Consider the following 72,089-nt stretch of genomic DNA (forward strand, 5'->3'; position numbering starts at 1 on the left):
ATCGTATCTGTCTCCGAAGTTTTCGTGTGTGTGTTTTTACATGTAAAGGGCCTAGAGCACTCCCTGGATCCTGATGAAGAATCAAAAAATCATAGCTTTTTATTATTGTTCTTGAATGTTTCTCTATGGGCATTTGATCAGAACAAATCACCTGGATCTTTGTCACATTAGTAATAAGTGTATTACTTATAAAAAGAATATTATATACCTATAACTCACAGACACACAATTTTGGGCATAGAATAAAACTACATTTTAAGAATTCTCTATTTTGTTGCATATGTGTCATAATATCTACCTATCATGGTATGTATATTGATGACAGTTAAGCAGAAAAAAAGGAAAAACTTGTACCCATGCATCATATGGAGGCCTAAAGAGTAGAAAATGAAAGAAAAGAAGAATCAAATCAGGAAGCAGAGAAATTATATTTAAGAAATTAATATTCACAATAATACGGGTATTAATGTGTTAAGTGGGGATAGCATTCTTATGAAATCTTCAGAAAGATTTCTTCTCATGAAAGAATACTGGAAAGCCAACCTCTGAGGCTTCCTGAACTTACTCGGGAGGCTTCTTGGGAAACCACTACAAATAGACACAGAGCCCATCCTAGAAAATAAAGAGTAAAAAAAGAAAAGGAAATGAAAGCAAAAGAAGGGGAAAGGGGAGAATAGATGAAAAGATAAAAGAGGAGAAGAGAGAAGATGGAAGGAGAGGAGGGGAGAGAAGGAAAGAGAAAGAAAGGGAAGGAAAAGGAGAAAAAGAAAAGATATTTCAATGGAAAAAAAAAACATTGATTCCTCAGATTTCCGAGCACTTATGGTTAAAGACAAACCCAAGACAGAATAGTACATATGTAGATTCAAACACAATCTTTAGGACTACTTATTGTTGCAGAAAATCATTGAATTACTAAACCTCAAATGTAGACAAGCTGATCTCATTTATTTTGATTTGGTTGAGAGAAAAGAACATGTGCAGAAGAATTTTGAGCTTTCTTTTAGAAACCAGCTGTAATGAGCACTCTATATGTCTAAGTGATTCAAGAGTTCTATCATTTTTGAAGCTGTAGATTAATAAAGGCACAGCTGTTGAAGAATATAGTGGTAAAGATAGTTTATATCTAAATCTTTTTTAACTACTTATTTTCTGCAAGGTCTAGTGCCCTTAATCTTAGTAATAATCAATGCTGGATTTCACTGAAATAAATATTCTATTGGCCAGCTAAGTTATTTACATGAAAGAAAATCAGTATGTAAAGTATCCAGTATAGTCTAATTCCTCAAAGATTTGATACTATAAAAACTAAAAGAATTAATACACTTTCAACTTAAACCACTAATTTACACCTTTCTAGAAAAAAAAAAATCACTTAACTTCTTTTTATAAGAGCATGGCTTTTTACAAAGAGAGATGAAAATACCATAGTAACAAAAGTAACCTCTACAGTACATAACGATAACAGTTTTATGTCTCTCTAAGTGACAGTAGGCAAGGTACTTCCTGATTGCTAGTTTATTTTTGTATATATATAAATATGGTTGTCATAATTTTGTATATATACAAAAAGATATGTATGTAAAGTTGTCATAATTTTAAAATATTCACACTTAAAAGCACGTATCAAACTTCCAGACATAACAGGCATTTTTTCTTTACACCTTGACACAGTTTTAAACCCTCTAGTTTAAATACGGAGCCTTGGTGGTACAGTGGTGAAGAGCATGGCTCTTAACCAAAATGTTAGCAGTTTGAATCCACCAGCTGCTCCCTGGAAACCCAATGGGGCAGCTCTACTCTGTCTTGCAGGGTCCTTACGAGTTGGAATCTACTCGACTCGATGGTAATGGGTTTGGTTTTTCATTTAGTTCAAATACATATAAATTAATTATAAATCTTTATTAACATACCACATATCCTATGAACCAAGATGACAAACCTATTGGCTTACTTGTAATGCATAACATGCTTCTTTTGTTATCTGGCAAATGGACAGTAAATGTCTATCAGGATAAAATACTAAAGAAGAATAGACTGTGTATGGTCTAATTTATCTCTGTGTTTCTCTTGCTTAATTTTACAAATTCAAAATTAATATAAAGAAATGTATTTAAGAAATTAGGTATATTTCAATATATCATGTAAATTTTTAATGAGTGTCCTCTGTCAGATGTTTCAAAAACTCACCTCTTGGTTCTTGTTCTTGGTCCTGAAAATCTGGGCTTCTTTCATTGAGAGTAATTGTAGATACCTCATGCATTTATTTATCGGCAATCACAGAAAATATGGCAATGTGTGGATGATCAGTGGATCTAGAAATAGTTCCAAGTGGTTACACTTTTCATACTGCCACACAAGCTGCCCATCATATCATTTTTTTTGTTTTCAGATAACTGTAGAAGTGTATGGGGATGCCTAAAACATGAAAACATTTAAAAATAATAGTAAACAGTTGAACGTTCTCACCTGTTGGGAAAATGTGCTGGAAGAACAATGAAAATCCTATGTTTGCATGACTGTAAAAACTGGGCAAATTAATGGAAATCAACCTGGCCAAGACTGTTATTTAGTGACGCAAACCAAAAAAAGGAAAAATCACTCAATTTAGTTATTTCAAATTTTCTCTTTTTAATTAACTATCATGAAGCAAACAAAAATTACTTCTAGAATTTGGAGTAACAGTTATATCCCTAGTCATTAAATCTATACCTAACAAGGCAAAGGCTGTGATTTAACTTCCCAAAAAGACAATGACAGAGCTTTCTCACGAATAGAAGCAGAACTTTTCAGCAATTCAGTTGTTCAAAAAGCATATCCAAAGACAATTTCTTTCCTCATAAAAGAATGCCCCTATACCTCTCCAACCCCACTCCAGAAAATTGTGACCTTCCAAAAATTCCTACAAGCAATGAGAATATGTATCAACAGAAAATATAACAGGAGAACATCTACAGGATTAGATGCCAATTAAAGAGTGTCTCCTGCCTGGACAGGGATTTGAGTTTTCAGAAATCTCTTGGGTCATTCTATCAGTAAATAATTATTTCATTTATATGTGCAGACATAGTGTGTGGCTTTTTATATCATCACTGTTTTAAATGAAAGACAATGCAAGTTCATTATAAATTAGTTTGTTAGAATATTTGGAACAAATTCAAATGAAGTTACCTCTCCTGGACACTTTTCTTCCCTAGACAATCTCTAGAGGGAGAAGACAGGTCTTGTCAAGAAAAAGTAGCAGAAAACCAAGTAATGAGAAATGTCTGTAATGTGAAGAGAAAATATTGATATAAAGTGAATAATAAATTATGAGTTTTATATTAGTAAGTCTTTAGATAAAGTGAACGATATTTATCCCAAAATGAAGGGAGAACAAGCCCAAGATTCTCTTGCCTAACCATATTCCTAGCAGAGGAAGGCCTTACTCTGACTGTTAGAGGGTCTATAGCCAATAAATCCCTATGGCTCATAGACAGAGAACATTGGGACTAAGTAAGTTATTGAAATTTACCATCCAATTCTTGAAAAGACAGATAATCACAGTTCTTCAGTTCTGGACTGCAGTAGATGTTGATCTAAGCCTGAATCTAGATCAGCTGGAACCATAATGACCTATTTCTCAAACACCATCAGCAAATGCTTTCATGAATAGTCACAACATGAAGATTTAACTCCCAATCCAAGAAGATGCATCTTATCTTAATCACTTCTTTTTCAGTTGGACCAAGGCTCAACTTGACTAGGATTTCAAACCGGCACCTTAACTTTGAGTGAGCTAAAATTTTACTTGCATGTATGGACCCTTCAAACAAAATTGATACACTTTATCAACTAACCCTGAAGCTTGCTATAACCTTGATGTTTACAGTTATGATGACCAATTAATAAATATGTTTATACTTCAAAAAGGTTTTAGTTGAGTTTTCTTGTCATTTGCAACCAAAAGCATCCTAACTGAAACACCCTGATCTTAAATGTGTATATGAATTTAGGTTAGTTTTATGTTTGTGAGTATGTTTTTTGAGCAGTATCACTTGATTTTAATTTTTACAACATTAGAATCTGTCATATTATCAACAACAGTTCATTACTCTTTCAAAATTTAAATGCAATTTCCATATTGTTCTGCTTCCTAATGAACTTTTAGAATCGGAGTAAAGAGGTGAATATATATTTACATTTTTCTTCAAGGATTGACTTAGGATACTATCACAATTCTGTGAGATAAAATTTAGACATGCTAGTACTCAAAGTAAGTTAATTCATTGCAATCTTTGGGCAGTCCATAGTATGTTAAATATCCTTTGCTAATACCACGATTCAAATGTATCAATTCTTCTTTTGTCTTCTTTTTCTTTGTACGGCTTTTGCATTAGAGAGCCATAATCCTAGTGCTCAGATAACTTTGGAAATGTCTATTATATGAACATATGCAGATAGGGATACTGGCAGAAGCCGAATACTGCCACCCAGTGATGAACACTAAGACGTGGGATTCAAAAATTCCCTGATAGAGTGACAAGATGCACGTTATTTGTAGTGGAATTTCATTGGGCTTTCATAGAGACACAAGAAGATGACATCATGAGCACTCTTTTTATCATGGGTGATGTCAGAGGGTCATTCGCTAAAAGATTGAGCAGCATAACAAAATTCTTTAATAAAAACAAAATACTATGTACAGATGTATGGCAAAGAATGTGGCTCAGGGGAAGTCTATCATAGTCATAAGTAGAATTTTCAGAACAAAATGGAACCTCTGGCAAAGATTTCCATTTCTGTTGTTGCATGAAATGAATACAGCATTCATTTCCTGAAAGAAAAACCCTATGGGGCAATTCTACTCTGTTCTATAGGATCCCTATGAGTCAAAATCGGCAACGGGTTTTTTTGTTTGTTTGTTTGTTTAGGACCTTTTACAAGACCATGAAACACTATGAGCAAGAAGGAGATGGGATATTGAAAAATAACAAAGGCTTCATCAGATATTTTAAATAACCTTGGAGGATAAATAAATCACCTTTATGAAAATGTAACACCAAACAAAGCTGCTCTACTTCAGGAGATGATTTTCCGATTGGGGAAAGAAGCAAGATTGAGTCATTTTTCTGCCTATATGCCTTGTTCATTCACATTCTTTTTGCATGTTTAGCCAAACCTTAACATGCTAACCAATATAAGCAAAACTACATATTGAAAATATTTTGCAGATATAAAAATAAATATACAGGCTTCTAAGTAATTTGAGCCATCTTTGTATGGGGTATTTCATATTTCAAAATGTATTCTTCTGAAATCAGCAATGAACACTATTAATTGTGAAAAAAGGATTAGGTTTATTTTAAAAAGAGATATGAGAAAACCTTCCATCAACTAAAATAGATTTCTGGCATTAGCTGTAGCATAAGTCATCACATAGAACATAAATCTACAGACTCAAGAGAACTATACTACACCAAGAAAAGTGTGTATATTTTCTTAGGAAATGAAAATCTTAAAAATACATTTTCAACAAAATTAATCATTGGAGGTAACCTAATGAATATTTTGCATCATGCACAATCATGATGACATAAGGAAATATTTACCACAATTAAATAATTGTACACAGCTTCCCTGTAATAGACGGGATAGCAATGGAATTCAGTGTTTTGCTATGTTTTGTTTTCCTGGAAGGGACAGTTCTTTATTGAAAGTAGATGATGCATTTGCCTGTCCCCTAATTTTCTTTTTCTGGTAGAGAGCTTCTTCATGGAATTTTTCATTTCCACATTTCTCAGAGTATGGATAAAGAGATTCAACATAGGGGTGAAAACAATGCAAAACACAGCCAAGAATTTATCAATGGATAAGGTGGAAGGAGGTTTCACATACAGAAAAATACAAGGGACAAAGAAGATGACTACCACAGTGATGTGGGAGCCACACATGGATAAGGCTTTGCGCTTCCATCCCTGATTAAGGTTCTTCAGGGACTGAAGAATGACTCCATAGATGAGTGACATCATAAAAATGACCACACATACTGCCCCATCACTGGCGATCACGGTGAGACCAATGACATAGGTTTCAGTGCAGGCAGGTTTTAATAAAGGGTACATGTCACAACAGAAGTGGTCAGTGATGTTGGGACCACAGAAGGGAAGGTTGTAAACAAAGAGAAGGTGAGCTACAGCATGCACAAAACCTCCAACCCAAGTCACCAGCAGCAGCAGAACACGCAACCGTTGGTTCATGATCATCATATAACCCAGGGGTTGGCAGATAGCCACGCAGCGGTCATAGGCCATGACCACCAGAAGTAAAATCTCAGAACCACCAAATAAGTGTCCTATAAAAAGCTGGGTCAGGCAAGCTTAGAAAGTGATGGTTTTCTTCTCATAGAGTAAATCTATAATCCTATTTGGGGTAACTGTAGTAGAATAAACAGCATCCATAAATGGTCAGTAGCCAAGAAAGAAGTGCATACGGGTATCCAGTGTTGGGCTGACCACCACAGTCAAGACAATAAGTAGGTTGCCCACTATTGTCACAATGTAGATGAGCAAGAACACAACAAATAATATTTTCTGGCCTTGGAGACTCTGAGTGAGCCCCAAGAGGACAAACTCAGTCACACTGTTCTGTTGTTCCATATATTCTTCTATATGTCCTTATTTCAGACTTCAGGACAAATTTACCTGTAAATAAAATGGCAACTAGTGACTTTATGGAATCTCCATATAATTTATTTATTCATGCAACAAATAGGCATTATGATTTATCAGTTTCAGCCCTGTACACTATTTCAGGAATATAAGGCTGATTAAAATATGGTCCATAACCTCAGCAATCTTATCAAGTAATGAAAGACAAACAAGTGTTTTGAAACAAATGGGAAAAAAGCAGACTATGAAGTAATTAGGGTTACCACATGAACTCGAGACATCTGGTAGAAAAAAAAATTGTGTATATATAGTTAGTAGTATTTATAAAAATCAAATATAAATACAATAAAGTTTTAATATAAAAGTGAAGGAAGATTTACTTAATATTCACTTTCATGTCAGTAAATGAGATGTTTTTCTGCATTCTAGGAATGGCAGAATCTTTTTAACTAATAACTGAAATACCCAATGGACATATTTCACAATTTTGAAAATTGTTACTGACAAGGCACTACTGAGCAACAAAGAAATAAGCATAAAACTATGTATAATACTATTATAAAACAAAATAAAAATAATCATATAAGCATGAATAAAACATGGAAAGATACAATTTTTGTTTTAAACAGTTTACTTTTTTGCTGGTGCTGTGTGTGCAGGAGTAAAAAAGATGAGAGAAGAGATTCCAATGAAAAAAGAAAAAGAAAACATCACACAAACACACACGCATACACGAACTATAATCATAAATATCTTCAATGTTAACCAACCCTGATTTCTCTTAAAATAATCCTAGTAATGAGATTCAGTCACTTTTGAAATTCCTATTGACATTTGCTTCAATATCTGACATCATAATTCTGCTGGATCTGCTCTTCATAATACATGAATTTTCTGTTTCTTTTTTTTTTATGACCAAACCCTCTGTGTGTGCACTAGATCCCATCTCTTTATCACTCTTAAAATAGTCCTTCTGTAATAGTCCCCTCCATTTCCTACAGTAACAATTTTCCTCTCTATATTTATACAGTGTAGTATCTCCTTTGTTTACATAATTAACCCATGTACTCCACCTCTATTTCAAGCAAGCAACCCAATTCTCTGTTCTTCTTTATAAAAACTCCTTCTATTTGCTAAGTCTACTGATCAATTTCCATCCTCTTCTTACCCAACCTATGTCTGCTACAAATTGAAGTAATAACCTGCTTGCATAAGTGTCATCTTAGGTCCTTGAAAGTCACTCATTCAAGGCTTACAGATTTACGTTATGCTCTAATTATTAAATTACAGAGCAATTCCGTTGATCCTATATGAGATTTACAAATCTCTGTCTGTTAGAATAACCCCCAAATACCCTTGAAATTAGTTTCTAAGAATACTGATCTTAGAGGAGGTAAATGTACTCTAGATCTTTACACTGTGAAAATATTCAAAAGGGTATTACGGAATTAAGTCAACCTGCATATTTTTATCTATGACAAACGTTCTCTAACATGGCTCATTATCAAAATCACTAAGGAGAACTTTTAAAAGACTAAGACTTTCCAAATCACACTAAGAATGTACTCCTGCATAATATAAACCCTAGTGAAGACTCTTATGTGTAAAAACACTTCCTGGGTTATCTGCATAATAAAACAGTCATTCAGTCCAAGTTCTGGATTGTTGTTCCTTCTCCCTTGTCCTGAAAGATAACAGCCTCATATACTGATGCCATCTCTGTGAACACAGAGAATAAGACAGTACATGCACCATCACCTGAACTAAAAATGTTTCTCTGTGGCCAAACTTTCCATGCTTCAGGAAGTCTGTCTCAATCTTTCATAAAATGCTTACCTTTTAAATTACTGGGACTTCTAATAGAAATATCAAAATTGTCCCCTAACCAAAAGAAGTCTGAATCTTCAATATAAGCAAACAGAGCCAAAAACCCAAATGCTGGCATAATTTGTTCTAAAAATTCAAGTGTTAAATAAGTGGTATGACGCTAAAAAAATAAAAAGTAAATTTTGTGGGAGAGAGGACTGAGAATAGTTTAGAAAAATATTTTGCATTTTGTGGTTTAGAAGTAAAATAGCCCTTAAAACACTTTGATACTCAATCTGTTATACTGGTCTGAGTTCTTACAACATAGTTAAACTTTGATTTGCCTGAAGGATGGAGAATAATCTCATTTTGATATTTCATTATGCTTTTGGGTGCAACATTTTAATTCCTGAAAAAAAAACTGCCATGTAAATACTCACGTAGGCAGTCTATGTGGCAAGTTAAGAGATTTTGGGCATTTTATTTACATTTGAACTACAACAAATTTTGTCAACTCATTTAATTGATGCATCTAAAGGGTGATGCTTCCATCATTAAATTCATTGGAACCTTAATCATAATTCTGAGAGTAGGTTCTGCATCTCACAGATACTACGAGAATAATCACCCATGTAAAATAGGACTTACAGGACCAGGTCCTCAGGGGAGAAAAATCACAAAAGTATAACCTGAGGTCAAATTACCCAAAAGGAGGAGTCCAGATTGGGAAGAATTTAAATAAGTAAAAATTCTTTTTTTTAAATCATGACCTTCAAAATAGGCAAACATTTTGAATGTGTAATTTTAAGTTATACCTTTGCAGAGGACATCTGAACTCGCTCCCACTGGACAAGGAATATTGATTTCAGAACAAATCATTGAAAGTTTAATTCAAATATATATAAAGCAGGGTTCTCACCTGTTATGGATTGAGTTGTGTCCCTCACAAACATAAGTTGAAGCCCAAACACTTATGCTTGTGAATGTGACTCTCTTTGTAAATAGGGTCTATGAAGATGTTATCAATTAGATTAATATGAGATTGCACTGGAATAGGGTGGGTCACACTGGTGCTCTTATAAAAGAGAAGATACACAGAGACAAAGAGAGAGAGATGAAGGACGTCACGTGATGTTGCAGTAGAAACTCAGTAATTCCTGGTGCTATTAGGAGCTTGGAGAGAAGAGTAGAACAGATCTCCATCAAAGCCTCAGAAGGAATCAAAATAGCTGACACCCTGATGCTGAACCACCACCTCCAAAACTGAGACTAACTTTCTGTTGTTTAAAGTCATCTACTTTGCCGAATTTTGTTATGGCAGTCCTAGGAAAGTAATATATCACACTAGCAGTAAGAGTCTTGACTTTGTCACAGAGTCTCAGACAGGCAAATTGGTAAAATCTGTATTGAACGTGAAAAAGAAGAAGCATAAAAAAATTAAAAGAATAGCTTGAAATCTAGGAACTCCGAGTCTTATCACGCAGCCCTCTCTGAGGAAAACATTACCAACTGTTTCTTTTTACGAAAAGCTTCAAGGAACTCTGTTCCTGTGGGAGGAGGAAATTCCATCACTTGGAAATAGTCACAAAGAGGAAGAAAATTTGTAGAAATTGTAGAGTTCTGGTTACCTTCTTTATATTTTCTCCCCCCTTCACCTCAGTGTTAGACCTTATATTTCCAGGGAAATCAATAGTCCCAGATTAAAAAAAAAATTAAATTTACCAGCATTCTTTGAAAATCAAGGTAGCCTATAAGATACAAGTTAAAGTCATTAAGTGAGACGTGCAGGAAGTGAAATGATTCAACTGGAAGCCAAACTCCTTTTTACCCTTCCTCCTTGAAGCTTCCCTAGATCTCAGACAAGTTGTTCAGAGCTCCAACAGCCATCCTGTTACAACGAGCATACCACAAGAGTGGAAGTCAAGAGATTGGGAGGTGAGAGTCCTTCTACTCTATTCTTTTTCAAGATTGCTTAGGCAATTAAGAGCGCTTGGCAGTTCCATATATATTTGAAAATCGATGTTTTCATTTCTGTAAAGAAGGCTGTTGGAATTTTGGGAAGGGGACGTTTTCTGGAATTTATAAACTGCTTTAGATGGTCATCATCAGATGGTATTGACATCTTGACAATACTGAGTACTCCAATCCAGGAGCATGAAATATCCTTCCATTTATTTAAGTCATGTTTAATCAATTTTAGTACTCTTTTACACCTTTCTGTGTACAAGTCTTCTTAAAATTATTCCTAGGAATTATGTTATTTTAGATGATATTGAAAAAGGGAATTTTTTTCTTTAATTCCTCTTTACTATGTTCATTACTGATACAGAAAAACTCAACTTACATGCACGAGCACAAGAAAATTTTTCCCAGAGATAATCTTAAAGTTTTAAATCTTAAACCAAAACTATGCCCTGGAGTCTTCTTCGAACCACAGAATAGATCATTTTAATTATTAAATTACCTCTGCTTTGAGTGTTGTGCTCTTTTAAAGAATGATCTATGTGAGATCAAATTTAGAAATGGCAACTCAAAACATTGGATGGGAAACTTAAGCAGCAGTTAGTTTAAGATAATGGTAATAGAATAATGTGGAAATGGTAACTAGGAAGTAAGGTAGCACGATCTGAATAATGTAACTAATGTCACTGAAAGGTACATGTAGAAAAAATTAAAATGATGTATCTTTGGCTCAGTATACTTTCTCCAAAATAAAGAAACTTAAAAAAGTAAAATAACATGGAAGTCAAGCGTTAATAATTGCTGAGTAGAAGAATTCAGTGTCCATAAGCATTTGAAAATAAATTTAGTCGCCTACTCTGTATTTCATTTATAGAGAGAAAATTAAACTCTACCTTGTTAAGGTCACAGTTCTTTTAGATCTTTGTTCCTAGCAGCCCACAAACCATCTTAATTGCACTTGAGAATGTGTGCTGAAGGATTCTGTGGCATGTCCCAGTTCTCCTTCAGGCTACTCAGTTGTGACAGCAAAGAAAATTGCTACATACATCGATGGTTCCCTACTATATAATTTCCCTGTGTAAAAATCTCTATTGTCAAAAATCACACAGGTGTGTCTATTTAAAAGTCAAAACACTTAGCTCAAGTTTTTAAACATTTCATAAAATTTTATTAGCCAATATCCATAAAAGGTTGCTTAAATTGACAATTACCTGTATTTCATTCTGAAGAAATTAATATTTTTATATTGGAATATAATTATAGATATACATTCCATTTTGGAATTCATTTTAAGGAAATGATAAAAAAAATCACTGCAATTTATACTGCAAGAAGAATATGCATACAATTATCTCTGAACATTAAATTGGATTATAAAAGTCAACCCAAATTCCTATAATAATTCTAAAACTGGAAGTTATACTTTGTAGAAAAAAATTCTGGTAATGATCTTCTGACTCTAAAGCTTTATAATAACCAATAAAGATAAAAGTAAAGTGATAGTATGGCAATAGAGAAGAGAAAGGAAATGTGGGACTATTCTATTTATCACAAAGTCCTCGTAGAACATTCACCAAAATAGACAATATTCTAGCACAAACAAGTTGCAATACATTTCAGAGGACTTATATCATACAAAAATATGTGTAATAATAACATTCAACTAGAAAATTTGATTTAAAAAGTAACTATACACTCACCAATTATTTACAAATTAAAAACACAGTTCTTAATAAGCTATGGATTGAAGAAAAATTACAATGAAAATGAGAATATATGATGTACTGTAATATAATAAAAAATACTAAAATTTGTTGGATGCGGCTTAGCACTTATAGGAAAATATATAGCTTTAATTGCAAGTATTAGAAAACAGGAAAGGTTATAAAAAAATCAGCTAGCTACTATCTCAAGAAGCTAGAAAGGAAAGAGCAAAATAAACCTGGAAAATATTGTAGAATTGAAACAGTAAATTTAAAAGAAAATCATTAACATAGAAAAAAATTTAAACATAGAGAAAATACATAAAACTAAAACCCACTGCTGTCGAATCGATTCCGACTCATAGCGACCCTACAGGACAGAGTAGAACTGCCCCACAGAGTTTCCAAGGAGCACCCGGTGGATTTCAACTGCCGACCTCTTGGTTAGCAGCCGTAGCAATTAACCACTATGCCACCGTCAGATAAAATTAGGAGTTGGTTTTTGACAAGACTAATAAAATGAATGTGTCCAGCAAAATGAATTAAAAAAAAGAGGAAAAGCAAACTGTGAGATTTGATAGAGAAAAAAGTGCCATCACTGCAGATTCTTTTATTCTAAGAAGGTAATAAAATGGTATTATGCATAAATATACGCCAATAATTTTGCCAACTGAGAAGTGGAGGAAACCTTTGAAAAATATAACTTTCTGAATGCACAATTAAAAATCATAATAACATGATACCTGTTAAATGATACTTTAATTTCCCCCCCCCCGAAAAAAATCCATTCACATATACCTTTATCAATGAATTCTACTCAGCATTTCAGCAAAAAATCCTTTTGGGACAAAAGAAAATTAAAATACTTTCAAACTAATTTTCTACACACAGCATAACTCTTAAGCAAAGATAAAAAAAGGAGTTACAAGATTTTGCAAAAATTCAACATAGCCTCGAAATTTCTCAAATATTATTTAGCAATTCAAATACAGCCATGTATTTTTTAAAAAATCTAATATGGCAAAATAGGTTTTATTTTAAGAATATATGTTTGAAATAAATTAATGTAATTCAATTGACTACAGGAAGGACCATAGACTTTCGCTTGCCACTCTTTTGAAAAGTACTGTCTATTTTGGTTATCTTGCATTCTCTCCCATTGTATGTCGTGCATGGGGAAGAGAGAACATGACTCCAGTTCATGTATCTTTAAATACAGAAAAACAATAATATGGGGCTGTACGAAATGAACTGTACCCAACAATCCTCATCCATACCTGATATGGACTTAAAAATTAAGGTCCTTAACTTCAAGCTGATGCCCTGATGGGATAGATGTTGGTGACGAGGATGAGTGTACCTTGCCTGTGTGAGTACGTGTGTTATTGTGACCATACTTGAAGTGGTACTAATTGTACTTCTAAAGGTAGACACAACATCTTCTATCTCATGCTTTTCTGCATGTTATATTACCAACAACCCAAAGATATATTGTCAATTTCTTCACCCTTATCAATCTGGACAAGTCTATGGTTGGTTGAATAATAGAATATGACAGAATGTTGAGCCTTTTGGGGGTTAGCCCTTACCTAACCTGGCAACTTCTGCCTTCTCCCTCTGAAAGGCATGAGTAGCCATTTTAGGAGTCTAACAAGCTCGCTGGAGAAATCTTCTCTACGTAGGTCTACATGGAGAAGAAAAGGGTTCCACCAGAGCCCAGTCTTCAAGCTATTCTTGCAAGAGCACTATTCATATGAGCGAAGTTATATTATCCCCATTGTAAGTACAGCCATTAGTAGAATATCAAACACTGAACTAGCTCCATGCCATATGGAGCAAAATTGATCAGTCAAGTTCTGCCTAAATTTCTAACCCGACAAAAAATGTGAGATATATATATATATATATATAATATGGTTTTTTAAGCCACTAAGTTTTAGGGTAGTTGGTGATGCATCAATGCATAACTGGAACAGGAGAAATGAGTAAAGAGATTCTAAAATATATATTAAAATGAAAAGGTCCTGCAGCTACAATAATCTTGAAAATAAAAATGGTAGAACAACACTACATGATTTTAGGATTTAGTACAAAACAAATGTAATTAATACTCTGTTATGCTGTTGCACAATTAGACAAATAGTTGAACAAAATTGACCACAGAGTCTAGAAATAGAACCACACATACATGCTTGTGTATTTTCAACAAAGTTTCATTAAATTCAATAGGGAAGAGAAAGACTTTCAAGGAATGCATATTCGAACAACTGGATATCCATATTAAAAAAAGAATCACGTGAACCCAGCCTATATTACATCCTAGACAGATGCACCATGCCATCTCTCTGTAGAAATGACCCAAAAAAACTGAGGAAAACAGATGCAAACATGAATCCTGGAACTTCAACCATCAAAGGAAGGGATAAGGAATTAGGTCAAATGCTGTATGCAAGAAGATATTGACAGAAAACAGGGAACTAGGAGAGACATGAAGTGGAGGTCCCCAGTCAAATAATATGGAACTGTGTTGACATCTTAAAGCACACCAAACAATGACCCCAGACGGGGAAGACAGGAAGCAACTCCAAGGAGCTCACAACAGGTTACAGAACACTTCATAACCAGAAAAACGAGCTTTTTCACACCTCACCCTTCTGCCCCATGTGCTGCTTCCCCCCCTTTACCTGGGCCCCCTCCCAGCTGCCAAGGCTAGAGCATCCCTGACATTCAGGCAAACCTCCACCCCAGACTCCCATTGCACGTGCCTTCCCACCACTCGACCAACAGCCAAATGGTGGCAAGTGAGCCTGTACCACAACCCATCTGACACCCCATCCATCTGGTGAGAGGCTGTGAATGTTCCCACACTTCTGGACAACATCAGAAGGCAAATAGCACCCACCCAGACCACCTTTACCCACCTCACCAAATCAGTGTAGAAAGAAGTGGGCTCACCCTGCCTGCTGCTCCTCTGCCCACCAGACAAGGTGGTGAGAGCTATTGTGCCCACAACAAGCAAGCAGAAAGCAAGCCCAACCTACCCACTTTGACATCAAAACAAAAGAGAAAAAACAGGATGAAACAAACAAATATACAATCAATAAATTAAATAAGAACTTAATGTCTCAGAGAGAGCAGGACAAGATGGCTCCCGCAAGTAACCAAAATAAAGAATCAGATAAAGTTCCAGTAGAAGAAAAGCAGTGGAACCACATGATAATTCAAAATACTAGTACTTACAGCTTTCCAAGACATTAGGAAGGAGATTCAAAAAAAAAAAAAAGGAAAAAATACACAAAATCATGAAAAAAAAAAGATGAAACCAACGATAACATAGCCAAAAGAAGAGAAAACGCAGACAAGAATATAGAAGAATTCAGGAAAATAACAAAACATCACAATAAATAATTAGAAATCATGCAAAAAAGGCAACTAGAAATCAGAAAGATACAGAAATAGACAACTCAATAGAAGGTTCAGAAATAGACAACTCAATAGAAGTCTTTAGAAGCAAATTTGAAACAATAGAAGACAGAATCAGTGATATTGAAGACAAATATATGGACACCACTTTGAGGAAAAATTAGAGAAAACAATGAAGAAAAATTAAGAATTATGTGGGACACAATCAAGATAAAAAATGTAACATGATTGGATTTCCAGAGCAAGGGTAGAAAGTGGAAAACACAGAGAAGATTGTTGAAGATGTGCTGACAGAAAACTTCCAAAATAGCATGAAAGAAGAAAAACTAACCATCCAATAAGCTCAAAGAACCATAAAGGATGGACTCCAAAAGAAAGTCACCATGATATATTATAATTACACTTGCCAAAACCAAATACAAAGAAAGAATCCTGAAAGGAGCACTAGAAAAACAAAAAGTCACTTACAAAGAGGAAAAATAAGATTAAACTCTAATTACTTGAACAATCCAGGCAAGAAGGTGATGGGGTGACAGATATAAAACCTTGAATTAATAAAACTACCTACCAAGAGTAATATATCCTGCAAAACTCTCCAGTAAAATACCAAAATTAGTTCTTATCCAGGTGAAAAGAAATTCAGGGAATTCTAAAAAACCAAACCAAACTTACAAGAAATATTAAAGTGACACCTTTTGTTAGAGAACCAACATCAGACAACAACCAGAGTCTAGGACATAGGTCAGTATTAGCCAGATACCAACCTAGGTAAAGAACTCTCAATAATAAAACAAAGCTAAAGACTCTTTTTTTTTAAAGACTCAGAACGGAAAACAGAAACATCAATCAGTAAACGACAACAATGTCGAAACAATAAAAAGGAGAATAAATGAGGTACGTATAGAACATTTGGATGGAAACGATGTCAAGGCAATATCAAGTAATAAACAACTGATTCAGAGTTAGGAAGATAAGGGTTAATTTCAAGGAAACCGCAAAGAAAGTTAACAAACCTAACCATCCAAATAAAAAAAAGAAGAAACACATAAAGACTCGGTAAACACAAAATCTATAATAATGAAAGAAAAGAAAGGAAAATCCACAAACAAAAGGAACTCAGCACAGAAAAGTAGGAAGAACAAAAAAAAAACATAAGAAAAACACAGTATGACAGCAATAAACTCATACCCATCTATCAATAATTACACGGAATATAAATTGGTTAAATGCATCCATAAAGAGACAGAGGATGGCAGAACGAATTTTTAAAAAAAGATTCATCAGTGTACTGTCTACAAGAGACATATCATTAACAAAATGACATAAATATACTAAACATAAAAAGACAGAAAAAATACATCAAGCAAACAGTAACCAAAAAGGGTAGGAGTGCCAATATTACTCTCAGATAAAATAAACTTTAAGGCAAAGTCAATCATAAAGACAAGGGAGTACATTATATAATGATTGAAATGACAATCAAATATGTATACACTCAACAAACTCTAAGAGCAAGGAGAAGAGAAATACTTAGTTCCACAATAATAGTAGAAGACTTCAACACACCACTCTATAAAGGACAAAACATCTAGAAACAGCAAAAATACAGCTCTAAAGGCCATGACCTCATAGACATGTATAGAACACTCCACCAAACAGCAGCAAAGTGTGCATTTTTTCCAATGCACATGAAACATTCTCGAGAATAGGCCACATTTTAGGACAAAAAAGCCCTCGATAAAATCTAAAACATCAAAATAATAGAAAACATTCTCTGTAATCCCAACACCATAAAAGTAGACATCAACAAGAATAGCAAGGGAAAAAATCAAATACATGAAACCTGAATGACATCTTGCTTAAAAACCACTGGCTAATGGAAGAAATCAAACAGGGAATCAAAAAATTCCTAGAATCAAATGAGAATGTAAACATATCATACCGAACCATTTGAGAAACAGCAAAGGCAGTTTATAGCAATAAATGTACACATCAAAATAGAAAACACCAAAATCAAAATGTTAGCTGTACAACTCGAACAAATAGAAAGGGAATAGCAAAAAGAGGTCACAGTCAACAGAAGAAAAGAAATAGTATAGACCAGAAATAAATGAAATATCAGAAAAAAAAATAGAAAGAATCAACAAGACCAAAAGTTTGTTCTTTGAAACAATAAAAAAATTCAGCAAACCATTGGACAAGCTGACAAAAGAAAAACAGGAGAGGAAAGAAATAACCCAAAGAAGATGAGAAAAGAGACATTACAACAAACCTAACTAAAATAAAGAAGATCATAACAGAATACTATGAAAAATTGTACCCGAACAAATTTGAGAAACTAGAGGAAATGGATGAATTTCTAGAAACACACTACCTATCTAAATGAACAAAAACTGAGATAGAAAATCTGAAAAATGTGTAACAAGAGATAGAATGAGGTAAAAAAAAAAAAAAAAAAAAAATTCCACCAAATAAAAGCCCTGGCCTGGACAGTTTCACTGGAGAATTCTACCAAATATTCGAGAAGAGCTCACAACAGTACTATTTATTCAAACTATTTCAGAGCAAAGAAATGAAGGAAACCTCCCAAATTCATTCTATAAAACCAGTGAAACCCTGGTACCAAAGCCAGGAAAACACATACATTTAAAATATATAACAGTACAGACCAAATTTTATCTCTCAAGTACATAAAAGAAAAATGCTTAACAAAATTCTAGCCGATAGAACTCACCATCATATTAAAAAAGTAATACACTACTACCAAGTGGGATTCATACCAGGTATACAAGGATGGTTCAACATTGGAAAATCAATCAACATATTCCATCATACCAATAGGACTAAAGAAAAAAATCGCATGGTAACACAATTGACATTTGATAAAGCCCAACACTTACTCCTGATAAAAACTCTCAATAAAATAGGAAAGTAGAGAAATTCCTCAACATAATAAAGGGCATCTATACAAAACCAAAAGCCAACATCATTCTCAATGGAGAGAGGCTGAAAGCATTCCCCCTGAGGACACAAACAAGACATGGAGGCCCTTTATCACCACTCCTATTTAACCTAGTTCTTGAAGTCCTAGCTAGAGCAATAAGGCAAGAAAAAGAAATAATGGCATATAAATTGAAAATGAATTGGTAAAACTATCCCTATTCACAGATGATATGATCCTACACATAAACAACACCAAATATTCCATAAGGAAACTACTAGAATAAGAAAGTCTAGACGATATGCTTTATGGATACATACATAGTTAAACTATTTTTAACTATGATTAAAAAATTAGGAATGGGATTGCTTCTGAGAAGAGGTGGAAAATGGCATCAGAGAGGCCCAATCAGGTAGTTTCAACGATTTCGATAATATACTAGGTAAGAGGCTACAAGATTTATAAAGAATTGCATATGTTGTTGGATATAGATGAAAAATTATACACTAAAACTTAAAAATATAAGTTCCAAAATCTTTCTTTTAGTTAGAAAAGCAAACTCTTTTTAAGCATAGATAATGTTCCATATTACACTGAGAAAATTCTTTCTGCTTTCTGGTTTTGGGCAGTTTCTGGATGGGCTGTAGGCTGAGAAAAAAAAAAAATTTAATAAAATTGAAAAAAACAAAATTTTGTTTTTACCAAAACAGATCATCACTAAGTCTCTCTACATAAAAAATATTTAAGTTTAATACAACTTTTAGGAAACATGCTGCTGATGCAAAATAACACATTTCTTTCCATATCTTCAATTTCATGAAGATAAAATCAGCAGCTCTATCTAATGTTTTCAGAATCAGAAAAAATGCACATAATAACTAATGAGGAAAATATAAATATGTTTATAACTTAGATTAGTGTTATTTTTAAATACCAAGTGAAAGAGTAGTATCTGACCTCTAATCAAGACTTAGAAAGAGTTTTCTTCATCAACCCCATCCCATCTATCAAAATTGTTCACTGATGGTGTCTCAAAACAAACACAATATCATATCCCACTAAAATGTGCAGAATTGTAAATACATAGACATTGCCCAGAGGAACAGAAATAATCTTAAACACAAAATGCATAGTGGAGCTAAAAAAAGCTGTTGTGCTCATAGAATTATGAACCATAAAATTTTAAAAACACACCCTTGGCCTCAAAAATTTGTTCTAAGTATTGGCCAAATTGTTTTCTCATTAATTGGGATGATAGGAAATTTTCAAATGTAACCTGTTTTTTTTTTTTTTTGTCTTTTTAAAAGAAAAAAATTTTTTTCTAAGTTCTGCTTCAGTATATACTGAGAAAAATAAAATTATAATGTGAGCTTAGTTTTATTTTTATTTATAACAGGAAAAATACTTATGCCATGTATCCAGCCTCTAGAATGCCTCTATTAGTTTAACTGTAATGTCAAAAAATAATTTACTCTGCATTTTAGATGCCTTTGTATCAGTAAAGAGAAGTATTCGTAGAGAATCCATTGAATTGACTTAATCGTTCATTGTGATAATTTTTGTCTATTTCTTGCTTTAGAATTAGCAATGATATTTTCAGTGTGGATGCAAATTCTTATTCTACATGTGGTTAACTTTCTACTCCAGATTTTTTCCATAGCATTTTTCATCTCAGAATTTCTCAGGGTGTATATCAGAGGATTCAACATGGGAGTGATAACTGTATAAACCACAGTTATAGATTTGTCAATGGGAAAGTTGGAAACAGGTCTAACATACATGAAAATACAGGGAACAAAGAAGAGGACAACCACTGTGATGTGGGAGCTGCAGGTAGACAGGGCTTTGAGCCTCCCTTCCTGACTGTGAGTCTTCAGAGAGCGTAAGATGACTCCATACGAGATTAGTAGAAGGATAAAAATTGCCATACAGTTAGCTCCTCCATTGGCAACAACAGTGAGGCCTATAAAATAGGTGTCAGAGCAAGCAAGTTCCAATAATGGGTACATGTCGCAGATGAAGTGGTCAATAACGTTGGGACCACAGAAGGGGAGGCTGTACACAAAGAGAAGTTGAACCAAAGAGTGCAAAAAACCTCCAACCCAGGCCACCACTAGCAACAGAATGCAAACCTGTCGATTCATGATGGTCAAGTAATGCAGTGGCTTACAGATGGCCACATAGCGGTCAGAGGCCATTGCCACCAGAAGAAAGACCTCAGCACCGCCAAATAAGTGTTGTATAAAGAGTCGGCCCATGCAAGCTACAAAGGAAATAGTCTTTTTATCACAGAGTAAGTCTCCAATCATTTTGGGGGAAATAGTAGTGGAATAAACAGCATCCATGAATGCCAGATAGGCAAGGAAGAAGTACATGGGAGAGCCAAGGGATGGGCTGACAATAACAGTCATGACAATAAGTAGGTTGCCCACCATCGTCACAATGTAGATGAGCAAAAACATGATAAATAACACTTTTTGGCCCTCAGGATCCTGAGTGAGTCCCAGGAGGACAAATTCTGTTACATTGTTACTGTGTCCCATTTACTCTTCTACAAGACCTGTTTCAGAGATGAGAACTCAGGAGAACAAATCTGTAATGAAATCATGAAGACAATTATGAGTATGTCCATTAGGTCATGGAGTACTTCTTCACTATTAATCTACAGTGGCTTTTGCATAATAAACATTTAGAAATACCTACTGAGTTTCTCTTCCAAAGATCCTAATATGTCTTCTCTTAACAATTTTACTTCTTCTCAGATGACTGCTTTGAGCCTACAAATAAGAGATTCTATCTCTAAATCTTAGTTGGTCTTATATAGAGAAAATCAGTCAGAGGCCCAAGAGCCATTCATTCGTTTAACAATCCTTTAAAAAATGACAGTGCTTGGTACAGAAGTCAACAATGACAGAGAGGGAAAAGATTTCTGCCCTGAAGAAACTTACTATCTGGTGTTGAAAATAAACTCTAAACAAGTTGGTAATATTTGTGGTGAGTACCTTTACAATTGGGTCTATATAGCACCAAAAATAACCCCTCTTCAGGAATATCTCGCTAAATTTTACGATATTCCATTATTAGAAGTTCAGTCCTTTAGGCCTCAAATGTTTTTCGCTCTTTATGAATCTCTCATTAAATTTGAAGAGGCTGTACTTTGTAATGTATCAGATAACTACAAAATTATTTAGTATATTATTCTGTAGCAACTATTTGTACATAGATTGTCTCTTCTTGAGGATCCATAATGCCTTCCATTTTCTCATTGCTTATTCCACAACTAGTAACAATCTTCTATACTCTATTGACACACAGTCAGTACTTTGAGTTGGTAGTATTTGTGGTGAGCACTCTTACAATATGATCTATATTTTCAGCAAACATTTCTGAACTGAACTTAACTGACATACAGCAATTAACAACTAGTACATTAGGAACCAGTATTTTTCAAATCCATTGCAGGTGAGCTTGGTAACCATGGGAGAGAAAATAAACACTGTAAAGAGAGGTAGAGGACAACAGAAGAGGATTTTACATATAATATTCTTAGGCACTGAGAGAGGTAAGAACTAGAACTTCAATATCAAAATTCCAAAAAGGAACATACTCAAAGGAAAAATACAAACTCAGTATAAGAAGGTATGAGTTTTAGTTATTTTCTATATTTAGTCACAAATCTGTCTCAATTTACTCATTGGAAAGTAAAGGATTAAACCAGATGATCTTAGAATCCTTTCTAGACCAACTGTCTGTGATACTATCAGTGAAACCCCATCTTATTTTATTCTGCTGGATATTTCTATTTATGTATTTGTAACTAAACAACAATCTCCAAGCTCATCAATGTCACTTTAAAAATGCTAGCCAGTGTTGGAATTTGATTGTTATAGTGAACAAATAGTGGTTAAGGTTTCTCATTCACTGGGTACCTATTTAAGACTCAGGACATCCTTGGAGAGAGAGCATAGCACAGTAACAAATAATGTGTACTCTGGAGCAACCTGTTTGTGTTTGAATTCCACCTTCACTACTTACTATCTCTGTGACCTTGAGCAACTTAATAAACCTCTTTGTGTCTCAGTTTCATAATTTGTAAAATGGGGAAACCAATTGTACATATCTCGGAAGTTTTTATGTATGTGTTTTTACATGTATAGTGCCTAGATCACTGCCTGGACCCTGATAAAGAGTCAATAAACGATAGCTTTTTATTATTGTTCTTGAATGTTTCTCTATGGATATTTGATCAAAACAAATCATCTGGATCTTTTTCACATTAGGGAAAAGTATATTACTTATAAAAGAATATTATACACCTATAACTCACAGACACACATTTTTGGACATAGGATAAAACTGTACATTATAAGAATTATTTACTTTGTTGTATATGTGTCATAATATCTACCTGTCATGGTATGTGTATTGATGAAAGTTAAGCAGAAAAAAAGGAAAAAATTTTACCCATCCATCAGATGGAGGCCTAAAGAGTAGAAAATGGAAAAGAAGAATCAAACCAGGAAGCAGCAAAATTATATTTAAGATATTAATATACATAAGTAATAGAGATATTAATGTGTTAATTGGGGATAGCTTTCTAAGGAATCTCCAGAAAGATTTCTTCTAGTGAAAGAGTGCTGGAAGGCCAACCTCTGAGGCTTCCTGAGGTTACTCAGGAGACTTCTTGGAAAGCTATTCCAAATAAACACAGAGCCTATCCTAGAACATAAGCAATAAAAAAGAAAAGGAAAGGAAGGGGAAAAGGGAGATGAGAGTAAAAGAAAATAGAGAAGAGAAGAGGTGATGGGAGGATAGGAGAGCAGGAGAGAAAGAGAAAGGAAGGGAAGGAAAAGAGGGAAAAAAATTCAAAGAAAAAAAAAACAAGAACATTGATTCCACAGAGGCTCTAGCACTTATGTTTAAAGACAAACTCAAATAAGAAAGAATACTACACATATAGATACAAACACAATCTTTAGGGTTATTCATTCTTGCGAAAATTGCTGAATTACTAAATATTGAATGTAGATCGACTAATTTCATTTATATTGATTTGGTTGAGGGGAAAGAACACGTGCAGAAGAATTTTGAGCTTTCTTTTAGAAACCAGCTGAAATGAGCACTGTATATGTCCAAGTGATTCTGGAGTTCTATCATTTTTGAAGCTGTAGATTAATAAAGACACAGCTGTTGAAGAATATAATGGTAAAGATAGTTTATATCTAGTTGTTTTTTAACTACTTATTTTCTGCAAGGTCTAGTGCCCTTAATCTTAGTAATAATCAATGCTGGATTTCACTGAAATAAATATTCTGTTGGCCAGCTAAGTTATTTACATATAAGAAAATCAGTATTTAAAGTACCCACTATAGTTTCAGTCCTCAAAGATTTGATACCATAAAAACTGAAAGAATTACTAGGTTTTCAACTTAAGCCCCTAAGTTTACAGCTTTGTAGAAAAAAAAAAATCATTTAATTTATTTTTATAAGAACATGGCTTTGTACAAATAGAAATTAAAATACCATAGTAACAAAAATAACCTCTATAGTACATTACAATTACAGTTTTATAAGTCTCTCTAAGTGGCAGTAGGCAAGGTACTTCCTGATCACCAGTTTCTTTTTGTATATTTTATATATATATATATATACACATATATATATATGGTTGTCCTAATTTTGTGTGTGTGTATATATATATATATGGTTGTCATAATTTTAAAATATTCACACTTAAAAGCACATATCAAAATTCCAGACATAACAGGCATTTTTTCTTTATACCCTGACACACTTGATATAACACAGAATTTTAAATTTTCTTTTTTTTAGGTTAGATATGGAGCATTGATGGTGCAGTTGTTAAGGGCATGGCTGTTAACCAAAAGGCAGGCAGTTTGAATTCACCATCGGCTCCCTGGAAACCCAATGGAGCAGTTCTACTGTGCCTTACAGGGTAACTATGAGTTGGAATCCACTCAACTCGACCGCAATGGGTTTGGTTTTTTTGTTTAGTTCAAATACATCTAAATTAATTATAAATCTTTTTTAACATATCACTTATCCTATGAACCAAGATTACAAATCTATTGACTTACTTGTAATGCACGACAAGCTTCTTTTGTTATTTGGCAAATGGACAGTAAATTTCTATCAGACTAAAACAGTAAAGCCAAGTAGACTGTGTATGTTGTAGTTAATTTCTGTGTTTCTCTTGCTTAATTTTACAAGTTCAAAATTAATCTAATGAAATGTATTTAAGAAATTAGCTCTATTTCAATATACCATGTAAATTTTTAATGAGTGTCATATGTCAGATGTTTCAAAAACTCACCTCTTGGTTCTTGTCCTTGGTCCTGAAAATCAGGGCTTCTTTCCTTGAGAGTAATTGTAGATAACTCATGTATTTATCTGCAATTCCAGAACACATGGCAATGTGTAGCTGATCAGTGGAGCTAGAAATAGTTCCAACTGGTTACACTTTTCATACTTCCATACAAGCTGCCCATCATATCACTTTTTTTTCAGATAACTGTAGAATTGTACATGTATGAAAAGTAGATGCTTGGAACATGAAGACATTTAAAAATAATAGTAAATAGCTGAAAGTTCTTACCTGCTGGGTTATGTGCTCGAAGAACAATGAGGATGCTGTGTTTGCATGACTATGTAAAACCGGGCAAATTAATGGAAATTAATCTGGCCAAGCCTGTTATTTAGTGACACAAACAAACAAAAAGGAAAAATCACTCAATTTAGTTATTTGAAATTTTCTCTTTTTAGTCAGTATCTATGAGGGAACCAAAAATGACTTTACTTTGATTGAGGATTTAGGGTAACACTCTGTCCCTAGTCATTAATTCTATACCTAAGAAGGCAAAGGCTGGGATTCAACGTCTCAGAAAAGCCAATGACAGAGCTTTCTCACAGATAGGAGCAGAAATTTTCAGCAATTCAGTCATTCAAAAAGCATATCCAAACACCATTTCTTTCCTCATTAGAGAATCATGACCTTCCAGAAATTCCTACAAGAAATGAGAGATATGTATCAACAGAAAATATAACAAGAGAACATCTACAGGACTAGACACCAGTTAAAGAGAGTCTCCAGCCTGGACAGGAATTTGAGTTTTCAGAAACCTCTTGGGTCATTCTATCAGGAAATAATTCTTACATTTACGTGTGCAGACGTAGTGTGTGGCTTTTTACATCATCACTGTTTTAAATGAAAGACAATGCAAGTTCATTATAAATTAGTTTGTTAGAATATTTGGAAAAAATTCAAATGGAATTACCTCTCCTGGATACTTTCCTTCCCTAGACATCCCTAGAGGAAAAAGTCCTGGGTCTTGCCAAGAAAAAGTAGCAGACAAGCAAGTAATGAGAAAAGTCTGTAATGTAAAGAGAAAATTCTAAAATAAAGTGAATAATAAATTATGAGTTTTATATTAGTAAATCTTTAGACAAAGTAAATAATATTTATTCCAAAATTAAGGAGAACAAGCCCCAGATTCTCTTGCCTAACCATATCCCTAGTGGAAGAAGGCCTTACTCTGATTGTTAGAGGGTCCCTACCCAATAAACCCTATGGCTCAGAGGCAAAGAACACTGAAACTAGGTAAGAAACTTACCTCCCTTTTTATTCTTGAAAAGGCAGTTCTGCAGTTTTGGATCGGAGCAGATTTTGTTGATCTAAGCCTGAATCTAGATCAGCTAGAACCATAATGCTCTACTTCTCAAACACAATCAGCAATTGCTTTCATGAATAGTCACAACATGAAGATTTAACTCCTGATTCAAGTGGATGTGTCTTAATTTAATCACTTTATTCTCATGTGGACCAAGACTCAAGTTGATTAGGACTTCAAACCAGTACCTTGAGTGAGCTAAAATTTTACTTACACGCATGGCTCCTTTACACAGAATTGATACATTTTATCAACTAACCCTGAAGCTTGCCCTAACCTTGAAGTTTATAGTTATGATGGCCAATTAAAGAATATCTTTAGACTTCAAAAAGTTTTTAGTTGAGTTTTCTGTCATTCGCAACCAAAACCATCCTAACTGAAACACACTGATCTTAAATGTGTATAAGAATTTAGGTTAGTTTATGAGTGTTTTTTTCAAGTCAGCATCACTTGACTTTAATTTTTACAATATTAGAATCTGTCTTATCAAGAACAGTTCATTGCTCTTTCAAAGTTTAAATGCAATTTCCATATTCTGCTTCCAAACGAACTTTTGGAATTAGAGAAATGTTAGGCATAGCTATATGTGGAAAGAAGTGAAATATATATTTACATTTTTCCTCAAAGATTGACTTAGCTTACTGTCACAATTCTGTGAGATAAGATTTAGACATGATCATACTCAAAATAAATTAATTCATTACAATCTTTGGGCAGACCACAGTATGTTAAATATCCTCTGCTAACACCACAATTCAGATGTTTCAATTCTTCTTTTGTCTTCTCTGTACAGCTTTTGCATTAGAAAGCCGTAATCCTAGTGCTCAGATAACTTTGGAAATGTCTATTATATGAACATATGCAGAAGTGGACACGGGCAGAAGCCTAATACTGCCACCCAGTGATGAACACTAGAAGGTGGGATTCAAAAATTCCCTGATAAAGTGACAAGATGCATGCTATTTGAAAGACGACTAGTAGAAGGTCATTGGGTTTTCACAGAGACACAAGAAAATAACATCATGAGAGCCCTTTATGTCATGGGTAATGTCAGAGGGTCATTCACTAAGAGACTGAGCAGCATAACAAAACTCCTTAATAAAAACAAAATACTACATACAGATATATGGCAAAGAATGTGGGTCAGGGGAAGTCTATCATAGTCGTAAGCATAATTTTCAGAACAAAATGGAACCTCTGGGAGATTTCCATTTGTGTTTTTGAGTGAAATGAATGCAATGTTCACTTCCTGAAAGAAAAACAAAATTCTTTATTTTTAAAGCAGTGTTCTCAAATAGAAGAATGTGGCATAGTGGTTAAAGAGCTTGGCTGCTAACCAAAAAGTCAGCACTTCGAATCCACTAGCTGTTCCTTGGAAGCCTTATGAGGCAGTTCTACTCTCTCCTATAGGGTAGCTATGAGTCAGAATAGACTCAATGGCAACAGATTTGGTTTATTTTTTCTTTGACCAGGTATAAATAATATTAAAAATATGGGATTACTGAAATAGTGTGTGTTAGTGGCAGGGACATGAGCTAAAAAAAAAAGAAGAAAAATTAATCCTTTTAGATGTATAAAATGGCATATTATCAGAAAGGAAATTTAAAATTAGTACTGAAAATAATTAATAAACTATGCTGGCAGAATATTTCACAGATTTGGAGGAAATAGGTTTAGATATCCTTAACCAAAAATAAAGATAAATTCTAGATGGGTTGAAAACAGAATTAATTCAAAGTTATTTACAAAACAAAAAAATTAAAAAAGGTTGAATTGTATAAAGTCAATGAAAGGGAATGGAATTCTCCAAATATCTGTAAATGAAGAAATCAAAAAGAATCCTTAAATATAACATCTGTATATAAAGATGCCCATAATTAAAATATGAAAAACACGGTATGGTAAACATTTATAGCAAACATCAAAGAAAAGTAGTACTTATATTTAGTATATAAAAAGTTCATCAAAATTCCTCAGTAAATATTCTGACTCCAATAGGTTGAGAATTCAAGAATGCAAATAATTTATCAAGTTTCTGGGGGTGAATTCTATATCCCAGACATTGTGCAAGAAACAGAGAGCACAAAACTAATCAACTTTTCTGCCTTCAGGTAACTTATAAATCAATGAACATAAATAGACAATTAACTAGAATTCTTATCTCATCACTTGATATAACTGTATAAATATGAAAATTGACTAAATAGCCAGAAGCGGAGTATTTAGTTATGTTAACTCAGACCAACCAAATGTTTGATATTATTTGATAAATAGTGTTATGCTTAGAAAGGGCTGAGATAGTACAAGAAATAGCCATGAAATAATACTGGAGGTAAATACCAGGATACAAAGTCACGCATACAGAGTGCTTTACCAGTGAAATGGACTCAACCCTCCATCTCAGACCTTGTGAAATAAGACTAAACAGGGGAGGCAGAGACCATGAGTGTCTTTTACCACAACTTTCCTACTATAACAGCGGGCTGATAATATTTTAAGCTTGATTCAAAAAAGAAATGTTCACAAAGATGTAATGAATGAGGCCTCTGTCAAATAAAACAACATATTCCAATCTCTTTATTGCTTAATAATCTGCACTGCCATAGAAAGAGATATGAGAATGGAAACAGCTTGAATGGTCAGCATCTTTCTTCACAATGAAATCATGCAAAATAATCCAGTATCAAGTTCTGGACTGTGTATTTGAAGTTCATTGGTTATGGGTTTTGCTAATTTTCCATGGGACAGGCAGGGTCTAGGTCCTTTTGGAAACCCTGGTGGCATAGTAGTTAACAGAAACAGCTGCTAACCAAAAGGTCAGCAGTTTGATCCCACCAGGTGCTCCTTGGAAACCCTATGGGGCAATTCTACTCTGTTCTATAGAGTCATTATGAGTCGAAATTGGCAACAGCTTTTTTTTTTTTTTTTTTGGTTTAGAGTCTTTTAGAAGATCATGAAACACTATGAGCAAGAAGGAGATGTTATATTGAAAAATAAGAAAGGCTTCATCAGGCATTTAAAAGATGTTGGAATATGAATGTATCATCTTTATGAAAATACACCACCAAACAAAGCTGCTCCACTTGAGGAGATGATTTCCCAATTGGGAAAAGAAGAGCAAGGTTGAGTCATTTTTTTGCCTATCTGCCTTGTTCATTCACATTCTTTTTTTATGTTTAGCCTCCTTATGATTAATTTAGAATTCTGAAGAATTCTTTCTATAAACCGTAACATGCTAACCAATATATGGAAAACTACACAGTTAAAAGATCTTGCAGATACAAAAATAAAAATATAAACTTCTAAGGTAATATGAGCTATCTCTGTATGGGGTGGAGTGAAACATATTTTTATGTCATATTTCAAAATGTTTTATTCTGAAATCAGCAATGAGCATTATTAATTGTGGAAAACAGATTACATTTATTTAAGAAAGAGACATGAGAGAATCTTCCATCAACTAAATTTCTGGCATTAGCTGTAGCATAAGTCAACACATAGAATATAAATCAGTAGACTCAACAGAACCATTTTACACCAAAAAAGTATGTATATTTTCCCTGGAAATGGAAATCTTAAAAATCAATATTTTTCAACAAAATTAATCATTGGAAGTATCCTAATAAGTGTTTTTCATCATGCACAAGCATTATGATGTGACTAAGTATTTACCACAATTAAATAATTACATGTAGCTTCCCTGGAATTGACTGGATGGCAGTGGATTTCAGTGTTTTGTTTTTCTGGAAGCAACAGTTCTTTATTGAAAATAGTGGATGCATTTGTTTATGACTTCATTTTCTTTTTCTGATCCAAAGCTTCTTCATGGCATTTTTCATCTCTGCATTTCTCAGAGTATAGATTAAGGGATTCAGCATAGGGGTGAAAACAGTGCAAAACACACTCAAGAATTTAACAATGCGTAAAGTGGAAGGAGGTTTCACATACATAAAAATACAAGAGACAAAGAAGAGGATTACCACAGTGATATGGAAGCCGCAGGTGGATAAGGCTTTGCACCTCCCTTCCTGGCTAAGGTTCCTCAGAGTGTAGAATGACTCCATAGGAGATGAGTAGCAGCATAAAAATGACTATACATATTGTCCCATCATTGGCAACCACAGTGAGACCAATGACATCAGTGTCAGTACAGGCAAGTTTTAATAAGGGGTACATGTCACAGCAAAAGTGGTCAATGACATTGGGACCACAGAAGGGAAGATTGTAAACAAAGAGAAGATAAAGTATAGCATGCACAAAACCTCCAGCCCAGGTCTCCAGCAGCAGCAGAACACGCACCCTTTGGTTCATGATCATCATATAATGCAGGGGTTTGCAGATAGCCACGTAGCGGTCATAGGCCATCACCACCAGAAGTAAAACCTCAGAACCACCAGATAAAACCGGATAAGTGTTCTGCAAAAAGCTGGGTAAGGCAAGCTCGGAAAGAAATGGTTTTCTTCTCATAGAGTAAGTCTGTAATCATATTTGGGGTAACCGTAGTAGAATAAACAGCATCTACAAATGATAAATAGCCAAGAAAGAAGTACATTGGGGTATTCAGTGCTGGGCTGACCACCACAGTCATGCCAATAAGTAGGTTGCCCACCATTGTCACCATACAGATGAGTAAGAACACGACAAATAATATTTTCTGACTCTGGAGACTCTGAGTGAGCCCCAAGAGGACAAACTCAGCCACATTGTTCCTTTGTTCCATATGTTCTTCTGTGTGTTCTTATTTCAGAGTTTAGAACCAATTTACCTGTAAATATAACGATGACTAGTGATTTCATGAAATCTGCAGATAATTTGTGTATTCATTCAACAAATAGACATTATGATTTATTATGTTTCAGCCCTGTACATTATATTAAGAATATAACATTGATTAAAATATGGTCATAACTTCAGTGATTTTACCAAATAAAGACAAACGTATACTTGGAAACATATGGGAAAAGGGAAAATTATGAAATAAACCGGGTTACCACGTTAACTTGCCACATCTGGTATAAAATAAGTTATGTATATATAGTTAATCCAACAAAAACCAAATACTATTTCTAAAAATAAAATATAAATAGAATAAATTTTAATACAAAAATAAAGGAAGATTTACTTAATATTCACTTTCATGTTAGTAATGAGAATTTTTTTTTCTACATTCTAGGAATGTCAGAATCTTTTTAACTAATAACTGAAATCCCCAATGGAAATATTTCACAATTTCAAAAATCAATAGTGATAAGGTACAGTTGAGCAACAAAGAAATAAGCAGAAAACTATGTTTAATATTATTAAAAAACAAAATAAAAATAATTATAAGAGCATGAAGAAAACCTAGAAAGATAAAATTTTTGTTTTAAACAGTTTACTTTTTTGCTGATGATGTGTGTGCAGGAATGAAAAAAGATGAGAGAAGATTCCAAGGGAAAAAGAAGACGGCACACACACACACAAATTGTATCATAAATATTATCAATATTAACCAACCTTGCTATCTCTTCAAATAAACCCAGTAATGATATCCAGTTACTCTTGAAATCCCTACTGACATTCACTTCAATATCAGAGGTTGTAATTCTGCTGGACCTGCTATTCACAATATGTGTATTTTCTGTGTTTCTATGGCAAAACCCTCTGTGTGTGCACTAGATCCCATCTCTTTATCATTCTTAAAATAGTCCTCCTGTAATTGTCTCCTCCATTTCCTACATTAACAATTTTCCTCTCTATATTTATAATTCCATTGTTTAAATAATTAACCCTTCTACTCCACATCTGTTTCAAGCAAACAACCCAATTCTCTGTTCTTCTGTATAAAAACCCCTTCTATTTGCTAAGTCTACTGATCAACTTCAGTCCTCTTCTTACCCAAACTATCACTCCTATGAATTGAAGTAATAAGCCACTGGCATAAGTATCATCTTAGGTCTTTGAAAGTCACTCATTCAAGGTTTACAGATTTACATCATTCTCTAATCACTACCAGATTAACAAACAATGCCTACAGAGCACTTGCATTGATCCTATGTAAGATTTACAAATCTCTGTCCATTAAAATATCCCCAAAATACTTACCCTTGAAATTAGTTTCTAAGAATAGTGATGTTAGAAGAGGTAAATGTACTCTAGATCTTTATGCTATGAACGTACCCAAACAGGTATTACAGAATTAAGTCGATCCCCATATTTTTAACTACCACAAAGGTTCTCTAACATGGCTCATTATCAGGAACACTCAGGAGAACTTTTAAAAGACTATGACTTTCCAAATCACAGTACCAATGTACCCTTGCATAATATAAACCCTAATGAAGACTCTTATGTGTACAAACACTTCCTGGGCTACCTGCATAATGAAACAGTCATTCAGTCCAAGTTCTGCATTGTGCTGCCTTCTCCCTTGTCCCAAAAGGTAACAGCCTCATACACTCATGCCATCTCTGTGAACACAGACTGTAAGACAGTACTTGCACCAGCACCTGAACTGGAAGTGTTTCTCTGTGACTAACATTTTCCATGCTTCAGGAGGTCTGTTTAGTCTCAATCTTTTGTAAAATTGTTCCCTTTTAAATAATTGGAAATTTTAGTACAAATATCAAAAATATCCTCTTACCAAAAGAAATGATTCTTCGTTATAAGCAAAGAGAGTTGAAAACCCCAATGCTGGCAAAATTTGTCCTAAAAAATCAAATATTGAATAGGTAGTATGAGGTTAAAAATAAATAAATAAAAAGTAAATTCTGTGTGAGAGAATAGTGAATAGTTTAGAAAAATATTTTGAATTTTGTGGTTTAGAAGTGAGATAGCCTTTACGAAATTTTGATTCTCAATCTGTTATACTGACCTGACTTCTTAAAACATAGTTAAACTTTGGTTTGCCTGAAGGATGGAGAATAATTTCATTTTCAAATTTTGTTATGCTTTGAGTCCAACATTTCAATTCCTGAAAAAGGCAGACATGTAAATACTCACATAATAAGCATTCTCTGTGGTAACAGTCTTTAGACATTTTATTTACATTTGAACTACAAAAAATATTGTTGAATCATTTAATTGATGCATCTCAAAGGGTGACGCTCCCATCATTAAACTCACTGGGACTTTATAATAATTCTGAGAGTAGGTTCTACCTCTCCAGAGATGCTACAACAATAATCACCCACATAGAACAGGATTTACAGGACCAGGTCCTCAGGAGAGAAAAGTCACAAAAGCATAATCTAAGGTCAAATTAACCAAACAGAAGAGTCCAGATTGGGAAGAATTTGAATATGTAAAAATTCTCTTTTTTAAATCATGACCTTCAAAATAGGCAAAACTTTTGACTGTGTAAGTTTTACCTTTGCAGATGACATCTGAACTTACTCCCATTGGACCGAGAAAGTTGATTTTAGAACAAGTCATTGAAAGCTTAATTCAAATGCATATAAAGAAGGGTTCTCCCCTGTATTGGATGGAATTGTGTCCCTCAAAAATATATGCTGAAGTTCAAACCCCTACACTTGTGAATGTTACTCTGTTTGTAAATAGTGTCTGTGAAGATGTTACCAGTTAGATTAATATGAGATTTTACTGGAACAGGATGGGTCACTCTGGTGCTCTTATAAAAGAGAAGGTACACACACACACACACACGCCCGGTGCCATCGAGTAGATTCTGACTCATAGTGACCCTATAGGACAGAGTAGAACTGCCCCATAGAGTTTCCAAGGAGCACCTGGTGGATTTGAACTGCCTACCCTTTGGTTAGCAGCCGTAGCACTTAACCATTATGCCACCAGGGTTTCCAAAAGAGAAGGTACACAGAGACAAAGAGAAATGAAGGCCGCCATGTGATGCTGCAGTAGCAACTCAGGAATTCCTGGAGCTACTAGGAGGTAGGAGAGAGGAGTAGAACAGATCTCCATCAAAGCCTCAGAAGGAATCAACACAGCTGACACCCTGATGGTGAACCTCTGCCTCCAGAGCTGAGAGTAACTTTCTGTTGTTTAAAGCCACCTACTTTGCAGAATTTTGTTATGGCAGCCCTAGGAAACTAACATATCACACTAGCAGTAAGAGTCTTGAATTTGTCACAGAAAGAGCTTCAGACAGGCAAATTGGTAAAATCTGTATTGAACAAGAAAAAAAAGAGGTATTAAATATTTAAAGGAATACTTTGAAAATCTAGGAATTCTAAATCTTATCACATAGCCCTTTCTGAGGAAAACATTACCAACTGTTTCTTTTAAGACAGCGTTACAAGGAATTGTGTTCCTGTGAGAGAAGGGAATTCCAACACTTGGAAATGGGCAAAGAGAAAGAAAATTTGTAGAAATTGTAGCCTTCTTGTTGCCTTCTTTATATTTTCTCCCCCTTCGCCTTAGTGTTAAAACTTGTATTTCCAGGGAAAGCAATAGTTCCAGATTTAAAAAATTAAGTTTCCCAGCATCCTTTGAAAATTAAGGTGGCCTATTTTTTTTTTTTATAAGATACACAAAAAAAAAATTTTTTTTTTTTTATGAGATACAAGTTCAGTCATTGAGACAAGCAGGAAGTGAAACGATTCAGCCAAGCTCCCTTTTATCCTTCCTCCTTGCTGCTTTTCTAGATCTCATACAAGTTGTCCTGAACTCCAACAGCCATCCAGTGATCATGATCATGCCACAAGAATGCAAGTCAAGAGTTCAGGAGGTGAGAGTCCTCCTATTCTGCCCTTCCTTTTTGAAGATTGCTTAGGCAATTACGAGCCCTTGGAAGTTCCATATACATTTAGGACTTGATTTTTCCATTTCTGTAAAGAAGGCTGTTGGAATTTTGAGGGGGATTTCCTTGAATTTTTAAATTGCTTTAGGTAGTATTGACATCTTGACAATATTGAGTCTTCTAAACTGCGAACATAAAATGTCCTTTCATATACTTAAGTCATCTTTAATTTTTTCTTTTAGTACTCTTTTACAGTTTTCTGTGTACAAGCCTTTCACTTCCCTGCTAAAATTATTCCTAGGAATTTTATTTTTAGATGCTATTGTAAAAGAGAATTTTTTTCTTTTTCCCTTTTAAGCACGTTCATTGCTGATGCAGAGAAACTCAGCTTATATATGTGACCACAAGAAAGTTTTTCCCTGAAATAATCTTTAAACTTTAAACCCTAAACCAAAACTATCCTCTGAAGTCTTCTTTGGACCAAAAAGTAGATTATTTTATTTAGTAAATCACCTCTGCTTTGAGCGTTGTGTACTTTTAAAGAATGATCTATGTGACCTTAAATTTACAAATGGCAACTCAGAGAACTGGATGGGAAACTTAGGCAGCAGTTGGTTTAAGATAAGGGTGGTGGAATAATGTGGAAAAGGTAACAAGCGAGAACGGCAGCAGAATTTGAAGAATGTAACTGAAATGTACATGTAGAAATTGTTAAAATGATGTATCTTTGACTAAATATACTTTCTCCAAAATAAAGAAATTAAAAAAAATGAAATAACACGGAGGTCAAGAGCTAATAACTGCTGAGTAGAAGAATTCAAAGTCAATTCACATTTGGGACTAAATTCGGTCAACCTACTCTGTATTTCATTTATAGACAGAAAATCAAAACTCTACCTTGTTAATGTCACAGTTCTTTTAGATCTTTGTTACTAGCAGCCCCCAAACCATCTTAATTGCACTTGAGAATGTATGCTGAAGGATTTTGTGGCACATCCTAGTTCTCCTTCAGGCTGCTTAGTCTTTAAAAAAAAAAAAAAAAAAAAAGCAATGAAATTTGTTACATACATGGATGGTTCCCCCACTATCTAATTTCCCTGTGTAATCAATCCCTATTTTCACAAATCACATGATCGTGTCTATTTACAAGTCAAAACACCTAGCTTAATTTTTTTTAACATTTCATACAATTTTATTAGCCAATGTCCATGAAAGTGTGCTTAAATTGACAATTTCCTATATTTCGTTGTGAAGAAATTTCTAGAAATAAATATTTTTAGATTGGAATATAATTGTAGACATAAATTTCATTTTGGAATTCATTTTAAGGAAATGACAAAAAAATCACTGCAACTTATACTGCAAGAAGAATATGTACACAATTATCTCTTAACATTAAATCTGGGTATAAAGCTGAATGCAAAATTCCTACAATAGCTCTAAAAGGAGAAGTTATACTTTGTAGAAAAAAATGCTGGGTAATGATCATCTGAATCTAAAAAAAAAAAAAAAAGCTCTATATTAAACCAATAAAGACAAAAGTAAGGTGATGGTGTGGCAACAGAGGAGAAAGAATATGTGGGACTATTCTACTTATCACAAAGTCTTCATGGGACATTAACCAAAACAGACAATATTCTAGAACAAAGTAAGTTGCAATACATTTCAGAGGACTTATACAGAAATAGGGAAACCCTGGTGGTGCACTTGTTAAGTGCTCCCGCTGCTAACCAGAGTCGGCAGTTCAAATCTGCCAGGAGCTCCTTGGAAACTCTATGGGGCAGTTTTACTCTGTCCTATAGGGTCTCTAAGAGTCGGAATCCACTCGACAGCACTGGGTTTGGTTTTGGTTTGCTTTATACAGAAATATGTCTGATGATAATAACATTCAACTAGAAATTTTATTGAAAAAAGAACTATACACTCCCTAATTATTTCCAAATTTAGCCACACAGTTCTTAATAAGCTATGGATTAAAGAAGAAATCGCAATGGAAATCAGAAAATATTTTGAAAAGTAACAGAATAAAAAAAATACAAAAATTTATTTGATGCAGCTTAAATAGTGCTTAGAGAGAAACATATAGCTTTAACTGCAAATATTAGAAAATAGGAAAGATTATTAAAAAATGAACTAGCTTCCATCTCAAGAAGCTAGAAAAGAAAGAGCAAGATATACCCGCAGAATATTGCAGAATGAAAACAGTAAATATAAGAGAAACCCTTAACATAAAAATTAATTTAAAAATAGAAAAAAAATACATAAAGCTAGGAGTTGGTTTTTGATAAGACTAATAAAGTGGATAAGTGTCTAGCAAAATGAATTAAAAAAAAAAAGAGGAAAACAAGCTGTCAGATTTGGTAGAGAAAAATGGGCCATCACTGCAGATTCTGTGTATTCTAAAAATATAATAAAAGAGTATTATAAACAAATATATGCCAATATTTTTTCCAACTGAGAAGTGGACAAAATCTTTGAAAAACACAATTTTCTGAACACACACACATACACAAAATTAAAAATCAGAATAGCATGATACCTCTTAAAAGAATTGATTCTTTAAGACATTGCTTGCCACCCCACCTCCCCAAAAAAATACATTAACATGTAGCTTTATCAATGAATTCTACTCAGCTTTTCAGCAAAACATACTTTTGGGACAAGAGGAAATTAAAATACTTTCAAATGCTTTTTCTACACACAGCATAACTCTTATGCGAAGATAAAAAAGGAGTTACAAGATTTTGTAAAAATTCATCAACATAGGCTCAAAATTTATCAACTATAATTTAGCAATTCAAATACAGACATATATCTTAAAAGTCTAATATGACAAAGTAGGTTTCATTTTAGGAATAAAAGTTGGGCCTAATGTTTGAAATAAACTGATGTAATTCAATTGACTCCAGGAAGCACCATAGCCTTCCGCTTCCTACTCTTCTAAAAAGTAGCGTTTATTTTGGCTATCTTGCGTTACCTCCTACTGTATGCTGTGTGTGGAAGAGAGAACATGTCTCCAGTTTGTATGTCTTTAAATAGAGAGAAACAATAATTTAGGTGCTGTAAGAAATGAGCTCTTCCAAAGGAGGCTCATCCATACCTGATAAGGATTTAGAAGTTGAGGTCCTGAACTTCAAGCTGATGCACGATGGGGTAAGATGTTGGTGAAGAGAATGAGTGTACCTTGCCTGTGTGAATATGTACAGGCAAGAAGGTAATGAGACGAAATATATAAAACCTTGAATTAATAAAACTGCTGACCAAGAATAACATAGCCTGAAAAACTCTCTCTCCAATACAATAGTAAAATTAGGATATTTCCAGACAAACAAAAATTAAGGAATTCTTTAAAAACAAACCAATCTTACAAGAAATATTAGAGACCTTCTGTTAGAGAACCAACAACATCAGACAACCAGAGCCTAGGACCTAGGTCGGCATCAGCCAGATGCCAACCTAGGTAAAGAACCCTCAATAATAAACTAAAGCTAAAGACCTAGGAAGGAAAACAGAAACAGTAATCAGTAACTGATGATAATGTCAAAATAACAAAAATGAGAATGAATGGTGTAGGTATGCAACTCAGATGGAGAGGAAGCCAAGGCAATATCAAGTAATAAATGCCTGATTCAGACTTAGGAAGGTAAGGGCAAATTTCAAGGAAACCACAAAGTTAACAAACCTAACCATCAAAATAAAAAAAAAAAGAATACTCAGTAAACACAAAATCTATAATAATGAAAGAAAAGAAAATCCTGAAACAAAAGGAACTCAACACAAGAAAGTAAGAGGAGCAAAGAATACGTCAACACCACAAACGAAAAGCACAACAATATGACAGCAAAAAGCTCATACCTATATATCAATAATCACACTGAATGAAAATGCCTTAAATACACACATAAAGAGACAAAGAGTGGTACAGTGGATTAAAAAAAAAAGGATTCATCAGTATGCTGTCTACAAGAGATATATCCTAGACACAAAGACATAAATATACCAAAACTTAAAAGAAAGAAAAAATATATCAAGCAAACAGAAATCAAAAAGAGTAGGAGTGGCAATATTACTCTCAGATAAAAAAGGCTTTAAGTCAAAATTGACCACAGAAGACAAGGGAAGACATTGCATAATGATTAAAATGACAATCAACCAAGAACACATAACCTTAATAAATATCTACACACTCAGTAACAGGGTTCCAAAATATATAAAAGAAACTCTAAAACTTGACCTCGTAGACATATATAGAACACTCCACCAAAGAGCAGCAAAGTGTACATTCTTTTCCAATGCACATGAAAGATTCTCCAGGAGAGACCACATTTTAGGTCACAAAACAACCCTCAATAAAATCCAAAACATCAAAGTAATACAAAGCATTCTCTCTAATCACAACACCATAGAAGTAGAAATCAACAACAACAAGAGCAAGGAAAAAGAATCAAATACATGAAACCACTGGCTAATAGAAGAAATCAGAGAGGGAATCAAAAAATGCCTAGAATCAAATGAGAATGTAAACATATCATATTAAAGCTTTTGAGACACAGCAAAGGCAGTGTTTAGGGGTCAGTTTATAGCAATAAATGTACACATCAAAAGAGAAGAACACATCAAAATAAAAATGTTAGCTCTATGACTCAAACAAATAGGGAAACGCAAATGGAGAGCATAGGCAACAGAAGAAAGGAAGTAATAAAGATTAGAGCAGAGATAAATGAAATATCAAAAAATAGAATCGACAAGACCAAAAGTTGATTCTTTGAAAAGATCAAAATATTTGACAAACCACTGCACAAGCTGACAAAAGAAAAAACAGGAGAGGAAGCAAATAACCCAAATGAGATGAGACAAGAGACATTACAACAGACCTAACTAAAATTGAGGATCATAACAGAATACTATGAAAAATCGTGCTTTGACAAATTTGAGAAACTAGAGTAAATGGACAAATTCCTAGAAACACAGTATGTACCTAAACTAACAAAAACTGAGACAAAAAAATCTGGAAAATGCATAACAAGAGAAGAGATTGAATGGAGTAATAAGAAAAAAAAAAAAAAGAAAGAAACTCCCAATAAATAAAAACCCTGGCCTGTATGGCTTCATTGGAGCATTCTACCAAACATCAGATAATAGCTCACATCAAGTGCTATTTAAACTATATCAGAGCACAGAAATGAAGGAAATCTCCCAAATTCTTTCTATAAAGCTAGTATAACCCTGATACAAAAGCCAGGAAACCCACAACTTTAAAAAATAAAAGTACAGGCCAATATTTCTCATGAATTCTCAACAAAATTCTAGCCAATAGAATTCAGCATCATATTAAAAAAGTAATAGACTACTTACCAAGTGGGATTCATGCAAGGATGGTTCAACATTAAAAAATCAATCAATGTAATCCATCATATAAATAGAACAAAAGAATCACATGATCATCACAATTGACATGGAGAAGGAGTATGATAAAACCCAACAGTTATTCCTGATAAAAACTCTCAGTAAAGTAGGAATAGTAGAGAAATTCCTCCAAAAGCCAACATCATTATCAATGGGGAGAGGCAGAAAGGGTCCCCCCTGAGAACACGAAAAAGACAAGGAGGCCCTTTATCACCACTCCTATTTAACATTGTGCTGGAAGTCCTAGCTAGAGCAATAAGACAAGAAAAAGAAATAACAGTATCCAAATTGGAAAGGAAGAAGTAAGGCTATCCCTGTTCACACATGTTATGATCCTACACTACCCTACCTACTCCTACTACCCAGTGAGACAACCCCAAATTTTGCATAAGGAAACTACTGGAATAAGAAAATGTAAACAATATTCTTTCAGGATACATACATACATAACTAAACTATTTTTAAATATGATTTCAAAAATAGGTTTGGGATTACATCTGAGGGGAAGTGGGGAAATGGCATCAGAGAAGGGTAACCAAGTAGTTTCAATGATATTGATAATATTCTAGGTAGAAGGCTACAAATCTTTTGGATATACATGAAAAAATGCAAGCAAATTTAAAAATAATAAAAGTTCTAAAATCCTTCTTTTAGTTAGAGCAGTAAACTTGTTAAATGTAGATAATGATCCATATTATACTCATAAATTCTTTCTTCTTTCTGGTTTTCGGATATTCCTGGATGGGCTGTAGACTGAGAAAAACTTATGTTTTTACATAATATTGAAAAAGCACTTTTGTTTTTACCAAAACAAATCATTACTACATCTCTACATAAAAAGTATTTAAGTTTAATACAACTTTTAGGGAACACACTGCTTATGCAAAATAGCACACTTCTTTCCATGTTTTCAATTTCATGGACATAAAATAAGAAGCTCTACCTAATCTTTTAAGAATCAAACAAAATGCACATAATAACTAATGAATAAAATATAAAATATGTTTATAACTTAGATTAATGTTATTTTAAAATCCAAAGGGAAAGAGTATCTGTCCTCTAATCAAGAATTAGAATGAGTTTTCTTCATCAACCATAGCCCATCTATCAAAACTGATCACTATCACAAACTGAACACAATATGATGTCTCAATTAAATATGCAGAATTGCAAATGCATAGGCATTGACCAGAGGAACAGAAGTAATCTTAAACACAAAATGCATAGTGCCACTATAAAAAGCTATTGTGCTAATAAAATAATGAACGGTAAACTTTGAAAACCACACCCTTGGCCTCAGAAATTTCTTCTAAGTATTAGCCAAATTGTTTTCTCATTAATTTTGGATGATAGAAAATTTTCTAAAGTAACTTGTTTTTCTCTTTTTAAAAGAAAAAAAAATATTCTAAGTCCTGTTTCAGTATATACTTAGAAAAATAAAACTGCAATGTGAGCTTAGTTTTATTTTAATTTATAACAGGAAAAATACCTATGCCTTTTATCCAGCCTCCAGGATGTCTTTATTAGGTTAATTCTAACCTCAGAGAATAATTTATTCTACATTTTGGATGCCCTTGCATCAATAAAGAGAAGCATTCCTAGAGAATCCACTGAATTGACTAAATCTTCCCTTGTGATAATTTATTGCCTATGTGTTGCTTTAGAGTTAGCTAAGGTATTTTCAGTGTGGACACATGTTCTTATTCTACCTGTGGTTAACTTTGTACCCCAGATTCTTTCCATAGCATTTTTCATCTCAGAATTTCTCAAGATGTATATCAGAGGATTCAACATGGGAGTGGTAACTGTATACAGCACAGTCACGGATTTGTCAACGGGAAAGTTGGAAACAGGTCTAACATACATGAAAATAGAGGGAACAAAGAAGAGGACAACCACTGTGATGTGGGAGCTGCAGGTAGACTGGGCTTTGCGTCTCCCTTCCTGACTCTGAGTCTTCAGGGATCTTAGGATAACCCCATAGGAGATTAGCAGGAGGATAAAAATTACCATACAGATGGCTCCACCATTGGCAACAACAGTGAGTCCTATAAAATAGGTGTCGGTGCAAGCAAGTTCCAATAATGGGTACATGTCGCAGATGAAGTGGTCAATAACGTTGGGACCACAGAAGGGGAGGCTGTACACAAAGAGAAGTTGAACCAAAGAGTGCAAAAACCTCCGACCCAGGCCACCACCAGCAACAGAATGCAAACCTGTCGATTCATGATGGCCAAGTAGTGCAGTGGCTTACAGATGGCCACATAGCGGTCAGAGGCCATTGCCACCAGAAGAAAGACCTCAGAACCACCAAATAAGTGCTCTATAAAGAGCTGGCCCATGCAAGCTGGTAAAGTAATAGTCTTTTTACCACAGAGTAAGTCTAGAATCATTTTGGGGGAAATGGCAGTGGAATAAATAGCATCCATGAGTGACAGATAGGCAAGAAAGAAGTACATGGGGGAGTACAGGGAGGGGCTGACAATAATGGTCATGACAATGATCAGGTTGCCCACCATCGTCACAATGTAGATGAGCAAAAACATGATAAATAACACTTTTTGGCCCTCAGGATCCTGAGTGAGTCCCAGGAGGACAAATTCTGTTACATTGTTACTGTGTCCCATTTACTCTTCTACAAGACCTGTTTCAGAGATGAGAACTCAGGAGAACAAGACCTGTAATGAAATCATGAGGACAATTATGAGTATGTCCATTAGGACATGGAGCACTTCTTCACTATTAATCTCCAAAGGTGGCTTATCCATAATAAACATTTAGAAATATCTACTGAGTTTCTTTTCCAAAGATCCCAATATGTCTTCCCTTAACAATTCTAGCCCTTCTTGGATGATTGCTTTGAGCCTACAAATAAGAGATTCTATCTCTAAATCTTAGTTGGTCTTGTATAGAGAAAATCAGTCAGAGGCCCTAGAGCCATTCATTCATTTAATAATCCTTCTTTAAAAAAAGAGAGTGCTTGGCACCGAAGTCAACAACGACAGAGAAGGAAAGGATTTCTGCCCTCAAGAAACTTTTTCTCTGCTGTTGAAAATAAACACTAAACAAATAAATTGACATAGAATGAGTATTTAGAGTTGGTAATTTTTGTGGTGAGTACCTTCACAATATGAACTATATAGCACCAAAAATAACCCCTCTTTATGAATATCTCACTAAATATTATGATATTCCACTATTAGAAGTACTGTCCTTCCTGCCTCAAAGGTTGTTCCGTCTTTATGAATCTCTCGTTAAATTTGAAGAGTCTGGAATTTGAAATGTATCAGATAACCACAAAATTATTTAGCACATAGTTCTCTGTAGCAATTATTGGACACAGAGTGTTTATCTCTTCTTAAGGATCCACCAATGCTTTCCATTTCCTCTTTGCTTTTCCCAGAACTCTTAACACACTTTTATACTCTATTGACATACAGCCAGTACTTAGAATTGTTCTATGTGTGTTAAGTACCCTTATAATACGATCTACATTTTCAGCAAACATTTTTGAACTGAAGCTAAGTGACACATAACAATTACCAATTACTACATTAGCAGCTAGTATTTTTCAAATCAATTGGGGGTGAGCTGGGTAGTGATGGGGGAGAAAATTGACACTATAAGGAGAGGTAGAGGACAATGGAAGAGGGTTTTATATGTAATCCTTTTTCAGCACTGAGAGTGGTCAAAATTAGAACTTCAATGTCTAGATTCCAAAAAGGAGCATACTCAAAGGATATATTCAAACTCAGTGTAAGAAAGTATGAGTTTTAGTAATTTTCTAAATTTAGTCACAAGCCTGTCTCAATTTATTCGTTGGAAAATAAAACAATTAAATTAGATGACTTCAGAATCCTTCCCAGTCCAACTGTCTGTGATACTATCAGTGAAACCCCACCTTATGTTATTCTCCTGGATATTTCTACTTACATAATTAAACAACAGTCTCCAAGCTCATCACTGTTACTTTAAAAATGCTATTTAGTATTGAGACTTGATCATTACAGTGACCAAATAATGGTGAAGGTCTCTCATTCAGTGTGTACCTAATGATTTGACTTGATACAGTTAGGAGCATTGATGAGATCAAAGTTTTCCTTTGTTCTCTCTTACTGAAAGGCCTGCAAGCTAATGCTTCATCTGCAGAGTCTTAGCTGGAAAAGCTAAGGCCCAGGACTTCCTTGGAGAGAGAGAGTAGCAGTGATGAATAATGTGTACTCCGGAACAACACTGTCTGTGTAGGAATTCCACCTTCACCACTTACTATCTATGTCAACTTGGGCAACTTATTAAACCTCTTTGTGCTTCAGTTTCAAATTTGTAAAATGCGGATACTAAATGAACCCCAAACCAAACACAGTGCTGTAGAGCCGATTCCGACTCATAGAGACCCTACAGGACGGAGTAGAACTGCCCCATAGAGGTCCCAAGGAGCGCCTGGTGGATTCGAACTGCTGACCCTTTAATTAGCAGCAGTAGCACTTAACCACTATGTTGCCTGGGTTTCCAGGATACTGAATAGTACCTCTTAAATTTTGTGTGTGTTTTTGCATGTAAAGTCCCTAGAACACTCCCTGGAACCTGATAAAGAATCAATAAACAATAGCTTTTATTATTGTTCTTGAATGTTTCACCATGGATATTCCATCAAAACAAATCATCTGGATCTTTGTCAATTTGGTGATAACTGTATCACTTAGAATCTTACATACCTATAACTCACAAACACCCATTTTTAGGCACAGGATAAAACTGTACATTGTTGTACATGTGTAGTAATATCTACCTGTCATGGTATGTATACTGATAAAAGTTAAGCAGGAAAAAGGAAAAAATTGTGCCCATGCATCAGATGGACACCTAAAGAGTAGAAAATGAAAGAAAAGAATCAAATAAGGAAGCAAAGAAATTATATTTAAGAAATCAATATACACATGCAATACAGATAGCAATGTGTTAAGTGGGGATAGCATTCTTAAGAAATCTTCAGAAAGATATCTTCTAGTGAAAGCATACTGGAAGGCTAACCTCTGAGGCTTCCCAGACTTACTCCAGAGTTTTCTTGGAAAGCCATTGCAAATACACACAGAGCCCATCCTAGAAAATAATGGATAAAAAAGAAAATGAAAAGAAAGGAAGGGGAAAAGGGAGAAGAGAGGAAAAGAAAAGAAGGGAGGAGAGAAGATGGGTGGAGAGGAGAGGAAGCCAGAAGGAAAAGGAAGAAAAGAGAAAGGAAAGGAAGGAAAATGGGAAAAAGAAAAGAAAATTCAAAAGGAAAAACAACAACAACTAAAAAAAAAAAACAAGGACATTGATTCCTCAGAGTCCCTATCTCTTATGGTTAAGGAAAAAATTCAAATAAGAGAGAATTGTACATACATAGATACAAACACAAACTTTAGTATTATTGATTGTTAGAGGAAGTTGCTTAATTAATAAACCTCAAATGCAGACAAGCTAATTTCATTTATATTGGTTTGGATGAGGAAAGGAAATATATGCAGAAGAATTTTGAACTTTCTTTTAGAAACCAGCTGTAATGAGCACTCTATGTGTCCAGGTAATTAAGGAGTTATATCATTTTTGAAGGTAGAGATTGATAAAGGCACAGCTGTTGAAGAATATAATGGTGAAGATAGTTTATGCCTAATTAGTTTTTTTGACTACTTATTTTCAGCAAGGTCTGATGCTCTTAATCTTATTAATAATCAATGCTGGATTTCAGTGAAATAAATATTCTATTGGCCAGTTAAATTATTTACAGGTTAAAAAAAAGTGAGTATGTAAACTAGTCACCATAGTTTCAGTCCTCAAAGATTTGATATTATAAAAGATAAAATTATTATTAGGCTTTCAACCTAAACTACTAAGTTAACATCTTTCTAGAAAAAAAAAATCATTTCACATATTTTTATAAGAACATGTTTTTTTTTACAAATAGAAATTAAAATACCATAGTAACAAAAATAACCTGTATAGTACATTACAATTACAGTTTTATAAGTCTAAGTGGCAGTAAACAAGATACTTCCTGACCACCCATTTCTTTTGTATAAATACTAACAAGGTTGTTGTCATAATTTTCAAATATTCACACATAAAATGACTTATCAAGCTTCCAGACATAACAGTTATTTGTTCTTTATACCCTGACACACTTGATCTAATAGATAGTTTTAAATTCTTTTCTTCAAATGTGGAAACTTGGTGGTGCAGTGGTTAAGAGCTTAGCTATTAAGCTAAAGATCAGCAGTTTGAATCCACTAGCAGCTCCCTGGAAACGCTATGGGGCAGATCTACTCTGTCCTACAGGGTTGCTATGAGTTGGAATTCAGTGGACTTGATGGCAACGAGTTTTTATTTTATTATTATTATTTAGTTCAAATACATTTAAGTTAATTATAAATCTTTACTAACATATGACGTAACCTATGAACCAAGATTAAAAATCTGTTGACTTATTTGCAATGCATAACATGTTCCTTTGTTATTCGTCAAATGGACAGTAAATGTCTATCAGGCTAAAACAGTAAAGCCAAATAGACTATTATGTTCTGGTTAATTTCTGTGTTTCTCTTGCTTAATTTTACAAATTTGGAATTAATCTAATGAAATATATTTAAGACATTAGCTATATTTCAATATATCATGTAAATTTTTAATGAGTACCCTCTTTCAGGTGTTTTTAAAACTCACCTTGTGGGTCCTGTCCTTGGTACTGAAAATCAGGCCTTCTTTCATGGAGAAATACCTTTTATTTCTCTACAACCACAGAACACATGACGATGTGTGCCTGATCAGTGGATCTACAAATAGTTTCAAGTGGTTACTCTTTTCATACTTCCACACAAGCTGTCCATCCTTTTTTTTTTTTTTCAGATAAGCATAGAAGTGTATATGTTTCCAAAGTGGACGCCTAGAATATGAAAAAAATGAATATGAAGACATGTAAAAATAATATCAACTTTTACAGTACAAAGATAGTAAACAGATGAATGTTCTCACCTGTTTAGAAAATGTGTTCAAAAAACAATGAAGATGTTATGTTTGCATGACTATGTAAAAACTGGACAAATTAATGGAAATTAACCTAGCCAAGCCTGTTATTTAATGACACAAAAAAAGAAAAAAAACACTGAAATTAACTATTTGAATTTTTCTCTTTTTAATCAATTACAATGAAGCAACTAAAAAGCACTTTACTTTGATTAAGGATTTAGGGTAACACTCATGTCCCTAGTCACTAACCCTGTGCCTAACAAGACAAATACTGGGATTTAACTTCCCAGAAAAGCCAATGACAGAGCTTTTTCACAGATAGGAGCAGAGCTTCTCAGCAACTGAGTCATTCCAAAAACATATGAAGGATCATTTCTTTCCTCATTAGAAAAACGCCCCTACCTCTCTCCAGTCTCACTCCAGAAAATCATGACCTTCCAGAAATTCATACAAGCAATGAGAGATGTGTATCAACAGAAAATATAAAAGAAAACCTCTACAGAACTAGATGCCAGTTAAGGAGAATCTCCAGCCTAGAGAGAAATTTGAGTTTTCAGAAATCACTTGAGTCATTCTATCAGGAGTAATTCTTCCATTTATATGTGCAGGCATAGTGCGTGGCTTTTTACATCATCACTGTTTTAAATGAAAGTTCATTATAAATTAGTTTGTTAGAATATTTGGAAGAAATTCAAATGAAGTTACCTCTCCTGGACACTTTTCTTCCCTAGACAATCCCTAGAGGAAAAAGACTTGGATCTTGCCAAGAAAAAGTAGCAGACGACCAAGTAATGAGAAATGTCTGTAATGTGAAAAGAAAATTCTAAAATAAGATAAATTTTGAGTTTTATAGAGTCTTTAGACAAAGTAAATAATATTTATTCCAAAATTAAAGGAGAACAAGCCCCAGATTCTCTTGCCTAACCATATTCCTAGGGGAGGAAGGCCTTACTCTGACTGTTAGAGGGCCTATACCCAGTAAACCCTATGGCTCAGAGGCAGAGAACATTGGGACTAGGTAAGTTTCTGAAATTTACCCTCCAATTCTTGAGAAGGTAGATAATCACAGTTCTGCAGTTCTGGACTGGAGTAGATGTTGTTGATCTAAGCCTGAATCTAGATCAGCTAGAACCATAATGATCTATTTCTCAAACACCATCAGCAATTGCTTTCACGAATAGTCACAACATGAAGATTTAACTTCTGATCCAAGAGAATGTCTCTTAACTTAATCACTTCATTCTCAGTTGGACCAAGACTCAACTTGACTAGGAGTTTAAACTGGAATCCTAAATTAGTGACCTAAAATTTTATTTGCATGCATGGCTCCTTTACACAAAATTGATACACGTTATCAACTAACCCTGAAGCTTGCCATATAAACCCTGAAGTTTACAGTTATTATGGCCAATTATAAGTATCTTTATATTTCAAAAAGGTTTTAGTTGAGTTTTCTATCATTTGCAAACAGAACCATCCTGACTGAAACACCCTGATCTTAAATGTATATATGAATTTAAGTTAGTTTATGTTTATGAGTGTGTTTTTCAAGCCAGTATTACTTGATTTTAATTTTTACAACATTATAATCTGTCTTATTATCAACAACAGTTCATTAATCTTTCAAAATTTAAATGCAATTTCCATATTGTTCTGCTTCCAAATGAACTTTTAGAATTAGAGAAATGTTAAGCATAGCTATATGTGGAAAGAAGTGAAATATATATTTACATTTTTCCTCAAGGATTGACTTAGCTTACTGTCACAATTCTGTGAGATAAAATTTAGACATGGTCATAATCAAAGTAAGTTAATTCATTACATTCTTCAGGCAGGCCATAGTATGTTAAATACCCTCTGCTAACACCACAATTCAGATGTTTCAATTCTTCTTTTTCTTTGTATAGCTTTTGCATTAGAAAGCCATAATCATAGTGCTCAGATAACTTTGGAAATGTCTATTTTATGAATATATGCAGATGGGGACACCGGCAGAAACCTAATACTGCCACCCAGTGATGAACACTAGGAGTTGGGATTCAAAAATTCCCTGATACAGTGATAAGATGCACTCTATTTGAAAGATGACTAGTGGAAGATCATTGGGCTTTCATAGAGACACAAGAAAATAATATCATGAGTGCCCTTTATGTTGTGGGTGATGTCAGAGGGTCAGTCACTAAAAGATTGAGCAGCATAACAATACTCCTTAATAAAAACAAAACAGTACATACAGATAGAGGACAAAGAACGTGGTTCAAGGGAAGTCTATCATATTCATAAGCATAATTTTCAGAATAAAATGGAACCTCTGGCAAGATTTCCATTTCTATCGTTGAGTGAAATGAATGCAAGTTTCACTTCCTGAAAGAAAAACAAAATCCACTGTTTTCCAAAGAGAGCTCTTAAATAAAAAGGTGTGGCATAGTGGTCAAAAAGCTCAGCTGCCAATCAAACAGTCAGCATTTTGAATCCACCAGCTGCTCCTTGGAAACTCTATGAGGCAGTTCTACTCTGTCGTATAGAGTGGCTATGAGTCAGAAAAGACTCGATGGTAGTGGGTTTGGTTTCTTTATTTTGGGGGACCAAGTATAAGTAACTTTAGAAATATTTGGTTACTGAAACGGTATGAGTTAGTGGCAGAGAAATAAACCAAAAAAAGACAGAAAATATTGATTCTTTTAGATGTCTAAAATGACATATTAACAGAAAAAAAATTTAATTGGTACTTAAAACAATCAATAAGCTATGCTGGCAGAATATTCTACTGATTTGGAAAAAATAGGTTTAGATATTCTGTCACTGAAAATAAAAATAAATTCTATATAGATTGAAAACAGTATTATTTGAAAAGTTATTTAGAAAACAAAACAAAAAAAGGTTAAAATGCATAAAGTCAATGAAAGGATATGGAATTCTCCAAGTACATGTAAATGAAGACACCAAAAGTAAAAGAATTTTTTAATATAACATCTATATATAAAAACACTCATAATTGCAATGTGAAAAACATGGTAAGGTAAACATTTAGAGCAAATAGCAAAGAAAACTGGTGCATATATTTAATACATGAAGAGTTCATCAGTAAAAATTCTGATTCCAATAGATTGTGAATTCAAGAATACAAATAATTTAAAAAACTTCTGGGGTGAATTCTATATCCCAGACATTGTGCAAGAAAGAGAGAACGCAAACATAATTAACTTTTGTGCCTTTAGGTAATTTATAAATCAGTGGACGTAAGTAGACAATAAGCAGCATTTTTATCTCACACTTGATATAACTACAAATTTGAAAATTGACTAAACGTCTAAAAGTAGAGAATTTGTTTATGTTAACTCAGGACAACCAAATATTTAGTATTATTTGCTGAATAGTGTTATACTTAGGAAGGGTTGAGAAAGTATAAGAAATACCCCTTTAATAATACTGGAGATAAATATCAGGATACAAAGCCAAGCATACATTATATTTTACCAGTGAAATGGACCTAATCCCCCATTGCACTAGGCCTTCACAAGGTAAGACTGAACAGGGGAGGCAGGGACCATGAATATCTTTGACCACAAATTTCCTACTATAACAGTGGCAGATAATATTTTAAGCCTGATTCAAAGGAGAAATGTTCACGAAGAAGTAATGAGTGACGCCTTTGTCAAATAAAACGATATATTCCAGTCTCCTTGTTACCTAATAATCTGCATTACCATAAGAAAAGACGTGAGAATGGAAACAGCATAAATACTCAGCATCTTTCTTGACAATGAAATCATGTAAATTAAGTAAATTAACCTGGTGTCAAGTTCTGTAGTGTATACTTGAAGCACGCTGATTATGGATTTTGCTAATTTTACATGTGAAAGGCAGGGTCTAGGTCCTTTTAGAAGACCATGAAACACCATGAGCAAGAAGGAGATGGGATATTGAAAAATAACAATGCTATCATCAGATATTTTAAATGACCTTGGAAGATAAATTCATCGTCTTTATGAAAATATGACACCAAACAAAGCTGCTTCACTTGAGGAGATAAGATGGTTTCCCAACTGGGAAAATAAGTAAGACTGAGTCATTTTTCTGCATATCCGCCTTGATCATTCACATTCTTTTTGTATGTTTAGCCTCCTTATGATTAATTTAGAATTCTGAAGCATTCTTTCTCATAAACCTTAACATGCTAAGCAATACAAACAAAACTACATATGTAAGAGATCTTGCAGATACAAAAAAAAAAAATAAACTTCTAATGTAATATGGACTACCTCTGCATGGGATGGAGTGAAACATACGTTTATGTCATATTTCAAAATGCATTTTTCTGAAATCAGCAATGGGCACTATTAATTGTAAAAAAGGATTAGATTTATTTCAAGAGTCTGTATATAAATCTATACACTCAACAGAACAATTCGACACCAAAAAAAGAATTCTTTTCCCAGGAAATGAAAATCTGAAAAATAAATCTTGAAAAAAATTAATCATTGGAAGTATCCTAATAAATGTTTTTCATCATCACAAGTCATGTAACATGAGGAAATATTTACCACAATTAAATAATTACACACAGCTTTCCTGGAACTGACTCTAAAGCAATGGATTTCAATGTTTTGTTTTCCTGGAATGGACTATTCTTTATTGAAAGTAGGTGATCTGTGTGCCTATGACCTCATTTTCTTTTTCTGGTCCAAAGCTTCTTCATGGCATTTTTCATCTCTGCATTCCTCAGAGTATAGATTAAGGGGTTCAACAAAGGAGTGAAAACAGTGTAAAACACAGTCAAGAATTTATCAATGGGTAAAGTGGAAGGAGGTCTGACATACATTAAAAAAAAAGGGACAAAGAAGAGGACTACCACAGCGATGTGGGAGCCACAGGTGGATAAGGCTTTGTGCCTCCCTTCCTAACTAAGGTTCCTCAGAGACTGCAGAATGACTCCGTAGGAGATGAATAACAGCATAAAAATGACTACACATATTGCCCCATCATTGGCAATCACAGTGAGACCAATGACATAGGTAGGTGTCAGTGCAGGCAAGTTTTAATAAGGGGTACATGTCACAGCAGAAGTGGTCAAATGCACAGAAGGGAAGATTGTAAACAAAGAGAAGGTGAAGTACTGCATGCACAAAACCTCCAACCCAGGTCACCATCAGCAGCAGAACACACACCCGTTGGTTGATGGTCATCATATAATGTAGTGGTTTGCAGATAGCCACGTAGCGGTCGTAGGCCATGACCACCAGAAGTAAAATCTCAGTACCACCAAATAAGTGTTCTACAAAAAGCTGGATCAGGCAAGCTTGGAAAGTAATGGTTTTCTTCTCATAGAGTAAGTCTATGATCATATTTGGGGTGACCATAGTAGAATAAACAGCATCCATAAATGATAAATAGCCAAGAAAGAAGTGTATAGGAGCATCCAGTGTTGGACTGACCACCACAGTCACGACAATGAGGAGGTTGCCCACAACTGTCATAATGTAGATCAGCAAAAACACAAGAAATAATATTTTCTGACCCTGGGGATTCTGAGTGAGCCCCAAGAGGACAAACTCAGTCACATTGTTCCTTTGTTCCATATGTTCTTCTGTGTGTCCTTATTTTAGAGTTCGAGATAAACTTACCTGTAAATATAACAATGACTAGTGACTTTTTGAAACCTCCAGATAATTTGTTTGTTCATTCAACAAATAGGCAATATGATTTATTATGTTTCAGCACTGTCCAATATTTTAAGAATATAAAGCTGATTAAAACATGGTCAATAACCTCAGTGATCTTATCGAATAATGAGAGACAAACAAATAACTAGAAACATATGGGAAAAAAGCAGATCATGAAATAAACGGAGTTACCACATTAGCTTGCCATCTGGGAGAAAATAAAATTGTATATATATATAGTTAATATTGTACATAAACATAAATTATAAATACATGAAAACTTTAATGTAAAAATAAAGGAAGATTTATTAAATATCCACTTTCACATTAATAAATGAGATTATTTTCTACATTCTAAGAATGGCAGAATCTTTTTTTTTTTTTTTTTTTTTTTTTTTTAAATTTTTATTAAGCTTCAAGTGAACATTTACCATTCCAATCAGTCTGTCACATGTAGGTTTACATACATCTTACTCCCTTCTCCCACTTGCTCTCCCCCTATTGAGTCAGCCCTTACAGTCTCTCGTTTCGTGCCAATTTTACCTTCTTCCATCTCTCTCTATCTTCCCATCCCCCCTCCAGTCAAGAGTTGCCAACACACTCTCCCGTGTCCACCTGATTTAATTAGCTCGCTCTTCATCAGTATCTCTCTCCCCCCCACTGACCAGTCCTTTTCATGCCTGATGATTTGTCTTCGGGGTTGGTTCCTGTCCTGTGCCATCAGAAGTTCTGGGGAGCATTGTCTCTGGGATTCCTCTAGTCGCAATCATACCATTAGGTGTGGTCTTTTAATGAGAATTTGGGGTCTGTATCCCATTGGTCTCCTGCTCCCTCAGGAGTTGTCTCTTGTGCTCCCTGACAGGGCAGACATCGATTGTGGCCGGGCACCAACTTGTTCTTCTGGTCTCAGGATATTGTAGGTCTCTGGTTCAAGTGGCCCTTTCTGTCTCTTGGGTTCTTAGTTGTCGTGTGACCTTGGTGTTCTTCCTTTGCCTTTGCTCCCGGTGGGTTGAGACCAATTAATGTATTTTAGATGGCTGCTTGTTGGCATTTAGGACCCCAGGTGCCACAATTCAAAGTGGGATGCAGAGTGTTTTCATAATAGAATTATTTTGCCCATTGATTTAGAAGTCCTCTCAAACCAAGTTCCCCAGACCCCAGCCCCTGCTTCGCTATCCTTTGAAGCTTTCATTTTATCTCGGAAACCTCTTTACTTTTAATCCTGTCCAATTAGGCTGACCTTCCTTGTTTTGAGTGTTGTCTTTCCCTTCACCCAAAGCAGTTCCCATCTACAGATTGATCAATAAAAAGCCCTCTCCCTCCCTCCCTCCCTCCCTCCCCCCTTTGTAACCACAAAAGTATGTGTTCTTTTCCATTTTTTCTATTCCTCAAGATCTTATAATAGTGGTCTTATACAATATTTGTCCTTTTGCAACTGACTCATTTCGCTCAGCATAATGCCTTCCAGATTCCTCCATGTTATGAAATGTTTCAGAGATTCGTCACTGTTCTTTATCGATGCGTAGTATTCCATTGTGTGAATATACCACAATTTATTTACCCATTCGTCCGTTGATGGACATCTTGGTTGCTTCCAGCTTTTTGCTATTGTAAACAGAGCTGCAATAAACATGGGTGTGCATATATCTGTTTGTGTGAAGGGTCTTGTATTTTTAGGGTATATTCCGAGGAGTGGGATTTCTGGTTTGTATGGTAGTTCTATTTCTAACTGTTTAAGATAACGCCAGATGGATTTCCACAGTGGTTGTACCATTTTACAATCCCACCAGCAGTGTATGAGAGTTCCAGTCTCTCCGCAGCCTCTCCAACATTTATTATTTTGTGATTTTTGAATTAATGCCAGTCTAGTTGGTGTCAGATGGAATCTCATCGTAGTTTTAATTTGCATTTCTCTAATGACTAATGATCGAGAGCATTTTCTCATGTATCTGTTGGCTGCCTGAATATCTTCTTTAGTGAAATGTGTGTTCATATCCTTTGCCCACTTCTTGATTGGGTTGTTTGTCTTTTTGTGGTTGAGTTTTGACAGAATCATGTAGATTTTAGAGATCAGGCGCTGGTCTGAGATGTCATAGCTGAATATTCTTTCCCAGTCTGTAGGTGGTCTTTTTACTCTTTTGGTGAAGTCTTTAGATGAGCATAGGTGTTTGATTTTTAGGAGCTCCCAGTTATCGGGTTTCTCTTCATCATTTTTGGTAATGTTTTGTATTCTGTTTATGCCCTGTATTAGGGCTCCTAGGGTAGATCCTATTTTTTCTTCCAAGATTTTTATCGTTTTAGTCTTTATGTTTAGGTCTTTGATCCACTTGGAGTTAGTTTTTGTGCATGGTGTGAGGTATGGGTCCTGTTTCATTCTTTTGCAAATGGATATCCAGGTATGCCAGCACCATTTGTTAAAAAGACTATTATTTCCCCAATTGACTGACACTGGTCCTTTGTCAAATATCAGCTGCTCATACGTGGATGGATTTATATCTGGATTCTCAATTCTGTTCCATTGGTCTATGTGCCTGTTGTTGTACCAGTACCAGGCTGTTTTGACTACTGTAGCTATATAATAGGTTCTGAAATCAGGTAGGGTGAGGCCTCCCACTTTCTTCTTCTTTTTCAGTAATGTTTTGCTTATCCGGGGATTCTTTCCTTTCCATATGAAATTAGTGATTTGTTTCTCTATTCCCTTAAAGTATGACATTGGTATTTGGATTGGAAGTGCGTTGTATGTATAAATGGCTTTTGGTAGAACAGACATTTTTACTATGTTGAGTCTTCCTATCCATGAGCAGGGTATGTTTTTCCATTTAAGCGTGTCCTTTTGAATTTCTTGTAGCAGAGTTTTATAGTTTTCTTTGTATAGGTCTTTTACTTCCTTGGTAAGATTTATTCCTAAGTATTTTATCTTCTTGGGGGCTACTGTGAATGGTATTGATTTGGTTATTTCCTCTTCGGTGTTCTTTTTGTTGATGTAGAGGAATCCAAGTGATTTTTGTATGTTTATTTTATATCCTGAGACTCTTCCAAACTCTTCTATTAGTTTCAGTAGTTTTCTGGAGGATTTCTTAGGGTTTTCCATGTATACGATCATGTCATCTGCAAATAGTGATAGCTTTACTTCCTCCTTACCAATCTGAATACCCTTTATTTCTTTGTCTAGCCTAATTGCCCTGGCTAGGACTTCAAGTACGATGTTGAATAAGAGCGGTGATAAAGGGCATCCTTGTCTGGTTCCCGTTCTCAAGGGAAATGCTTTCAGGTTCTCTCCATTTAGAGTGATATTGGCCGTTGGCTTTGCATATATGCCCTTTATTATGTTGAGGAATTTTCCTTCAATTCCTATTTTGGTGAGAGTTTTTATCATAAATGGGTGTTGGACTTTGTCAAATGCCTTTTCTGCATCAATTGATAAGATCATGTGGTTTTTGTCTTTTGTTTTATTTATGTGATGGATTACATTAATGGTTTTTCTGATATTAAACCAGCCTTGCATACCTGGTATAAATCCCACTTGATCAGGGTGAATTATTTTTTTCATGTGTTGTTGGATTCTATTGGCTAGAATTTTATTAAGGATTTTTGCATCTATGTTCATGAGGGATATAGGTCTAAAATTTTCTTTTTTTGTAATGTCTTTACCTGGTTTTGGTATCAGGGAGATGGTGGCTTCATAGAATGAGTTGGGTAGTATTCCGTCTTTTTCTATACTTTGAAATACCTTCAATAGTAATGGTGTTAAGTCTTCTCTGAAGGTTTGGTAGAACTCTGCAGTGAAGCCATCTGGGCCAGGACTTTTTTTTGTTGGGAGTTTTTTGATTACCATTTCAATCTCTTTTTTTGTAATGGGTCTATTTAGTTGTTCTACTTCTGTATGTGTTAGTTTAGGTAAGTAGTGTTGTTCCAAGAATTTATCCATTTCTTCTAGGTTTTCAAATTTGTTAGAGTACAATTTTATGTAGTAATCTGATATGATTCTTTTGATTTCATTTGGTTCTGTTGTGATGTGGTCCTTCTCGTTTCTTATTCGGGTTATTTGTTTCCTTTCCTGTTTTTCTTTAGTCAGTCTAGCCAATGGTTTATCAATTTTGTTAATTTTTTCAAAGAACCAGCTTTTGGCTTTGTTAATTCTTTCAATTGTTTTTCTGTTCTCTAATTCATTTAGTTCAGCTCTAATTTTTATTATTTGTTTTCTTCGGGTGCCTGATGGATTCTTTTGTTGCTCACTTTCTATTTGCTCAAGTTGTCGGGACAGTTCTCTGATTTTGGCTCTTTCTTCTTTTTGTATGTGTGCATTTATCGATATAAATTGGCCTCTGAGCACTGCTTTTGCTGTGTCCCAGAGGTTTTGATAGGAAGTATTTTCATTCTCGTTGCTTTCTAAGAATTTCCTTATTCCCTCCTTGATGTCTTCTATAACCCAGTCTTTTTTCAGGAGGGTATTGTTCATTTTCCAAGTATTTGATTTCTTTTCCCTAGTTTTTCTGTTATTGATTTCTAGCTTCATTGCCTTGTGGTCTGAGAAGATGCTTTGTAATATTTCGATGTTTTGGATTCTGCAAAGATTTGTTTTATGCCCTAATATGTGGTCTATTCTAGAGAATGTTCCATGTGCGCTAGAAAAAAAAGTATATTTTGCAGCAGTTGGGTGGAGAGTTCTGTATAAGTCAATGAGGTCAAGTTGGTTGATTGTTGTAAGTAGGTCTTCCGTGTCTCTATTGAGCTTCTTACTGGATGTCCTGTCCTTCTCCGAAAGTGGTGTGTTGAAGTCTCCTACTATATATGTGGAGGTGTCTATCTCACTTTTCAATTCTGTTAAAATTTGATTTATGTATCTTGCAGCCCTGTCATTAGGTGCGTAAATATTTAGTATGGTTATGTCTTCCTGATCAATTGTCCCTTTTATCATTATATAGTGTCCTTCTTTATCCTTTGTGGCGGATTTAAGTCTAAAGTCTATTTTGTCAGAAATTAATATTGCTACTCCTCTTCTTTTTTGCTTATTGTTTGCTTGATATACTTTTTTCCATCCTTTGAGTTTTAGTTTGTTTGTGTCTCTAAGTCTAAGGTATGTCTCTTGTAGGCAGCATATAGATGGATCGTGTTTTTTTATCCAGTCCGTGACTCTCTGTCTCTTTATTGGTGCATTTAGTCCATTTACATTCAGCGTAATTATAGATAAGTAAGTTTTTAGTGCTGTCATTTTGATGCCTTTTTATGTGTGTTGTTGGCCATTTCATTTTTCCACATGCTTTTTTGTGCTGAGACGTTTTTCTTAGTAGCTTGTGAGATCCTCATTTTCATAATGTTTAACTTTGTGTTTATTGAGTCGTTACGTTTTTCTTGGCTTTTTTCTTGAGTTATGGAATTGATATTCCTTTTTGTGGTTACCTTTTTATTTACCCCTATTTTTCTAAGTAAAACCCTAACTTGTATCCTTCTATTTCGCCTTGTATCACTCTCCATCTGGCAGTTCAATGCCTCCTATATTTAGTCCCTCTTTTTGATTATTTTGATCGTTTAGCTATTGATTTCCATGATTTCCTGTTGTATGTATTATTTTGTTTATTTATTTATTTTTTAGAATTAGTCTTAATTTGTTTGTTTTTGTGCTTTCCCTGTTTGAGTTGCGTTGATATCAGGACGTTCTGTTTTGTGTCCTTGTATTGTGCTGGTACCTGATATTATTGGTCATCAGGCCAAACAATCTCCTTTAGCATTTCTTGCAGTCTTGGTTTAGTTTTTGCAAATTCTCTAAACTTGTGTTTATCTGTAAATATCTTAATTTCTCCTTCATATTTCAGAGAGAGTTTTGCTGGATATATGATCCTTGGTTGGCAGTTTTTCTCGTTTAGTGCTCTGTATATGTCGTCCCATTCCCTTCTTGCCTGCATGGTTTCTGCTGAGTAGTCTGAACTTATTCTTATTGATTCTCCCTTGAAGGAAACCTTTCTTTTCTCCCTGGCTGCTTTTAAAATTTTCTGTTTGTCTTTGGTTTTGGCAAGTTTGATGATGATATGTCTTGGTGTTTTTCTTTTTGGATCAATCTTAAATGGGGTTCGATGAGCATCTTGGATAGATATCCTTTCTTCTTTCATGATGTCAGGGAAGTTTTGTGTCAGGAGTTCTTCAACTATTTTCTCTGTGTTTTCTGTCCCCCCTCCCTGTTCTGGGACTCCAATCACTCGCAAGTTATCCTTCTTGATAGAGTCCCACATGATTCTTAGGGTTTCTTCATTTTTTTTAATTCTTTTATCTGATTTTTTTCCAGCTATGTTGGTGTTGTTTCCCTGGTCCTCCAGAAGTCCCAGTCTACATTCTAATTGCTCGAGTCTGCTCCTCTGACTTTCTATTGCGTTGTCAAATTCTGTAATTTTATTGTTAATCTTTTGGATTTCTACATGCTGTCTCTCTATGGATTCTTGCAACTTGTTAATTTTTCCACTATGTTCTTGAATAATCTTTTTGAGTTCTTCAACAGTTTTATCAGTGTGTTCCTTGGCTTTTTCTGCAGTTATCCTAATTTCATTCGTGATATCTTTAAGCATTTTGTAAATTAGTTTTTTATATTCTGTATCTGATAATTCCAGGATTGTATCTTCATTTGGGAAAGATTTTGATTCTTTTGTTTGGGGGGTTGGAGAAGCTGTCATGGTCTGTTTCTTTATGTGGTTTGATATGGACTGCTGTCTCCGAGCCATCACTGGGAAACTAGATTTTCCCAGTAGTCAGCTAAAAAAAAATGCAGTCAGATCCCTATCTGAATTCTCTCTCTGGCTCCGGGTATTCGGATGTTAATGGGGTCGCCTGGGGAGGGTGGGGGAGGGATCTGAGAGCTAGGAGTGTAGCACCACAGAATATAGAGCTGAACACCACGTTCACGCTCTGCCCCTGTTTGCCAAAATCCGGGCTGGACGGGTCCCTGGCTAGGACACTGCTTTCCTTGATCGAAAACCAGTCCCTTCCTCCTGGGGACTTCCTCCGGTGCGCGGCACCGCTCGTGGGCACTGGGTGGGCGTTTCCCGCACGAACGGGTGGGCCCGCCCCCAGGGTCTATTCAGGCGATTATAATTAGATCCCGCGGTCACGCCCCGCCTGTGCGCGCGCCCAAATCCCAGCGGGATGACTTCCGGGTTGAGACGCTGCTTTCCCTGTTCGGGAACCAGTCACTTCCTCCCCGGGACTTCTCCTTCCGGAGCGCCACACCTCTCGCGCGAACTGGGTTGCGTCACCTGCACGGCCAGGTGGGCCCGCCCCCTGGGTCAATTCAGGGCAATAAAAATGGACTCCGTGCTCACGCCCCGCTCGTGCGCGCGCCCAAGCCCCAGCAGGACGGAACCCCGTCTGGGACGCTAGTTTCTGCGCTTCGGGACCAATCAGTTCCTCCGCACGGCCAGGTGGGCCCGCCCCCTGGGTCAATTCAGGGCAATAAAAATGGACTCCGCGCTCACGGCCCGCTCGTGCGCGCGCCCAAGCCCCAGCAGGGCGGCACTTTGTCTGGGATGCTACTTTCTGCGCTTTGGGACCAATCAGTTCCTCCTGGGGACTTCTCCTTCCAGTGTGCCGCACCTCTCGCGCAAACTGGGAGGGCGTCACTCGCACGACCAGGTGTTCCCGCCCTCTGGGTCAATTCAGGGTAATAAAAATGGACCCCGCGCTCATGCCCCGCCCGCGCGCGCGCGCGCGTGCCCAGATCGCAGCGGAATGGCTCCCCGTCTGGGATGCTGCTTTCCCTGTTTTGAGACCAGACACCTCCGGGGATTTCTCCCTCTGGTGTGCCGTGCCACACGCGCGGACTGGGTGCGCGTCCTCCCGCACGAACGCGTGGGCCCCGCCCTGGGGTCACTCCAGGGAAACACAGCTGACCCCCCCCGCGCGCGCCCCGTCGGCTTCTCGCCTAACTCCCGGCGGACAGCAGGGCACCCCAGCTGGGACGCTGTTCTCCCCCCTCTCAGATCAGTCACTGCCTCCCGGGTGTTTCTCCCTCCGGCTGCGCCCCTACGCCGCCCGCGCCAACCTGCTAGGCTTCCTCCCGGGATGGGTTCGGGGGGGAAGGGGTGGGCCCCCTTTCTGTGCCGTCTGCCCCCCTGGGCTCTGCCCCAGATCGAGCTCCGAAGGTCACCTGCCTGGTGCGCTGGCTCCTAGTTCTGAAAACAGTCGCTGTCTGCCCGTATTTGTTCGTCCTCCGTCTCTAAGTCTGTGCTTGTTGTTCAGAGTTCATAGATTGTTATGTATGTGATCGATTCCCTTGTTTTTCCGAGTCTTTGTTGCAAGAGGGATCCGCGGGAGCGTCCACCTAGTCCGCCATCTTGGCCCCCTCTCCTCAGAATCTTTTTAACTAATAACTTAAATCTGCAAAGGACATATTTCATAATTTTAGAAATTGGTACTGATACGGTACAGTTGAGCAATATAGAAATAGGCATAAAAAATAAGACTGTACAATACTATTATACAAGATAAAAACATATGAGCATGAGGAAAACATGGAAAGATACATTTTTTCTTATAAATGGGTTGCTTTTTTGCTGGTGATGAATGCTCAGGAATGAAAAAGATGAGAGGAGAGATTCCAAAGAAAAAGAAAAAGACTGTGTGTACACACACGCACACACACACACACACGCAAAAAAAAAAAAAAAAAACTACCATAAATATCATCAATATTAACCAATCCTATCTCTTAAAACGATCCTAGTAATTATATCCAGTTACTCTTGATATCTCTATTGACATTTACTTCAATATCTGACGTCAAAATTCTCCTGGACCTCCCCTTCACAATGCGTGCTTTTTCCGTTTCTATGGCCAAACCCTCTGTGTGTGCACTAGATCCCATCCTCTTTGTCACTCTTCCTCTTGTAGTTGTCTCCTCCAATTCCTACATTAATAATTTTCCTCTCATATTTATACAGTACAGTATTATCACTGTTTAAATAATTTATCCTTCCACTCCTCATCTTTTCAAGCAAGCAATCCAATTCTCTGTTCTTTATGAAAACACCTTCCCTTTGCTAAATCCAATGATCAATTTCAGTCCTTTCTTACCCAACCTATCACTCATATGAATTGAAGTAATTACTTGCTTTCATAAGCATTATCTTAAAAAAAAGCATTATCTTAGGTCCTTGATAATAACTCATTCAAGGTTACAGATTTACATCATTCTCTAATTATTAACAGATTAACAAACAGTGCTTACAGAGCACTTCCACTGATCCTATAAGAGACTTAGAAGTCTCTGTCCGTTAAAATATTCTGCAAATGTTTACTCTTGAAATTCGTTTCTAACAATACTGATGTTAGAGAAGGTGAATGTACTCTAGATCTTTACACCATGAAAATACTCTGAAGAGTTTCATAGAATTAAGTCAATCTCCACATATTTTATTAATCACAAAGGATCTGTTAATGGGTGATTATCAGAATCAGGAGGACTTTGAAAAGACTATGACTTTCCAATTCACACTACCAAAGAACTCTTGCATAACATAAACCATTCTGAAGATTCATGTATAAAAGCACTTTCTGGGTTACCTGCATAATGAAACATTCAGTCCAAGTTCTGGATTGTGGTGCCTTCTCTGGACCTAGAAATGTATCTCTGTCGCCAGTTCTTTACATGCTTTAGGAAGCCTATCTCATCTCAGTCTTTCAGAAAATTGTTACCTTTTAAATAGCTGAGATTTTTTAACACAAATATCAAAAATGTTATGAACAAAAAGAAGTCTGAGTCATGATTATAATAAAAGAGAGCCAAAAACTCCATCGCTGGCATAACTTGTCCTAAAACAAACAAATGTTAAATAAGCAGTATGAGGTTAAAAATAAAAAGTAAATTTTGTGGGAAAGAGAGCTGTGAATTGTTTAGAGAAATATTTTGCAGTTTGTGGTTTAGAAGTGAAATAGCTTGTTACCTGATTTTGATTCTCAGTCATTTATGCTGGCCGGACTTCATACAGCATAGTTGAACTACAGTTTCCCTGAAGGATGAAAAATAATTTCATGTTCATATTTTGCTATGCTTTGAGTCCATCATTTCAATTCCTGTAAAACCTAGTCCTGTAACTACTCATATAAATAAGTACTCTTTGTGGTAAGGGTAACAGCCTTGGACACTTTATTTGCATTTGAACTACAACAAATACTATTGAGTCATTTAACTGATGCATCTCATATTGCGACTCTTCTGTAATTAAACTCATTGGGACCTTAGTCACAATTCTGAGAGTAGATCCTTCATCTCCAGAGATGCTACAAGAATTTCACCCACATAGAACAGGATTTATAGGACCAATTCCTTGGGGGAGAAAAATCACAAATGTGTAATCCAGAGTCAAATCACCAAAAGGGAAGAGTCCAGGTTGGAAATAATTTGAATATGTAAAAACTCTCTTGTTTAAATCATGACCTTCAAAATAGGCAACACTGTTGGGGGATAAGTTTAAGTTATACCTTTGCAGATGACATCTGAATTCACTCCAAGAACACTAGGAAATTGATTTCAGAACAAGTCATTTAAAACTTGATTCAAATGCATATAAAGCAGGGTTCTCCCCTACTATGGATTGAATTGTGTTGCCCACAAAGAAATGTTGGAGCCTGAATGCTATGCTTGTTAACGTGACTCTATAAATATGGTCTATGAAGATGTTATCAGTAAGGTTAACATGAGGGTATACCCGATTAGGGTGGGTTCCACTGGTGTTCTTATAAAAGAGAAGATTCCCAGAGACAGAGAGAGAGATGAAGGATTACATGCGATGCTCCAGTAGCAACCCATGAATTTCTGGAGCTACTAGAGGTCAGGAGATATGAGAAAAGATCTCTGTCAAAGCCTGATGTCAGACCCCAGACTCCAGAAACTATGAGACAATGAATTTTTGTTTATTGAAACAACCCAATTTATAAAATCTTGTTTGTAAAATCACCCTAGCAGTAACACTCTTGAGTTTGTCCCAGGAAGAATTTCAGACAGGCAAATTGGTAAAATCAATGATGAACATGAAGAAAAAAAAAAAAGTATAAAAATTTGAAGGAATGGCTTGAAAATCTATGAACTCTAAGCCATTAACATATGGCCTTTCTGAGGAAATATTACCAACTGTTTCTTTCTACACAAAGTTTCAAGGAGCTGTGTTCTTGTGGGAGGAGGAAATTCCATCACTTGGAAATATGCTTAAAGAGAAGGAAGTATAATTGAAATTGTAGACTTCCAGTTGCCTTCATTGTATTTTCTCTGCCTTTCACCTAAGTATTAGACCTTATATTTACAGGGAAATCAATAGTTCTAGATTTAAAAAATTACGTTTCTTAGCGTCCTTTGAAAATTAAGGTGGGTGGCCTATAAGGATACTAGTTATGTAATTAATTGAGACATGCAGGAAATGAAATGATTTAACTGAAAGCCAAACTCCCTTTTGCCTTTCGCCTTTCGTCTCTGGTGCTTTTCTAGATCTCAGATAAATTGTCCAGAGCTTCAGAAGCTGCCCTGTGACCATGATCATACCATAAGAATGGGAGTCAAGAGATCAGAGGTGTGAGTTTTTCTACTCTGGTCTTTTTTTCAAGATTGCTTAGGCTATTTGGGGCCCTTGGCAGTTTCATATTTTTTGAAGATTGACTTTTCCATTTCTGTAAAGAAGGTTGTTGGAATTATGAGGGAGATTTCCTTGAGTTTAAAAATTTCTTTAGGTAGTATTGATATCTTGAAAATACTGAGTCTTCCAATCCATGAACATTAGATGTTCTTCCATTTATTTAGGTCATCTAGAGTCGCTATAAGTCAGAACTGACTCAACTGCAATGGGTTTGGTTTGGTTTTTTGGTTAATTTCTTTTAGTACTATTTAAAAGCTTTCTGGGTACAAGTCTTTCACTTCCTTGGCTAAAATCATTCCCAGGAATTTTATTCCTTTAGATGCTGTCTTGCTCATCTAGTGCTGCTATAACAGAAATACCACAAGTGGATGGCTTTAACAAAAAAAGTTTATTATTTCACAGTCCAATAGGCTAGAAGTCCATATTCGGGGCACCAGGTCCAGGGAAAGGTTTTCTGTTTGTCAGCTCTGGAGGAAGGTCCTTGTGATGCATCAGTCTTCCCTTGGTCTGGGAGCATCTCAGTGCAGGAACCCTGGGTCCAAAGGATGCACTTTGCTCCTGGCACTGCTTTCTTTATGGTATGATGTCCACTTGTCTCTACTTGCTTCTCTCTTTTATATCTCAAAAGTGATTGGCTTAAGACACTATGTAATCTTATAGATCTCATCAATATAACTGCCGTTAATCCACCTTATTACATTATAAGGATAGGATTTAAAACATATAGGGAAATCACATAAAATGGTGGACAATCACACAATACTGTGAGTCATGGCCCAGCTAATTTGACAGGTATTTTTGGGGGACACAGTTCAATTCATAACAGATGCTACTGTAAAGGGGATTTATTTTTCTTGATATCATTTTTCATTGCTGATATAAAAACACTCAACTTATTTTTGTGAGCACAAGAAATTTTGCCCTGAGATAATCTTTAAATCTTAAACCAAAAATATTCCCTGAACTCTTCTTTGAACCAAAAAAGAGGTTATATTAATCAGTAAGTTACCTCTGCTTTGAGTATTCTTTTAAAGAATTATTTATGTGATATGCAATTCACAACCAGCAACTCAAAACATTGGATGGGAAACTTAAGCTGCAGTAGTTTAATTGTCATAGAATAATTGGAAAAGGATAATTATGGAAAATGATAGCACAATTTTAAAAATGTAACAAATTTCATTGGCATGTAAGTGGAGAAATTGTTGAAATAGCGTATCTTGCCTCTGTATAATTTCACCAAAATAATAATTGAATAACAAGAGCTTAATAATTACTAAGCAGAAGAAATCAGTGTCCATAAGCATTTGGGATCAACTTCAGTCAACCTATCCTGTATTTCTTTCACAAGAAAGTAAATCAAAACTCTACTTTGTTAATGCCACAGTGTTTTTAATCTTTATTACCTGCAGTTCAAAACCATCTTAATTACAGTTTCAGAATGTATCCTGAAGGATTCTATGGCATATTCCAGTTCTCCTTAAGGACCCTCAGTCTTTACATTAGTGGAATTTGTTACATACATTGCAACAATTCCTGCATGTTTCCCTGTCTAATAAATTCCAATGGTCAAACATTACATGAGTGTGTCTATTTACCACCCAAAACACCTAGCCTAATTTTTTTAAGCATTTCATGCAATTTTATTAGCCAATGTTCATAAAAGTGTGATTAAATTGACAATGTCCTATATTTCTTTTTGATGAACATAATAGAACTAAATATTTTTAGACTGGAGTATAATTATAGACATAAATTTCATTTTGGAATCCATTTTAAGAAATTAATAAGAAATATATTCACTGCACCTTATACTGCAATAAAATATGTATATAATCATCTCTTAACATTGTTGTTGTTGTTGTTAGATGCCATCGAGTAGGTTCTAACTCTTAGCAGCCCTATGCACAGCAGAACAAAACGCAGCCCAGCCCTGCACCATCCTTACAATAGTTGTTATGCTTGAGCCATTGTTTCAACCACTGTGTCAATCCACCTCTTTGAGGGTCTCCGCTTTTCCTCTGGCCCTGTGCTTTATCAAGCATGATGTCCTTCTCCAGGGGCTGATCCCTCCTGAAAACATGTCCAAAGTATGTAAGATGTAGTCTCGCCATCTTTGCTTCTAAGGAGCATTCTGGTTGTACTTTTTCTAAGATAGATTCGTTCGTTCTTCTGGCAGTCCATGGTATATTCAATATTCTTTGCCAACACCAAAATTCAAAGGTATCAATTCTTCTTCTCTTTCTTCCCTCACGCGTCTGTCAGTTTGTCCTACTATGGCGGCTTGCGTATTGCTGTGATTCTGGAAGCTATGCCACTGGTATTCAGATATCAGCAGGGTCACCCTTGGAGAACAGGTTTCAGCCCAGCTTCCAGACTAAGACAGACTAGGAAGAGGGGCCTGGTGCTCTACTTCTGAAAAGAATTAACCAGTGACAACCTTATGAATAGCAGGGGGACATTGTCTCCTAACATTAAATCTGATTATAAAACATAGAAACACAAATTCCTAAGATTATACTAAAAGGAGAAGCTACACTCTGTAGAATAAAATGCTGGGTAATTATCATCTGATTCTAAAGTTTACATTAAGCCAAAAGACAAATATAAACTGGTGGTATGGTAATAAAGAAGGAAAAGAAAATGTGGGACTATTCTACTTAAAGAGCTCATGGAACATTCACCAAAATAGACAATATCATAGGCCACAAAACGAGTTGCAATACATTTCAAAGGACTTATATTGTACAGAAATATGTCTGATAATAATAACATTCAACCAGAAAAATTGACTGAAAAAGAACTAAGCACTCCTCAATTATTTACAAATTAAACAACACAGTTCTACATAAGCCGTGGATCAAAGAAGAAATCCCAGTGGAAATTAGAAATACTTTGAACAGTAAGATAATAAAAATGAAACATAGCAAAATTTATTGGATGCTGCTAAGACAGTGTTTAGAAAGAAATGTATAACTTTAAATGCAAGTATTAGAAAACAAGAAACATTAAAAGAAATGAACTAGCTTCCATCTTAAGAAATTGGAAAGGAAAAAGCAAAACAAACCCAGAGAATATTGTAGAATGAAAGTAGTAAATATAAAACAGAAATCATTGACACAGAAATTAATCTAAAAACAGAGAAAGTATATAAAGCTAGGAATTCTTTGACAAGATTAATAAAATGGATAAATCTTTAGCAAAATGAATTCAAAAAAGTATACAAGAAAAAAACAATCAGAATTGGAATTGAAGAAGGTGTCATTCCTGGTAGATTTTATAGATTCTAAAAGGATATTATAAACAAATTTATGCCCAAAATTTTGTCAACTGAGATGAAGTGGACTGCCATGAATTGAATTGTGTCCCCCAAAAAGTTGTGTCAATGTGGCTAGACTGCCGGGGGCCAGCCTCAGCAAAGAACAGGGTCACCAGAGGAGGGGTAGAGTTTGGCGAAAAAGAATGAGAGGTAGTGTGTCTTATATTTTCATTCTGCAGAAAAAGAAGCCTCTCTTTATTTTTTACATGGTCTTTTATATCATAAGCTTACAAAAGCATAACATCGCATGATCAACAAAGGGGCAGTATAACATCATTTCCCAGAGACATAATTTTCCAAGTGACACATAGTACAGTTCTGCATGCGCACACAAATACAATGAGTTTTTGTTTAGTTGATTTAAAGTAACAATTGACTTCATACTGCTTTACACTTATGCTTAATCTTGCAATACCTTCCACAGTTTTTATAACAATTAATCTTTTTGCAAAACCATTGCCACATAGGCTTTGTCCATCTTGTCCAGGGTGGCCAAGTTCTTGAAGTCCAGCCACTTTGGGTTACATTATATTGTCCACGATTATGCCAAGGACAATTAGCCCAATCTCTATACCCAAAGACCAGTCAAGCGCAGCAGTGAGCAGGGTAGACGAGAAGGTCGACCTGTAATTGGCTGAGAAATTGGCTGAGAGAACTCACTGCCTTTTGTTTTTCCACTTTTATGGGATCATGTGTGGGTGGTGGTTTAATCACAAAAGGGCCTCGGTAAATTCCAGGATTCCACCATCTTGTTTTTGTTTTCCATAGTTGAGCTATTCGTTTTCCCCCTAAGACAACTTCATGTTGATCCTCAGGTAATACACGGGCTGCCCCTACCCGGGATTTTACCAGGGGATTATGAGTAGGACGCCCCCCTCCAAAGGTCCCTAAATCTATAATGGAATTTTATGCTTATACATTCTGCTATACACAGGCTGAAAATGAAACAGAAACAGAACACAGATGACAGAGATATTCCTGACTTTTCAGGAATTCTTCGATGTTTATGCTGGGGGCAGTGGGTGCAGAGGGGCTGCCCTTGCAGCCTGGCTCCTCCTGACTTTTCAGGAATTCTTTGATGTTTATGCTGGGGGCAGTGGGTGCAGAGGGGCCGCCCTTGCAGCCTGGCTCCCAGCACTAGACCATGATTCCCATTATGTAATTGTCCACCATTTTGTCATCTGGTGTGATTTTCCTATGTGTTCTAAATCCTACCTCTACGATGTCAATGAGAAGGGACAAGCAGCACTTATATTAATGAGACAGGACTCAACCTTTAGGTTAGATTGTGTTTTAAGGCAATCTCTTACGAGATATAAAAGAGGGAAGTGAACAGAGAAGTATGGGGACATCATACTACCAAGAAAGGAGCACTGAGAGCATAGCACATCCTTTGAACCACCTCGCCAAACCAGTGTGCAACAATGCAGGCTCGCCCTGCCTGGTGCTCCCCTGCCCATGTGGACAAGGTCTTGAGAGCTCTGGTGCACAAAAATGAGCAAGGAGCAAAGCATGCCCATCTTGCCCACCCTGACATATCAAAAGAAAACAAAAAAGCAGGATGAAACAAGGGAATATTCAATCAATAAATAAAGAAAATAATACATTAATGTCTCAGGCACAGCAGACAATAACCAAATCATATAAAAAAGCAGGACAAGAGCAAATTTGAAACAACAAAAGACAAAATCTAAGAAATTGAAGACAAATCCATGGACACCACTTTGATGAAAAATCAGAGACAAGAATGAAGAAAAATGAGGAAGCCTAAGGCTTATGAGGGACACAATCAAGAGCAAAAATCTGCACATGAGCAGAGTTCTAGAACAGGAGGAGGAAGTAAAAAACACAGAGAAGATTGTTGATTTGCTGGGAGAAAATGTCCAAAATTGCATGAGAGAAGAAAAGCTGACTATCCAAGATGCACAAAGAATTCCACATATGATAGAACCCAAAAGAAAATCATCAAGATATATCATAATCACACTTGCCAAAATCAAAGACATAGAATCCTGAGGGCACCTCAAGACAAGCAAAAAGTCGTTTACAAAGGGAAAACAATAAGACTAAGCTTTGATCACTCAGCAGAAACAATGCAGGTAAGCCTTTGGCCTAACTGATAAAAGAAAAAAAAAGAGGAGAGGAAGCAAATAATCCAATAAGATGAGATGGAGGAAAACACAATAGATCTAACTAACATAAAAAAAATCCTAACAAAATACTCTGGAAACTCTAGTGACGTACTGGTTAAGCACCATCTCTGCTAGCCAAAAGGTTGGCAGTTCAAATCTACCAGGAACTCCTCAGAAAATCTATGCAGCAGTTCTACCCTGTCCTACAGGGTCGTGATGAAGTCCGAACTGACTCGAGGGCAATGGGTTTATGGGTAAAAAATACTAAGAAAAATTGTGCTCCAACAAATTTGAGAACCTAGGAAAAATGGACAAATTTCTAGAAACTTACTACCTATCTAAACTAACACAAACTGAGGTAGAAAATCTGAACAGACCAATAACAAGAGAAAAGATCCAAGAGATAAAAAAAAAAAAAAAAAAAAAAAGCCCTGGCCTGGATGGCTTCACTGAAGAATACCAAACATTTAGAATAGAACTCCCAACAGTACTACTCAAACTATTTCCAAACATAGAAATGAAATAATACTCCCAAATTCATTTCATGAAGTGAACAAAAGCCTGATAACCAAGCCAGTAAAAGACAACAAAAAAAGAAAATTACAGACCAAGATCGGTCATCACAAATCAGCTGCAAGATACCTCTTTAAAGTGTTAAAAAGCAAACATGTCGCTTTGAAGACTAAGATGCGCCTGACCCAAGGCATGGTATTTTCAATTGTGTCATATGCATGTGAAAGCTGGACAATGAATAAGGAAGACCAAAGAAGAAATGACACCTTTGGATTGTGGTTTTGGCAAAGAGTATTGAATATACCATGGACTAACAAAAGAATGAAAAAATCTGTCTTGGAAGAAGTACAACCTGAATGCTCCTTAGAAGCAAGGATGGCAAAACTACATCTCATATACTTTGGATATGTTATCAGGAAGAATAAGTCTCTGGAGAAGGACATCATGCTTCGTAAAGCAGAGGGTCAGCAAAAAAGAGGAAGACCCTCAAAGACGTGAATTGACACAGTGGCTGAGACAATGGGCTCAACCATAGCAATTGTGAGGACAGCACAGGACAGGGCTGTATTTCGTTCTTTTGTAGAGTCCCTGTGAGTCGTAACGGAAATGCTGGTGGTGTAGTGGTTAAGTGCTATGGCTAACTAAATGGTCGGCAGTTTGAACCCATCAGGTGCTCCTTGGAAGCTCTGTGGGGCAGTTCTACTACGTCCTATAGGGTCACACAATGAGTCAGATTCGACTCCACAGCAATGAGTTTGGTTTTTTGGTTTATGAGTCAGAGCTGACTCAACAGCACCTAACAACAACAACTCTCATGAATATACATGCAAAAATTCTCAACAAAATTCTAGCTAATAGAATACAGTATCATATAAAAAAATAATACACCACTACCAAGCAGGATTCATACTAGGTATGCAAAGGTGGTTCAACATCAGAAAATCAAACAATATAATCCACCACATAAATAAAACCAGAGGGAAGAATCACATAATCATCTCAGTCAAAGTAGAAAAGGCATTTGGTAAACTCTAACACACTTTCCTCATTAAAAAAAAAAAAAAAAAAAAAAAAAAACTCTTAGTAAAATAGGAATTGATGGGAAATTCCTAAATATAATATTAAAGGGCACCTATACAAAACCAGTAAAATTGCTGTGTGGACCATAACAAATTATAGATAACGTGGCAAAGAATGGGACTTCCAGAACACTTAAATGTGCTCATGTGGCATCTGTACATGGATCAAGAGGCAGTCCTTTGAACAGAACAAGGAGATACTGTATGATTTAATTTCAGGAAAAGCATGTGTCAGGTTTATATGCTTTCACCATACCTACTCAATCTGCATGCAGGGCAAATAATCCAAGAAACTGGACTATATGAAGAAGAATGAAGCATTAGGATTGGAGGAAGACTTATTAACAACCTGTATTATGCAGATGACACAAACTTGCTTGCTGAAAGTGAAGAAGACTTGAAGAACTTACTAATGAAGATCAAAGACCACAGACTTAATTACTGATTACACCTCAACTTAAAGAAAACAAAAATCCTCACAACTGGACCAATAAGCAG

General features: G+C 35.4%; 1 protein-coding gene and 3 pseudogenes across 1 annotated transcript; all 4 read right to left on the minus strand.

Annotated features, from left to right (window-relative positions):
* Positions 1-19,778: 19,778 nt before the first annotated feature.
* LOC100657602 (olfactory receptor 4A5-like) lies at positions 19,779-21,164 on the minus strand. Its single transcript, XM_003422924.3, has one exon. It carries the CDS (start codon positions 21,026-21,028, stop codon positions 20,030-20,032), a length of 999 nt encoding a protein of 332 aa, XP_003422972.1. The 5' UTR covers positions 21,029-21,164; the 3' UTR covers positions 19,779-20,029.
* An 8,803-nt stretch (positions 21,165-29,967) lies between these two features.
* Positions 29,968-30,893, minus strand: LOC135228522 (olfactory receptor 4A47-like; annotated as a pseudogene).
* Positions 30,894-41,915: 11,022 nt separating this feature from the next.
* On the minus strand, positions 41,916-43,419 carry LOC135228523 (olfactory receptor 4A5-like; annotated as a pseudogene).
* An 8,523-nt stretch (positions 43,420-51,942) lies between these two features.
* LOC135228524 (olfactory receptor 4A15-like) lies at positions 51,943-52,855 on the minus strand (annotated as a pseudogene).
* Between the last annotated feature and the right edge of the window lie 19,234 nt (positions 52,856-72,089).

This window comes from Loxodonta africana, chromosome 22 (genome assembly GCF_030014295.1).
Source record: "Loxodonta africana isolate mLoxAfr1 chromosome 22, mLoxAfr1.hap2, whole genome shotgun sequence".
Taxonomy (NCBI): Eukaryota; Metazoa; Chordata; class Mammalia; order Proboscidea; family Elephantidae; genus Loxodonta; species Loxodonta africana.

What these genes read in the sequence shown, in the direction of transcription:
- LOC100657602 (XM_003422924.3), bottom strand. Translation starts at nt 21,028, where the DNA reads ATGGGACACAGTAACAATGTAACAGAATTTGTCCTCCTGGGACTCACT.